The sequence below is a fragment of the Rhamphochromis longiceps genome, linkage group LG16, assembly GCF_057381845.1.
Source record: "Rhamphochromis longiceps isolate RC_006_pf linkage group LG16, R_longiceps_female_GT1.1, whole genome shotgun sequence".
NCBI lineage: Eukaryota > Metazoa > Chordata > Actinopteri > Cichliformes > Cichlidae > Rhamphochromis > Rhamphochromis longiceps.
In genome coordinates, this window is record NC_140572.1 from 9,740,241 (window position 1) to 9,812,329 (window position 72,089).

General features: G+C 41.4%; 3 protein-coding genes and 2 long non-coding RNA genes across 6 annotated transcripts; 4 read left to right on the forward strand and 1 right to left on the reverse strand.

The window, feature by feature from the left end:
* Positions 1-13,201: 13,201 nt before the first annotated feature.
* LOC146650620 (uncharacterized) lies at positions 13,202-16,719 on the reverse strand. The gene is made up of 3 exons (XM_085385444.1): positions 16,662-16,719; positions 14,581-14,736; positions 13,202-14,164 (listed from the first exon to the last, which is right to left on the reverse strand). Exons 2-3 carry the CDS (start codon positions 14,704-14,706, stop codon positions 13,931-13,933), a joined length of 360 nt encoding a protein of 119 aa, XP_085241570.1. The 5' UTR covers positions 14,707-14,736; positions 16,662-16,719; the 3' UTR covers positions 13,202-13,930.
* A 12,892-nt stretch (positions 16,720-29,611) lies between these two features.
* LOC146650621 (uncharacterized) lies at positions 29,612-32,618 on the forward strand. 2 transcript variants are annotated; one of them, XR_014908034.1, is made up of 5 exons: positions 29,612-29,887; positions 30,308-30,371; positions 30,748-30,900; positions 31,262-31,349; positions 31,933-32,618. It is a non-coding gene; the product is annotated as an uncharacterized LOC146650621 (long non-coding RNA). The 2 variants fall into 2 exon arrangements; XR_014908033.1 differs by lacking the exon at positions 29,612-29,887 and having other exon boundaries at positions 29,900-30,371.
* A 3,263-nt stretch (positions 32,619-35,881) lies between these two features.
* On the forward strand, positions 35,882-36,633 carry LOC146650622 (uncharacterized). The gene is made up of 3 exons (XR_014907984.1): positions 35,882-36,077; positions 36,170-36,250; positions 36,594-36,633. It is a non-coding gene; the product is annotated as an uncharacterized LOC146650622 (long non-coding RNA).
* Positions 36,634-43,335: 6,702 nt separating this feature from the next.
* On the forward strand, positions 43,336-48,873 carry LOC146650623 (olfactory receptor 2AT4-like). Its single transcript, XM_085383763.1, has 3 exons — positions 43,336-44,089; positions 48,010-48,019; positions 48,696-48,873. The coding sequence occupies exons 1-3, from the start codon at positions 43,336-43,338 to the stop codon at positions 48,871-48,873; spliced, it is 942 nt and encodes a 313-aa protein (XP_085239889.1).
* An 18,686-nt stretch (positions 48,874-67,559) lies between these two features.
* LOC146650624 (olfactory receptor 2AT4-like) lies at positions 67,560-68,501 on the forward strand. Its single transcript, XM_085383774.1, has one exon. The coding sequence runs from the start codon at positions 67,560-67,562 to the stop codon at positions 68,499-68,501; it is 942 nt and encodes a 313-aa protein (XP_085239900.1).
* The last annotated feature ends 3,588 nt before the right edge of the window (positions 68,502-72,089 follow it).

A 72,089-nucleotide genomic window follows, 5' to 3' on the forward strand; every position in this document is an offset into this window, starting at 1 on the left:
CCAGATGCTCCAGCTTGGTGGTGAGTGTGGAGGGAATTATGGTATTAAATGCAGAGCTGTAGTCTATGAAGAGCATTGTAACATAATTCCCCCTTTTAGTGTTGTAAAATTATGATATTATTTTATGCCATGTTATACCCCTAATTAAAGATTGTGAATTATTATGTAGTTTTAGTTTGCATTATTCTCCTGAATTAGAAGAAGCTGATAACTATTGCATTAGTTAAACTGATTTGCATTACATTAAATTGCTGATTTGTTGTGAATGAATGATATTGTTTTATGATGCATTATATTGCTGAGTTATAAGAAATACTGTTCGCAGAAGGTTATTGTCTAATTTGTCTGAGTAGAAGAGAATAGAGTGTGCTGGAGTTTTCTGCCCCATTTCAGCAGGAGCAGATAAACAGGGAGCCAAGGTCGTAGCTCAGGCGCTGTGTGAGAGAGAGCATGTGAATGTTTAGGCTTTTTATGATAAGGTGGAGGCACCAGAGGCTATAAAAGTTTGAGCAATGCTCCACCATTTTGAGATTTTGAGGCTGTCTGCATCAGTGTCCATCTCCCACGTGTGTGATCATTAAATCATCGTTTGACTCAACCCGGCCGGACCAGTGTTGTTATTGTGGTTTTTTCTCTTGTCTCCATCCCCAATATTTTGAACCTTAACATTTTGGGGGCTCGTCCTGTGGTATTGGGGTGGAATTTAAAAGTTTGGACGGTCCGAGGTTGTCGAACGGACAGGCACGAGCCAGTGGTCTGATTTGAGTGGACAAAAGCCGGCTTATCTAAAGGTAAGGCACTACCTGTTGAATTATTTCCAAAATGTGCCAAATTGGATATGACTAAATTAAAGTCTACTCACTGAAATTACTGGTAGAGTGTCTGTTTTGATTTTGATGAGAATCACCGTGTGTTATGCAGTTAAAGTTGCTTAAGAATGTTTAATGAAGTTGAAGAAATATGAAACTGTTCTGGAGGTAACAGATATAATGTTGGGTTTGAGTCCCTGGATATTGAGCTGAAGGCTCAGGTAGTTTGGTAGGGAAATTAGGACAGAAACTGTTCTGGAGGAAACAGAGACTGGTTAATAGTTTTACAAATTAGGTCAGAAACTGTTCTGGAGGTAACAGATACTGTTTAATTGATATGTTAAAATTTGTCAAAATTGTTTAGGTGAAAATTGTTATAGGACGGCACTGGAAGATGCTAAGAAGCACATAGCCCGGAGGTTACGCTCCCTCCTGGCCGTGGACGCGCGGTCTTGACCTGTCGGCGAACAGGGTTAGTTCAGTTTTTGCTTAACTGTGGGGTACAGGGCATCCTGAAATAAGCTAGGAGTTAGAATCTCCTCACCGTTTTAAATGGTGTCATGTGCTTGTTTGGACAAAGTTAAATTGAGTTAGGGACTTTAGAAATCAGGCCATAGGCTGTTCTGGAGGAAACAGATACTGGTTAATTGATTACAAAAAAGTTAACTTTCTTCGGTTGGACCCGTTAACTTAAATTTGTCGAAATTTGTTAGGTGCTGAATCTGTCAGGCCTGTCAGTGATTGTAAATATAAGACGTCTTTGTAATATAAAATAGAAGAGTTTTGTCTGAGCTTTGTGTGACCCTGTGTGTGACGACAGCGCACTGCAGCGCTGCGAGCTATTTTTAGACGGTGTGTGAACATGCAAATGAGCTGTGACGCGCACAGAGGACTTTGCTTCCTGTTTAGCGTGTTTTTGAGTTTTATAATTTTGATTTGCAAACAATGATACATGCCTGTAAGTAAAACGCTGATTTTGCTGATTATGATACTACAAATAAGGTGTTGAATGACTAGGGTGTGAATGATGTTGGAGTTTAAAGCGGAAACTCAGAGAGGAGTGTGTTGGGAGACTGGCATGTAGTCTGCAGTGCAAAGGTGGGCGTCTTGCCTGCTAGTCTATTTAACAGTGATGAAAATGATATTAAATAAATCTCTCAGTGTGTTGATACAGGTGGCTATGGGGCTGGACCAACTGCCCCGACAAGCACGGCGGCCGAAGCAAAATTATAGTAATGGAAACCAAACTCAGCAAGAATCAGCAGCTGTGGAAAAGACAGCAGCTAGCAGAGAATTAAAGGAGAAATTAAGAGAAGTTTTACACATAAAATTGCGGCCAACAGACTTGTGGAGGTTGGGAAGGCGCCTGGAGCATCACAACAAAAAGGTGAAACAAAAACACACACAAGCAGAGAAATGTGAGAGAGAGGCACGTGCTAGAGAAATGCCTCGTTTGAGAAAAAACGTTAAATTAGCCCATGTACAAACGCACATACACGCAATGAAGAAACAGCTTACACCCATGAACACGTGAAGATTTTCCAGCAAGTTTAAAGCAGTGAAACTTAACATACACCCGCCGTTACACAATAAAGTTTATCCACTACTAACAAATAAACCCTCTGGGTTGCAGGACAACAACTTAACTTCAAAAAAAAAAAAAAAAAAAAAAATCACAACCAGTGATAACACGACAAATTTAGTGGTTAATAAAAGTCAAACTGTGACATGTTTTCTTCTGATTGATTAATACAAGTGATTACTGAATGAAAGAAAATTCCATTTTTGTGCTTTAAACATGATCTTAAGAATTTTAACATGTACCTGTGTTGTCCTGTCAGCTTGGTGAGTTATGAGAGGATTATATGGTGAGAAAAAACAAAAAAAAAAAGGGGGAGAGAAGGCTGACACAGGGCCTGGTCCCGTTGTTTTTCCCCTCTCTGAGTAACACAGCCAATACAACATGATTTTCCTGTTTGTTTGTTTTTGTTTTTGTTTTGTTTTTTCTCTTTATGTTTGATTACAGGCTGCTTTGTCGGCCCGGAAAAGCCGAGGCTGACCCTGGACTCCTGCTCTCCCCTCTACCATCTTTGCTCTCTCCTCTACCATCTTTGATGTGACCCTGACTAAATGCTAAAGCAGCTGAACCCGCAACAACAACTTGAAAATGTCAACAATGCTGCAGGAAAATGATCTCATGCAGCAGAGACGGAGAGCGGTAATCCAAGGCCCGTTTCACTACACGGGGAGATTTCTGTCAGCGTCTTTTCTTTCTGAGAAGATTGAGAAAGGCCCGGCTCCCACCACCGATTCTGACCACCTTATATAAAGGAACTATTGAGAGCATCCTGAGCAGCTATATCACTGTCTGGTTCGGGAACAGCACCATGCCGGACAGACAAGCACTACAGAGGGTTGTGCAATCAGCTGAGCGCACCATCCGCTCCGAGCACCCTGACCTGCACTCAATCTACAGCAGGCGGTGCTGGACCAAGACCAGGAAGATCGTGAAGGACCTCAGCCATCCCAACAACAGACTGTTCTCTCTGTTGCTGTGTACGTGACAAAGAAACATCTGGATTTGGAAAACGAGGCACTCGCAAAGCCACCAGCATTGTGCCTGATTGGACACACCCCTCTCACACACTCTTTACATTCTTGCCATATGGAAAAAGACAGCTTCAGCTGACAGAGCTGTGACGAGACGCCCATCAAGCCCAGATGAAAAGTGAGGCCGAGCAAAACCATGCTGACCTTAACCACTCTGCATTAAAACTGTGCAGGACAGTGACGGACCAACAATGACCATCGGGCAGCAAAAAGGGCGTGCCAGGGACAGGAGGAGTAACTGAGGTCACCTCAGAATGGACAAAACACCAGGAGAAAATAAGCTGAAGGCACAGGTGTCGGGGCTCGGCCAGGAGCTGACCTCTGAGAAGAGCCGAACAGCAGAGCCGCAAAAGGCCGTGGAGCAAAGCAAGGAAAACATCAATGGACTTAAATCTGATTTCTATGGAAAAGACTCTGAGGTTTCTGCCCTCAATAAGACCTCGAGGCATCAGAGCAGAAACTGAGCATGGCCCAGGAGGAGCTAGCTGAAAATCGAACCCATCAGGCTTGGAGTCCAAGACACCGGACTTGAAATCAGGCCGGAGCATCCTGGAGCTAGATGAGCAGTGTGATTTGTCCGGTCTGCTATGGAGCGAACGTTAGGGGGATGGCTTCCTGTCACCTCTGCCGTCCTCCGATCGCTCAGCGTCCTGGGCTGCCCAGCTCTGGACTGAACGCTCGGGCCGAGACACCCAAACAACCATGGACTCCATTCCCCTGGAATGGGACCACGACTATGACCTCAGCCGTGGGCTTGAGAGTGCAAGCAGGGATCCCAGAGAGCCTTGAGGCCTGTGTTAAACTAACAGAACAAAGGTTGAGGTCTTCCACTGGGGAGGTGGAAGCTGCAGACTCTCCTATACACCTTCTGGATGTCAGCCGTTCCACCTGCAAACAAACGGACAGCAGTCGCACTTCTGCAAGCAACAAACGGACATCCAGACAATTGAGCTGCGTATCAAAACCCTGAAGGAAGACCGAAACAAAAGGGTCAAGTTAAGGAGGAGCGAAATAAGGAGAAGATGCTGGACACTGGAGAAAAGGACTGCCTCAATTGGGGCCAGAACCAGTATGGACAGAACTCTGAGCAGCAGCACCAATGGATGCAAACAGACTGAAAAGGAGGAGGGCAGGACCCAGGGCACGCTTCAGGCCGTGGTTTACCCAGAACACTACAACAGGAAAGTGATGAACACAAACACCCACACAAACACACACATCTACATGCACCGACTCAGAGTGAAAAGAAACATACATATGAACATATGCACTCGTTGATTGAGGGAGAAATGACACACACACACACACAAATTAAAATGTTGATTCAATGAACTGAGAAGTGATCCACACACACACACGCTGATGCAATGAAGAATGCTTTACTAACAAATGCTGCACACAAACATCCAAATACGGAGTTGGTTACAACAGCAAGAACTGATTGATTATTTATTGCTTAAATGTATTTCATGCCACGCAGAGGGCATTTGTGTAGATTTAGAGGACATGGTCTGAAGCACTTTGATAATGAAAACAATGTCTGTGCGTGATGTCTGTTTATGGCTCAAAGCCTCCACTGAATTGTTTACTGTGCTTCACACAGTCTAACAAGGAGCAGTGGTACAGAGCGAAAATGATGAATGAATGGTGTGAGTTTTATTTCGAAGAGATTATGAAAAGGTTGTGTTGATTCAACTTAGTTGTTTACGTTTTTGCCAAGGTAAAGAGTTGGTGTGTAACTAGTGTCCACTATTGAGTCAAGTAAATCCAACATGTTTTGTTGGTGCAAAAAGGAGTTTTGGTTGATCTTTGGGTTTTGTTTGACACTAGGTTGATTCTATCAGTGAGGTTTGGATTGTTCTCTTTCTCTAAAAGAGAGAAAGATGGTTTGAACTTTGGACATGTTTGCAATGGGCCCCAGTATCTGTTATTATATGAGTGTTTTATTGTTTACGTTTGTTTTTGCTTTTGTTACAGTGCACTGAGATAAGAACATCTGAGAGGTGTGATCCACCGGTGGTGATATTTTGGTATTTTGTGAGTTCCTGATTTAACAAATCAGCTCTTTAATCCAGGCCTGAGAGATTGAACTTTAAAGCGCTATAAAATATTCTTATTGAAAACAGTCGCAAAGTATTTTTTCTCCATGATTATAATGAGCTTGGGAGAAAATTCACTTATATGGGACACTGATCCTGAAGCCTAAAAGGATTGCAGCGAGTCAATCCAGTCCAAAGAAGGAAAAACAAACAAGGAGCTGTTTCCTTTAAAATGATGACGTCATCTTGCTGGTGATGGAGCCTCGAATAGGCTGCGCGTGAGACTCCATTATCAGCAACTTTTGGTATGAATGTGTGTGGATGTATGCATATGACTGACGACTAAAAGTCATGGACTGACGACTAAAAGTTTAACTGACTTGATACTGAGACAAAAACGGTGCTGACTTTAGGATTATTGAATGTCCACAGACAATTCACCCAGCCTATAAAAGAAGGGTGGATGTTTTGTTTTGCTTTGTTTTGTCTGCAAGAACAGAAGAATGACAGAGACTAAAGAGCTGTAGCTTCACAGCAGTGTGAACTGCAGACTGAACCCTTTGGTTGCTAATTTTGAGCTACTGATGTTTGCATTAAGGAAATTGTGTTTTAGTAGCTGTGTTTTAATTAAGGTATTACATTATATTGTTGGGAATATTAAATGCTAAAGTGAAGAAAAGGTTTGATCCCACTCATGACTGAGCATGTTATTATTAACCATAGTGGGTCACTATAGAGAGTCAATTAATTTTAGAAAAAAACAAACAAACAAAAAACCCTCCACCGAGGTCTATGAATAAGAGGGGAATGATAGACAGCCACACTCAAAATGGAGATATGTAATGATAAACACTGGTCCCCGTCTTTTGGGCGCTCTCTTGAAGTAGTCAACAATTTAAAAGTAAGATAAAATAACAGGGGCATGTGCTGAGGGGTGGTGCTGCACAAGAACAAGAGTAAAATAAAGAAAATATTGTTTTTAGAAGTGCAAATTAAAATGTACCATTACACTCAGAGGATCAATATGAAGCTTGATATTTGTTAATTTTGAATGAAGTACATGACTGGTGACTGTTCTGTCCTGAGCTTTTGTTTTTACAGCACCCGCTTGATCACACCAACAGTTTCTCGCCACCGAAGAGGGGTACTTGCAAAAATAAAGAACGGGGAGGAATATCATCAAAACTGGAAACAGGTAATCCCCAAAGGGGGTGATAACGCCATAACTTTCACTATGGTCAAATTCTCAAAATTTGACCCTCAAAAATTCTTCAAACATTTAGACACAAAGTGGAGATTTAGATAAATATAATGTCGTAAACCACATAAGCATGAAGTATTTGATTCAATAACATGGTGAAATAACAAGCAGCAAAAGGTTGATCATGTTAATGGTGTTTATTCAAGGGTGCAGAGGAGATTATTATTATTAAAGACAACAAATGAAATAACGAAAAGTAGAAGTGGAAAATTTTGCGTTAACGGTAATAAAATCAAAAAAAAAAAAAAAGAAATACTAACTAAAACTGTACTGAATGTTCACAAAACTAACTAAAATTAACTAGATTTATAGCAAAATGTGTTTGGTTGCATTGATGTGTGCGTGCCCTGCTATAGTGAAATTAAGGTAGTACGTTAGTCGAGTCGTCTGTGTTGCTGCTCCGTTCACGCGCAGAATCAGGTCAGGAAAAGTCGGGAGACAGCGCCAGAATAGAATTGAGGATGATTTTAATATGACTGTTTTGTAGACATAACAAGAGTCTTGTAGTGGAGAGGGACGTAATGTCCTCCTGAGACCCAGAGAATAAGAAAAAACAGGGAGAAAATATTTTCGTTTTTTCTTTTTTCTTTTTTTTTTTTCTTTTTTCTTTTAAATGAATCAAGTGTTATTAAAATAACAATCTCATAAGATGAAGATCAGGGACCAACCCAGAAGTCACTGACACTTCACTAGCTGTAAACTATTGGTTTAGGAATAAGTGATGGCACTGAACTGTCTATTTCACAAAAGTCAATTTATTTAGGATATCTGAGGAAGTACTGATTTTATTTGGAGACACAAAAGAACATTTGGCACTTCCCTCATCTCACATCTGTTTCATTGTTGTACCCAATCATTCTACAACTGAAATGCCTTGGACTGCTAACCATTTCAGGCAAGTGGAGTGAACCATATTTTGCTAGACTCTCATCAGATTGGGGCTTCCTTTTATTGATCTTTGGAGAGAAGTCTTCATTACTGGTATTATTCAGGTCTTGTTCACATGTTTGTCCCAGGTTTCTCAGCCAAGAGGAGCTTAAACCCCAGATACTGTGAGTTCTTTTCACACATTGAGATCACTGATAACTTTCAGCAACGACGTGATCTCGTAGAAACAATTAGGTGTTATGGATTCAACTATAATTGCGACACTTATTTTTTTTACTTTACTGGAAAACATTTCTGCATTTTACCCATATTTTATTTTTAACTCAAAATCAAAATTCCAGATTCTACTACATGTTGGTTTTGCACCAGATAGGACGACAGATTTCAGGTGGCCCTGTGTCTTTCTCTATTACATCTGCCACTGCATCTCGATAATCTTCTCTGTGGCTTTTAGTGGGTCCTGACCCTCTCATATTTTGAAAAATCTATGTTTGAATCTCCCTTAATAATTGTGTTAAGAATTCTCTCCGCCTTTGTCAAAAGTTGGGTATTAGGAAAAAGTGAAATAAATATAAATATAAAGTCCCAATGTGTAGAGCACACATTAATAAATTAGTCATGTTCCCTGTGAAAGTAAATGAGCCTAATTCTTAAAGACCCCTGAAATTATTTACCAGATGTTTATTTTTTGAATAAAATAGAAATCTGAGTTTAACAAAACATTTTAATTGTAAATATCAAGCTTATCTTTCTTTCTTCCATAAAATGTGCTTGTGGGCACGCCAGCCATTTTGAAAAGGTGGGAAAAACAATTGGCAAGGCCACACCCCCACACATGGGATATAATTTTAAAGGTTCTGTTGTCCTCTCTAAGAAACATCAGGACTTAGAGGAGTGGCAAGTAGAGTATGAGAGCTACAAGCAAAAAACTAAATGTGTACTACAGTGCGCAAAAATGAATTACTGGGTCATCAGGGGGTCTTGAGGGACATTTATAAAAAACAAAAAATCCCACAAACCTTAAAAGTGCACTTGAAAAGCTCACACAAGAAGGTTAACCTAGCTTACCTAGAAGACCTCATCAGGGGGAGCACACTCCCCCTCTTTTTAGAGCTCACCCACTTAACTCGCATCCCAAGAAAACAGCTAACCCCAGATAAGGCAGCGTGATGTATCCCGAGATAACAGGACTGGGACATCTAAATAAAGGTGTGAAACAATCGCCTTCAAAAGGTTATCAATTAACTTTAACCAAAATTAGGACCACTCGGTGCGGCAAGAGTTAATAGTTATTAGTCTCAACACCCAAGGATAACCAGAAGAGCATGACTGATATGATGGAACTGAGATTTTGTTACACTTAACTTTTGCAAAACACAAATAAAACTAAATTGAAACTAAGGATTTTCAGAAAATAAAAACTAGACTAAACTAGCAAAGAATTGGTAAAAACTAATTACAACTGGCAAAAAATTGAAAATCTGGAGTCGAAACTAAATAAAAGATAAAACCTAATGAAAATGGCGAAACGTTTAAAACTCTGGTGCAGAGATTGGCAAATCTGACCAGGAACGTTATAAAATGGATTGTCAGAACAGTCAGCGTTAAAGCCACATTTGACAGTCCATACTAGGATGGCATTGGACATCTTGGGGGTGGAAAGGGGTTGGTGTGACCAAGGTGTGGTTTGGCTTGTCGTATGTATATTTGAGATCATATGGCTCTGGATGGACCGGTTACCAGGGCATGGAAGGAGGACAGACTCATTAAAGGAGGAGAAGGAACTTGCTGGGATTGGAGATCCTCTGGGTGAGTGGTTGATTAAAAGCATGCATAAAATAGAAGTTATCTGTTGTTATTGATTGGTAATAGATTGATAATTGGCCACATTTACAGCTGTATTGACTTGTTGTGGACGTAGTCGACTTCAGGTTTAAACACTCTAATTAACAGGTTGAAAATAGTGACATTAAAGGAAGAGTATGCAGCACCACCCTGTCAGACGCCAGTGATGGTGGAGCTCACTGATGAATCAGGTGAGCTGGATTCATGGCTGATTCAAAACTAAGATCCCCTGCTGTGGTCAGTAAGGGGAGAAAAGGGGGAAATAAAATCAAGAATTAAAGAGGCATTTATAAACGTTTAGGTGTCAAGTGAAACGGGACAAAAGGGGGTGTTATACTGTTATTTTCAATGTCAGCATTATTATGGTATGAGAATCATGCAACAAGCATTGCATCGATGATCATTTATTGAAGCTTTTGACCTTATACTAACATCTGTGTTCCTGTGATTGTTATAACCTCTGATGAATCTTCTATTTACAGGTGTTAGGATAATGATATAATTTTTCATTGCAGGTGTAACCATGATCATTTTTATACATATTGCAACTTGTTGCTCATTGTAGAGTTGTGCTCAAGTTAATAAGGGTTAAAAGCTACAGTCAGCGCGAATGTCTGACTGATCTATTGAGGGGAAAGGCTTCGAGCATAGAAGGCCGCACGCGCTTACAAAACACTGATATCATGTTATTCTTTGTGATCTTTTCTTAAATTATGTCTTTAAGGTTAGTTTAAATAGTGGCAGTTAATTAAACGAGATTTATTAAAATATTAAATACCTGAGTCAGAACGTTACACGCGGATCACCTTAAGAGTCTGGGAAACTTTGTAGCTGCCTAACTTTTTTTTTTTTTTTTGAATGTTCTAGCTCCGTTGATTTGACACATTGGAATGTGTCAAAAAAGGGGGGGAAGGTTGAGCTTTAACATCAAACCAGGATTATTTGAACATTTTATAACTTCATTTGTGTCTTTAATACCTTAGGAATGGTAAAGCTTAAGCTAATAGCGGTCCGAGAAGACGGACCTTTTAGAGAATCAGTGAAAAAGCATAAACTATCATTTTCATGTTTAATCATTACTCATTGAAATGAACTGAATAGCGTTTAGAAGATTTGTTAATTTTTTGTCTTTTGTTAAAAAGAGGGGTTTCAATAATTTTCAGACACACCTTGCAAATGTGCTTATAACGAGTTGGCACTCGGCCTTTTGAAGGTCAGAAGCTTCGTTCGGCGTGACTGTCCGGACTGATAGAGTGTAAGAAATGCCTTGAGTGCGGAGGGCTAAATGCAAACATGCTTACACACACATAAGATATGATTAGAATAAGTCCCTGGGACATTCTGAATGTTTAGACCAATTCTGAATCACTAGAAGGTCAGTAGATAACAACATTAGATTATTAGGGTTAGGAAGAGAGGTGTTTTGGTTTTCTGTCTCTTACAGAGAAAGGAACAGACACCAGACGAGGTCACAGAGATGCGAGGATCCTCCGTAGCAGAGTCAGACACAGTGACTGCCGAGACATCAACTGGGTCCAAGGGTCATGGCGTTTGGGCTCCAGCTAGTCACCACAAAAGGATGGATCCCATAAACACAGCAATAACCATGAAGGGGTTGGCGGAAATCCGGGAACACCAGACCAACGAAGTTCGAGAGGCTTTTGGGCAAAAAGGGGACACCTTCCTGTTCCTTTTTCTGGAGAATACACAGATCGTTGTTTGAAATCGAGGCAGAATAATCCCCTGATCTGTGTTACGACTGAAGGGTTGTCTAACCCCTAAGGTTGAAAAATTAAGAGCAGAGGATCACCCAACTGGACGACACTGGTAGCTGCAGCAATAGAATAAAGGCTGAAAGCAGTGGGAGACAAGGAGGTTGTCATCTGGACCTGCTACTGTTGGAATCCTAGTTTTTCTTGCATCTGAATTGCGCAAACACAGAGGTCATCTCACATATGGTTCGCCCCTCAGGGGGACAAAGGACCTCAGGAGTGAGAAGAGATGAACCCGGCCACACTGGGCTACAGGGTGTTTGTGAGGTCATTATTCTAATGACCTCATCAGGGGGAATTGTAAAATTATGATATTATTTTATGCCATGTTATACCCCTAATTAAAGATTGTGAATTATTATGTAGTTTTAGTTTGCATTATTCTCCTGAATTAGAAGAAGCTGATAACTATTGCATTAGTTAAACTGATTTGCATTACATTAAATTGCTGACTTGTTGTGAATGAATGATATTGTTTTATGATGCATTATATTGCTGAGTTATAAGAAATACTGTTCGCAGAAGGTTATTGTCTAATTTGTCTGAGTAGAAGAGAATAGAGTGTGCTGGAGTTTTCTGCCCCATTTCAGCAGGAGCAGATAAACAGGGAGCCAAGGTCGTAGCTCAGGCGCTGTGTGAGAGAGAGCATGTGAATGTTTAGGCTTTTTATGATAAGGTGGAGGCACCAGAGGCTATAAAAGTTTGAGCAATGCTCCACCATTTTGAGATTTTGAGGCTGTCTGCATCAGTGTCCATCTCCCACGTGTGTGATCATTAAATCATCGTTTGACTCAACCCGGCCGGACCAGTGTTGTTATTGTGGTTTTTTCTCTTGTCTCCATCCCCAATATTTTGAACCTTAACAGTGTCCAAGTGAGTGAGTGATGTGTGGAGGAGATGAGAGATGGCATCGTCTGTGTATTGAAGAAATAAGTGATGAGAATGCTGTTATTTGCATTTACCAGCTCACCTATGTCAGACCTTTTGATAAACAAAATTCTAATAAAAGTGAGAACATGTATACTGTTACATCTTTCAGAAAATGTTTTTGAAATTGTGGTGCACAGTTCAGAATAAATGTTTTTACAAAAACCATTGCATCTTTTTAGTAAATGTTTATTTCCAAAAGAAATTTCTAGAAGTTCAGAACAGGAAAATTCCCGCTTTTTAGAATTAATTAGAAGATAACTCTTACGTAGTTAAACTAAAATACTCTTTGAGAGTTAATATATAAACTCTTAACACCTAGTTAGCATTAGTAAGTGTTAAATTATCAACTCCAGACAGATTTGGTGTTTAACACTAAATCAGTGTTAACTTACCAACTCTCCAAAAAGAGTTAAATTAACACTCTCTGGTGTGGACCCATATAGACACTTTAATAGTGTTGAAATCAAATCTGACAGTGTTAATTTGGACATGCTGGATTTGCTGTGTATGCATATGTATCGAACAATACAAATTTTAAAATTTATTTTATCAACTTTTCTTCTGACGATGCTGTCTGTGTTGAGTGCTCAGTGGATCTGCGCTCGACAGTGCAGCCTACACTGAAAAAAATAATCAGTGGTATAAACGTAAAAAAATTATTGTAATCGGTTGCACGAAATTAAGTTATGTTTGGTTAACCTTAGTTTTTTATGTTATACCTGCACACATTTTTCTGGTAACACAAACATGACTTTTTTATGTTGTTGTTATGTTTTTCATTCCGGTCAAATATTTATAGAAACCACTTGTTTATCAGACATGAACTTTTTGTGTTAATTGTATTGGACTACTATGTGTTATATTGACAAGATTATTTTATGGTAAGCTTATTTTATTTTATAACAAATTTCTAATATATAATATATAATATAATATAGTATATAATTGAGTGTTCAATAAATAAAACTAAATTAAGGCTGATCTTACTGTATGTACTGTACACTTTCTCTTCAATCAAAGAAATAAGCAAAACATTTTTGAACAATGACCTGTATTTTTGAAAATACTACACAGTTGTAACAATGGACTTTCAATTCAGGCTTCCAAAATATACATGAGTCATATTTGTACAATGCATCTCTTGAAAAACATTCCATAACATTCCTCAAAGTTATCTGCTGTAACCTGAATTCAACATTGTGGGGCCTTATGACATCGCGCTTATGTAAAAAATAGTTTTTTAAATGTAAGAGCCATAAGGTAATATGGCAACAGGGGTGTAATTATTAAAATGACACAAAGAAGAGACTTAAAATAACATTATAACCCACAGGCACACAACCAAGAGACCTAAACTGATTAGTATTGGCTTGCTTCTATCACTAAACATCACAATCACTAATACTAGACGATGCAATCTGTTTGTAGTGGTGCACCTTGGGAAAAAAATTGCAAACTGGTGAAATTGGTGCAAGGCACCATTTCCATTGAGAAAAATGGACATTCAAAGTTTGAATTTTTTTTTAAAAGAGTCATGGCTTGAAAAGTGAAAACTGCAGTAATAAAGGCCCCAAGTTGAAAAGTGCCAGAAAAATAAGTTTCACTATGTCCTGCAACTTTACCAGTGCTGGCTTAAAAGAAAGGATGGTACATATTTGAAGAGGTAAACATGTTGTTCCCACATCATAACTGGAAAACTGTTCAATCGTACAGTCTGGTCCTGAAAACCTGGGCCTTCTTTGAAAGGCTGTTCCTTTTGAGCTCCATAACCAGTTTCTATAATACCTCGAAGGTATACTTTTCCAGTGGGTAGGTGAGGTTCAAAGTGTACATTAGTCCAAACAGCATTGCAGCTGCTAGGGTATAGTTATCCAAATCCTGCCAGACTCTCTGGCCTTCAAGGACTATCCCGATGTCCTCAGGGCTGCCATTGGCATCTCTTGACTTTATGATGTAAATTCCCATGGTTGTTTCCTTATTAGATCGTTGGATAATGGCTTCATCTGTGGCCTAGAAAATGCAGAATTCCAAAATTTAATTAAACAGAACACTGGTCAAAGAACATTATACCAAATCTTATTTTAATCTGTGTCACTATTCCAAAAAATGTTAACATTAACACATTAGGTGAACAAAAATGGATTCATTACAGCATGTGATTTGAGTCCTCAGAATGCTTAAAAAGGTAATGAAGTGAAATCTCCATGCAAAGAAGCAGAATACGGTCAGAGCACAGAGAGGTGTTCAACTATCAACTCCACACATAGAAAAATGCAGGTAAAAGAAAAAGAAAAAAAACGCACCCATGGTAAATTGTGAAAATCCCAGGTGATTTTCGACATACTCCTGGCATAGAGTGACAAGCAGCATTTTGTTAAAATTATTATTTTCCCTAAAGTGTATACACAAATTAATTTTTTTCTTACCTGGGCCGTGGGCTCCAGAATGTTCTGAAGTCTTCTTCCTATTTGTCCTCCTCGCCTTTTGAAGACCTTTATTAGTTTGTCAGATAGCACATCTATCTGCGAGAGTAATCTGGACTGCAGTGGCATGGTGGTAATGCGCTTAAACTCTGCATTTATCTAAAAAGAGAAGTTGTCACATAAAAATGCTGTCAAAATCTCAAATCTCACAAGGTTACATCCACACAAAGTTATATTACTATTTATTAGCTATGGGTCCCATGTTGCTGAGCAGTTCCATAGTTGCCCTTACTTCCAAACCACCCAAAGCCTGTTTGCAACCACAGCAGTTGCCTCCTTCTGGCCATTTTGCAGTTCTGCCAAATGACCCAGAAACGACATCTATTATTGTCATATACACATCAAGGTCTTTCATTAATACTTAGTTAAATTAGTTAATTTGACCTTTCCAGAAAATTTACCTTACAGAATGTGAGATAAGATATGCAAATCTTCACTAGTAAATAAAATAATGTTATTAAAACCTTAACAGTAACACCTCTACATAACAGCGCTAGACAATTGTTCTGAAGCAACACCAATCTGCCCTTCAGCAGGGATAAGCACCATATATCGATACAGAAAAAATAAATTTAACATATTTATATTGTCATTATTTTTTATCTCTTTAAGCCCTCCTCTCAGTCTCTCTATAAATCAGTTAAAATAATTTGTTGGGTTTTTGTGTGTCTTTAACATGTTATCAGTAGATTACATTCACTGCCCCAGAACATGAAATAAAGCCCCACGTCATGCACTTCCTCTCCTAATGAGTACTGCATAGGTGTCATGCCCTAAATAAACCGACTTTAGTGAAGACACCCCCCCCCCCCCAACACACACAGAGCCCACCCCATGGCAAACTAGCTTATTTAACTGTATAACTAAAACATTTTAGGTACAACCAGTTAACTAAATGGACACGAGTTTGTTAGTCTGTATTCACTGAGAAAAAACAAGCGGATGTGACTGGGCACACACTGAAAAAAAGCTAATGCACATAATATTGTCCCGCAGCTTAAGCTAGCATTATCGTTAGTTAACTTAAGGAATGACTTGTTTTTTACATTATGTTGCTCAACAGCAATTCATGAGAAAAACTTCCCCATCTAATGGATGTTCTCTTCGTTTCCTCTCAAACATGTAGTTTTCAGTTTACCTTGACAAAGTAAAGCTCAGCACCAAACGTAAACGAAGCGAAGACAAAAAATGGCGGACCGCCACAGTGAATTTTCCCTCGCAAAACACACCCTGGGGGTGGAGTTTCAACAGAAAACATAACTATTTTCTGTTATTTTGATATGACTGGTTTTAAAAGACTGAACATCCTTCTAAAACAAGTGAAAGGCGTGAGACTTAATTATGTTTAGACCAAAAATATAAATGATTCATGTTGGATATATTTACTGTATTTTTACTAATTTAACAACCTCATCATTGCATTAGTCGCTTTATGCTATAGCATTACGCTTACATTAGCTTGAAGCTCAAGGTCGTCATTTTATTTAATTTCTTTTTCTGGGCTTACAAACAGGACACACAACATTTAGATAACCGTTACACTGAATCTTGGGTCTGTGTTGAGTCTTCCAGCTGCTGACTACAGAAGCTAGATTGACCTTTCAGCATGTTTATAGCGGCTGTGGCTATGTGCTGGTAATGTTACCGTGTGTGAGCAGTCACATTGGCAGCAGACATGTTTCAACAAACTAGTCATATCCCAGCCCTACATTAGCTTGTTTAATGGTTAAGACACTGCAGGTACCACCACTTACTACAGACACCGATGCAAGTTTGTAATAGTCTGTTAATTTAGACTGAAAGAATATAGAAACAATATTAACTCACATTATATATGTTAATTACTAATTTGCTTATCGCATAATTTCGGTTACCATTAGCTAACTGGAGCCTAACATTGGCCTTTCATGGTTTTCGATAAACAGCCCACATACCTGTAAAATAACAACACCCAGTAAAAGTCCACATATATAAAGGGTCTACACTCGTTCTCACTGGTGTGTTAGCTTTAAAATCTTATTTACCTTCAAGTGTAAAACTCCAGATGGTAGTAGATTTTCCAAAGCGAGAGACAAAAATGGCGGACAGCGCAGCCGATTTTTCCTTTCCAGGGGGCGGAGCTTGAGGATAAAACACGACTAACTTGTTTCTTTTCAACATGATTTGTTCTAAAAGAATCAATATTCTTAAAGAATATGTGAAAATTAAAAGACAAAAATATGTTTAGATGTGAAATTTAAATTAGTCATGCTGGATATATGAAGTAATTCTATGCAAATTCAACAACCACCCTATTGCATTTTTTTCAGTGTAGGCGGAGTAGTCGAACGCAGATTCACTGACCACAGGGAAAGCTAGCGAGACAGAAGTTAAGCTCACGTTGCAACATGGCAAATTGAAGGTAAGCGCGTCATGGACAAAAGTAAAACAGTATGTTGAATGTGCCACGCCACGGAACACAACGAATATGACTGCACATTTACTCCGACATCATCCTAGTGCAAAGACAAGTGGAAGCAGACAAAAACAACAAGCACGCATGCTACAAACTTTACCCGAGTCATTTGGACAGCCGTTAGCACATGATTCTCCTTATGGGGACCTGATATGTTTAACCCTTTAAAACCGGTCAGGGCGGGCACGCTCCGTTTTGCACAACTACTTTTAAATCCTTGTAGAACTGTACTTACATCTTATGCCATCAGCTTGTCCTAGGTCACAGTTTCCTTCCACATATAGCTTTGCAAAAACTGCATAAAAAGCACTTGCAGCAACAAAAACATAATATTCCAGAAACACGCTTTGCCGATCCGAGCAGGTGTTCATAACACTTCCTACGTTAGAATAGACATCAGCGTCAACTATCGCATGTCCGCCATTACCTGCCCAAAACCGGAAGTGACGTCATTTTCGCGGAAATGTAGTTTTTTACCATCAGGGCCTCATGAGTCTATACTGGTGTTTTTAAAAGTTATCTTTGACTTTATGACTTTCTGTGTCGTTTCTGGGATGCTTAGAACTCATATTGCACTGCTGGAAATAGTTTATTTTGATGCATATGCTGCTTTTTTGCAAATTTGCACTATAATATTTATTTTTGTTTTTCCTGCAGTATATAAAAATTGGTGTATTTCAAAAATAAAACTATGAAGACACTCAAAATAAATTTCCTGTGGTTGAAAACTATTTTGTGCAACTTTTTTGTATTTTCAGTTTTCAGGGATAAGCCTCTTAAATTTCTCTAACTAGAAATATATGTTAAGTAAGACAAAGGAGCTGATAGTGGACTTCAGCACTAAGCAGGAGAGGAACTACCAGACCCCCGTCATCAACGAGTGCCCAGTGGAGAGAGTGGACAGCTTCAAATACCTCGGAGTTCACATCACGCAGGACCTGTCATGGTCCTGTCACATCAACACCGTGGTGAAAAAGGCCCGACAGCGTCTCTACCACCTCAGACGCTTGAGAGACTTCCAACTGCCCTCCAAGGTGCTCAGGAACTTTTACTCGTGCACCATAGAGAGCATCCTGGCGGGAAACATCTTAACCTGGTTCGGGAACAGCACCATGCAGGACAGACGAGCTCTACAGAGGGTTGTGCGGTCAGCTGAGCGCACCATCCGCTCCGAGCTCCCTGACCTGCACTCAATCTACAGCAGGTGGTGCTGGACCAAGGCCAGGAAGATCGTGAAGGACCTCAGCCATCCCAACAACAGACTGTTCTCTCTGTTGAGGTCAGGAAAGCGATTCCGCTCCCTGAAGACCAACACAGAGAGACTGAGGAGGAGCTTCTTCCCGCAGGCGATACGGTCTCTCAATCACACCACCACACAGTACTGACCCACACATACAGTTCTTACACACACACTGGACTTTCTGGACTTTGGTTTTGCACAACACTGGTCACTACATTCTTCATTTCCGGTTAATACTTGTACAGCTGCTGTTATTGTGTATATATTTATTTATATTTAGATTTCTTCATACATTCTTATATAGTTCTATATTGTGTATTGTGTATTTTGTTGTACAGTTATTTTATTTTCAACTTTAATTTATATATTTATCTTTATCTTATTCTTCCCAGTTAAATTTACCCTTCATTCTAATTTGTGTTGTACAGTTATTTCATTTTTAACCTTAATTTATATTTTATTCCTTCCTAGTTAAATTTACCCTTTTTAATTTTTCATATTTATTTCCTATCTTATTCATAGCCTTTTCCTTTTTTGTTCTCTTTAGGTCACGAGCAGTTGTCCAAGCATTTCACTACATATCGTACTGTGTATGACTGTGTACGTGACAAATAAAATTTGAATTTGAATTTGAATTTGAATTTAAAAAAACAAAAACGATTTTTGAATTTTTTTGTAGTTTATTGCACTTTTTTTGCAATTTATGTACTGTAATTACTATGCACCTAATGCATACATATTATTAAAATCTGGGTTATAATGGTTGTATTGATGTATAGCAACTTGAAATGCTCCCAAAAATGGCACTACAGCATGTAAAAATATAATATAAGCTCTGGCGGACTTGGTTCTTATGGAACGCCAGGACTGCCATAATGAATTAATTAAATACACCATTAAATAATTAATTAAATGTGGCAATAATTAATTAAAATTGGAATTAATTAATTAAATAAATAGTTATGACACATGTAATTAATTAATTATTGACACATTTAATTAATTATTTATGTATTTCACATTTTAATTAATTATTGACACATTTAATTAATTATTGACACATTTAATTAATTATATAATGATATATTTATTTATTTCATTTTGGCAGTCCTGGCGCCTGGCTCTCGTCATGAAATAATTTTATCTGTCAGCCTCACCCATCAAACTCAGGGGGCGGGGTTAACGCTGCCCATGCAGCTTCTCTAACATTTGATTGGTTGCCGTGCAAAGTAAGTCAAAACAGGTCGATCCTAGAAAATCGATTGCTTGTGTAGACTTGGGGCAGCCAGTTATCCCAGAATGCAGATCAAATCACAAGCAGCAATGGTGGTGGTGTAGTTTTAAAATACCCCGTTTTTCTGTCACCAGCTACACTTTTAACAGTGTTTTAGCCGCGAATGTCGCGACGTATGTCTGGTCAGGTTGTCAACATAGAACATGTTTGCAAAAGTGCTCAGATGTTTTCAGAGATTTCACTAGCTCTGCTAACAGTTAGCATGCAGAGTGCACCGAGGGGGTTACGTTAACCGGTTTGTTTACATATTCCACTCTCCGTGTTCCACATGTTGCATTCGCAGATTCTCATTTTCACCGAACGATCGTCTCTTTCCGCCTGGTCTTGTGTCTCTGTGCTTCTGTAACATAAAGAACGAGCTGACATTTTTCTCACGAAACCAGCGATCAGCTCAGCAGACCCTCAGTTTACCTGCATGCATCCTCCTCCTCATCTGTCAGCTGTTTAACACCTGCTGCTAATTCAAGAAACACGCCTACGTTACCTGGTGATAGTCACAGTTTAACTGGGCAGCCGGTGCTCGATATAACGCAATGTCAGCGCATTTTTCTGCACAAGATAAGTAAATATAGTGTTTTCCCCGAGCGCAGAGCTGCTGGAGCTCGTTTCCTTACAGAGCACTTTATAGGCGAACAGCTTTATCAGCGGCTGATGTCCAATCACCGGCACACAGCTTTCAAACCTCAGCTGAGTTTTAGCTCTCAGTGGTTAAACGCTGGACTTCATTCACTCAGGTTCTGTCTGTCGGGTCACGTTTACTTCGCTGTTTTATTTACAACTGAGCAAATCGGTTTGGCTGAGGTTAAAGTTACGTTTCATAACTGCATAGTTTCACAGACGTTTAATGGTTCACTGGCACATGTGTTAGACTGAACTATCATCTAAATATCATCTGTTTTTTAATAGTTATTCAACTGTATTCTAAGCACCAGCTGTCTGTTAGAATGTGATTTTTTTTCTCTCTCTGTTGGCAGAGGTATAAAAATGCGCAGGAAAATCTGACATGCATGGCGAACTTCACCGACGATATTTAGGGAGGAATAAACACACATCAAACATAAATGAACCATTTGTCTGTCTCCATAATTGAGAGAATTTTCTCTTCTTATGTCAACACTCTCTCTCTTTTTTTTTGCTTTTTTTTTTGCTTTTTCGGTCATGTTATGTTTACCTGTCAAAGGCTTGTTACAAACTATGAAACACATCGTGCAGACTTCTGGATGTTAGAAGAAAACTAATACTGCTCATGAATGAGACTAAAGGCAGGAAGGTGTCCTTTAAAACTAAACATGTTAATAGGACCTCCCTGTTTATATCATAGTTTAAGATATAGCACGTGTATTTCAGTAATAGCCTGCTGAGGCCACTATACGTGCTGGCCTCATATCAAATGTGAAGGCAGACTGAGTCTATGTTTGACGTTTGTTTATATCTAATCTTCCTTTTCAAACATTTAAACAGCAGCGAGTCTGCAGCTGAGGGAATACAAATTCAAATTGTCGGAACAGGTTTGCTCGTTTCTTGGATTCATTTGGTGATTTATTAAATGTATAACTGTTATTCTAATCTGCTGCTGAGTCTCTTACACTTTTCTTTATGCTGTATATTTTCACGTCTCTGGAATAGTTGGCAGTTAGATAGTCAGCTGGGAAACTTTGTGTTAACTCATGGAGCTGAGGATATCGTGGATATGCTGACCTCGCTGCGTGGTGTACAGAGCGAGGTCAGCATGATTAATATTCACAATAAAAATATTAGCCGAACATCATGAAGTCTGTATGTGTTTCATAGTGTCGAACAACCTTTGTACAGTTAAAGCCAGCAGTTACTACATGACGGAAACACCAACGTTATCTCTTTTATGTGTTTATACACAGGTCACGCTGATTACTGAACAAAAACCCAAAGATCAGATGTTAAACAGATTTATTTGCTCTCTCTCCTCCTTAAACATGTTTTTAATGTTAGTTATAATTCAGAATTGGCGACTGAAACACGTAGGACACATAAGAACATCAGGAAATAAAACACCGATAAATATAACCTCAGTAAAAGAAGTCAGCGGGGGTTACTACAGCTGTGTACCGGGGCCTGCGCTTTGTCGGTGGGATTGCTTGCGAGGCGAGCGGGTCTATCCCACGCTTTGCCGTGAGACTGGGCAGACATCTCCGAAATCATCGAAACACTTTTGCAAAGAGGCTGTATCTTGACAAACCGACCAGACACATGAAGATTAAACCACTACATTCTCGGCTAAAAAAATATTAAAACGGTATTTGGTAACACACAAACAGGGTTTTTCAAAGCTCAGTTCTGTTAGCTTCCACATGCCGGTTGTTGTGTGCTAGAAACAATGGCCACCAGGCCAAAGCAATGGTTTTGACTCGATCAGCGTTAACCCCGCCCCCTGAGTTTGATGGGTGAGGCTGACAGATAAAATTATTTCATGATGAGAGCCAGGCGTCAGGACTGCCAAAATGAAATAAATAAATATATCATTAAATAATTAATTAAATGTGTCAATAATTAATGAAATGTGTCAATAATTAATTAAAATGTGAAATACATAAATAATTAATTAAATGTGTCAATAATTAATTAATTACATGTGTCATAACTATTTATTTAATTAATTAATTCCAATTTTAATTAATTATTGCCACATTTAATTAATTATTTAATGGTGTATTTAATTAATTCATTATGGCAGTCCTGGCGTTCCATAGGTTCTATGGTAGGTCTTAAAGGGTTAAACTAGTTTTTTAATTAAGCAGCAAGGCAGAACAAAATCAGAGGCTGCATCAAGACACGGGGCCTAAACCCCAATTCAACCAGACCCAGAACTGATCTGGAATTAAAACAGGACTACAACAGTTCAAAATCAGGACTACTTTAGGACTTAACCAAGACATAACCAGAATCAATACTACATGATAGGAGCACTGAAAATCATCATAGACCTGCAGTACACTGAAAACACCTCTTTATTGTGGTAACAGGAGACTGTATCTTAGAGGCTTGAGTTTTGTGAACCTATCAATGACCTTTTCAGGGTCAATATTATTCAAATATTCCTTTTCAATAGATAATATGGCCAAATCATTCAGCCTCTCTTGTCCCACGGTTCTCCTTAGCCATGTGTGGAGACAACACAAGGCACTAAAAGAGCGCTCACAGCTGCAGCTACTGACAGGAATGGCAATTCTAAAGATGACCTGATGTCATCAACGAGTGCCCAGGGGAGAGAGTGGACAGCTTCAAATACCTCGGAGTTCACATCACGCAGGACCTGTCATGGTCCTGTCACATCAACACCGTGGTGAAAAAGGCCCGTCAGCGTCTCTACCACCTCAGACGCTTGAGAGACTTCCAACTGCCCTCCAAGGTGCTCAGGAACTTTTACTCGTGCACCATAGAGAGCATCCTGGCGGGAAACATCTTAACCTGGTTCGGGAACAGCACCATGCAGGACAGACGAGCTCTACAGAGGGTTGTGCGGTCAGCTGAGCGCACCATCCGCTCCGAGCTCCCTGACCTGCACTCAATCTACAGCAGGCGGTGCTGGACCAAGGCCAGGAAGATCGTGAAGGACCTCAGCCATCCCAACAACGGACTGTTCTCTCTGTTGAGGTCAGGAAAGCGATTCCGCTCCCTGAAGACCAACACAGAGAGACTGAGGAGGAGCTTCTTCCCGCAGGCGATACGGTCTCTCAATCACACCACCACACAGTACTGACCCACACATATAGTTCTTACACACACACTGGACATTCTGGACTTTGTTTTCACTTCATCACTTAAATCACTTTAAGCATATTTGCACTGCACAAGACATAATGTGGATTGCACAACACTGGTCACTACATTCTTCATTTCCGGTTAATACTTGTACAGCTGCTGTTATTGTGTATATATTTATTTATATTTAGATTTCTTCATACATTCTTATATAGTTCTATATTGTGTATTGTGTATTTTGTTGTACAGTTATTTTATTTTCAACTTTAATTTATATATTTTATCTTATTCTTTCCCAGTTAAATTTACCCTTCATTCTAATTTGTGTTGTACAGTTATTTCATTTTTAACCTTAATTTATATTTTATTCCTTCCTAGTTAAATTTACCCTTTTTAATTTTTCATATTTATTTCCTATCTTATTCATAGCCTTTTCCTTTTTTGTTTTCTTTAGGTCACGAGCAGTTGTCCAAGCATTTCACTACATATCGTACTGTGTATGACTGTGTACGTGACAAATAAAAATTTGAATTTGAACCTTCAGAATTGGGAACATGTCATCGTCAAGCAAGTGGAAGGCAGTTGTAATGTTGTGAATGTCCTCTTTTTCCATTTTTCTTTTCATGAAGTTTTTTGCCATGACAAGTTCTTCAGGCTTTATCGTCACATGGTAGTGTGCCACAATGGGTTTTAAGGCATCTTCGGAAAGTAATGTTGAGGAAGATGGATTGCATGCCTGAATACCCTCCATTATTTTCTGTCCTACCCCTAAAAATCTGTCTGCTAGCTCCTGCAACATTCGGTCCAAACAAGGAAAGAACATCTCACACCTAAGCTCTGCTGAGCTTGTGAGATTTGGTTGTTGCACCACAGCTGGATTCGAGCACAAATCCTTCGAGTCTTTTCTGTTTGTGCCTTGCTCCCTGAGGAATCTCAATGTTGCAGCTTCTACAAATGTCCATGGCCTTCTCAAATGTTTCCTCTGCAGCAGCTCTCTCTCTCTCTTTATTCGCCACCAAATTCGTCACACTCTAAAGCCCTTGTAATGATACTGGATTTCCAAGGAAGGGTATTACAAGGGAGGTAGATGAATAGTCTCCTGCTAGCTTGTTGGCTGAACACACTAAAATGTAGTTTTCTGTCTTCGCTCCAAAACAGCACTCTCCTCAGTGCCTCCAATAGACAATTCCTTTTTTCCAAGGTAAGGGACATCTGAACAGAGACAACAGTCCAAATAAATTCACGTTCCCTGTTGCTGTACTCATGATTATAAGACATTGAGACTGTATACTGCGTGTGGTGCAATGATCTGGAGTCGAATTTTGAACTGCCTTTATTCTGGGTTATGAGCCCAACAGCAGTCAGATGCATAATCAGCAATTTCTCCCAGGTGTGGAACAGCACAGTGGGAAGCAAGCTCAACTATAATCAGATCATATACACAGACAGAAATGGGAGAATCGACCGAGAGGACCATGGCAATCTTTGAACTGAACATTAAAATGTAACAAATTTCATGACAGGGGATTTCTATAAATCACCCCCGCAGTTCTTCAGCTAAGACACCTGAGTTAGAAAACACTAACACTGCAGTTGTCTTTTACTCGCGAGGACGGTCACAGAGCGCTCTTCCTGATAGGAGGCACTCACAGACTCGCAGTGTATCACCATCTGCGTTCTTTATTTATACAAGCTTGTGTGTGTGTGTGTGTGTGTGTGTACAAAGATAACAGAGTTATTCTAGGAACTCAGAGCTGAGGTTCCCCTTTTCTAAGTCTGTATGTTCTTATAAAAGAGGAAGCTGTTAGTTGTTTATCACACAAGAGTTCATGTCAAAAGTCACGTAGCCATTTGCTTAGTGATCAATAAAAGAACACATTTCATGAAGCTGATCACACTATATACAATTTTCTTCTGACAGGAATCAAGGGCACAGTTTATATTTATTGTTAAACATTTAAATCTTTAAATCTTTTTCTATACTTCAGGATAGTTACCTACCCACACTAAAATATCCTATATACCATGGCCATAAAGAGGTCAAGATGGGGATTGTACTTGTTCGGAATGATAAGTGCTTTTAGAAAGAAGTGGGATGCATCCTCTACATATCAAATGCTGTAAATCAGTACCATTCACAGAGAGTTGGGGAATGGCTGCAATTACAGCATTGTAAGATGCCTGTAGACTGAAGAAGTCACTTGGATGAGTGACAAAATGTTTCTCCCACTGAAAACGCTACGTTCCCAACAACTTGAGATAGAAGACATTCAGCATGACACTGATACATAGTCTCTCTCCAGATCTCAGCACAGCCCTTGCTTAAATACACTAAAAAAGAACAAAAGCATTCCACAGCTGTTTTTTACGCCATTGAGCATCTCCAAGAGAAATAATTTACAACCCCTTATCTCCTCTTACAGGGTCACCTAAAGGTGGCTTCCTGCATCCCCCAATTCCTGAGATAAGATCACCAGGCTCCACCATCTATTAAACTGTATGTGCAATAAAGTGTGAAACAGATTTATATGCTAGGAAGTGTCTTGAATAAATCACAGAGTGTTGCTGTTAAACTGCATATACTGTCAGGGTCCTGGGTCATTTGACCCAGCGTTCTTAGTTTTCCTGTGTTCCTGTGTCATGTTAAGTTCATTTGTTATTCTATGGGTCCTAAATTGTTCAGGTTGATTTATTGGATTTCCCCTTCTGTCTTTATCCCCATTGTTTCCCTCTGTGTGACCGTGTATTTAGTGATGTGAGTTATTGTGCTTCATTTCATTTTCACTTCATTTATTTATTCATTTTCAGGCACAACAAATACCTATATTGAACATAAAATACACAAAACAAAAAACAAAACTTGCCTGAAAAAGGAGTGGGACGAAGAAAACTTATTAAATCCCACCCCTATACTCACTCATCAACAAAAAAAAAACAATAAACTTCCCGCAGCTACGCCCATCATTGCATACAGACCCATCAACAGCCCCGGGCAGATACAAGCATCTAAGCGGCAGCTCGCAACCAACAATTAGAGCCTTCATAACTGAATACAGAATATATAAATTATAAATTGCATTACCACAGGTAACAGGCAGTAATAACTACAAGTAACAAACACACATACATATACATACATATATATCTACACACACAAGTACATATATGTACATACATACGCACACTTTATTTATTTATTTTTATTTTGGAATCCATACCAGCAATGGTAAGAGGACAGACATTACAGAGCACACTAAAACCCATCATTGAGTATACTGTGACCAAACCAACTGTTTGTAGAGAAATTTAAATCTATGAATATTTTTGCATTGTTTCAATTGTAAACTCAGACTGTTCCAGATTTTCACACCACATACAGACACACAAAAGCCTTTACGGGTTGTTCGAGTTCTGGGTAATTTGAATTCTCCAAAGCCTCTCACATTATAAACCTTTTCTCGAATTTCAAATCTAGTTTGTAAATTTGCCGGTAAAAGTTTAGTAAAAGCTTTATACAAAATTATGGATGTATTGTAATTAACCAGATCCTGGAATTTAAGTAACTTTGCCTGAAGAAAGAATTTGTGAGTATGATCTAGATAACCAGCCTTGTGAATAATACGCAGTGCTCGTTTCTGTACTGTGACTAATGGATTAGTTGTATTTTTATATGTATTTCCCCACACTTCCACACAATATGTAAGATATGGAAGAACCAGGGTACAGTACAGAGTACGAAGTGCATCTTTATCAGAATCAGAATCAGAAACTTTATTGTCATTGTCATGAGAACAACGAAATTAAGAATGGTCCCCGATCATTGCATCATCCCTAGCAATATCAAAATATAAATAAAACAATAAAATTCAATAAATAAAATAGATAGAATACTTAAAATACTAATAAGATATAACAGTAAAACATTCACATACATTCCCACACACATGCTTCAGACCGTGCATAGATTAACACAAGAGTGGCGTGATGGACATTTTTTTGTAGTATTCAGATGTGTTATTGCAGTTGGATAACAGCTGTGTTTGAGTATATTAGTCCTTGCTCTGATTGCCCTGTACCGTCTGCCTGAGGGCAACAGTTCGAACAGGGAGTGGCCAGGATGTGAGGTGTCTTTTATGATGTTTTGGGCCTTTTTAAAACAGTGGGCGTTGTGTAGAACTTCCAGTGTGGGGAGAGGGCAGCCAGTGATCTTTTGGGCGGTGTTAATGATCCCTTGGAGTGCTTTCCTCTGAGCCCCTGTGCAGCTAGTGTACCAGATGCATATCAAGGAATTGTTTCACTTTGTTCAAAACTGCGAGGCTTCTAGAAATTTTGGTTTTTATGTGTCTGACGTGGGGTTTCCATGAAATTTTGTTATCAATTACAACTCCCAAAAATTTGTTTTCACTCACATTATCAATTGGTACACCTTCAATGATAATTGGTAATTCTATATTATATTTTAAATTACCAAAAAACATTGCTTTAGTTTTATTTATATTTAATGATAATTTATTTATGTCCATCCATTTTTTTTATTAATTTTAGCTCCCTGTTTACAGTCATTACAAGATCAGTATAATCATCGCTACTGAAAAATATGTTGGTGTCATCTGCGAACAGTATGAGTTTAAGTACTTGAGAAACATCAAAAATATCATTTATGTATACATTGAAAAGTTTTGGTCCCAACACTGACCCTTGGGGAACACCACATGTAATACCAAGTTTCTCTGAATGGTAATGCCCTATGCTAACATATTGTTCCCGACCTGTTAGGTAACTTTTTAACCAGTTACCAGCTTTCCCTCGAATACCATATCTTTCCAATTTATCCAGTAAAATTGAGTGATTGATTGTGTCGAAGGCCTTTTTGAGGTCAACAAAATACCAACTGCATATTTATTTTTATCCAGTGTATCAGTAATTTCTTCTACTGCCTCAATTATCGCCATTGAAGTGGTTCTTTGCGTTCTGAAACCATACTGACCAACATTTATTATTTGATGTTTTTCAAGGAATTTTTCTAATCTTGAATTAAAAAGTTTTTCTAGAATTTTTGAGAATTGAGGCAGTAGAGAAATAGGCCTATAATTGGTAAAACTGTGTTTGTCATTACTTTTATATAGTGGTATTACTTTCGCAATTTTCATTTTTTTTGGAAAACAACCGGACTGAAATGATAAATTACAGATATATGTTAAGGGACTAGCAATATTCAGAATAACCTGTTTAACTACAGACATATTTATGTCATGATAATCCATTGAAGACTTACTTTTACATTTTAATGTGATATTTATTACTTCTTGCTCATTTGTAGCTGAGAGGAACAGTGAAAAGGGATTTGATTTTATATTACTGATATTTTCATTTTTATGACACGGGATGTCCGCTGCTAGTTCAGGGCCAACATTTATGAAGAATTTATTGAACCCATCGACAATATTACTCATGTTGTGATTTTCACCATTTGCATCAGTAAAATATTCAGGATATGATGTTCCAGAAGATCCTTGTTTAATTAAGTTGTTTAACACATCCCAAGTTCCTTTTATATTGTTTTTATTTTCATATAATCTTCTTCTATAATAAAGTTGTTTGCTCGTTCTTATAATATCAGTCAATTTATTTCTATATGCTTTATATCTTTGTTCCACTTCTTTTGTTTTTACTTTGATAAACTGTTTATACAGATTGTTTTTCTTTTTGCAAGCATTAATAATTCCTTTTGTGAGCCAAGGACTTTTTATCTTTTTTTTCTTTGTCATGTGTTCGTTTACAGGACAATGTTTATTGTACCACATAGTAAAAATATCTAGAAAATTATCATGCTTTGCTCCCACTCCTTGTGTTCTGCATTTTCCTCTTTCCATCATGTTCTCTCTCTCTCTCTCTCTCTCTGTGTTATGTTCAAGGTCCATGTCTTGGTGTCAGCATTTTCAGTTTAGTTTCCTCCCCGCGCTGTCATGTGTAATTGTCCTCAGCTGTGTTCCCTGTGTACTTTACACTTCCCTCATTACCTTTCGTGTACTTATGTCAGAGTTCTGTGTCGCGTCGTCCCTCATGCTGTGTGTTCCCTTGTGTTCCTCTCTGTGAGGTTTAGTTTATATTTTCCCAGTCTAGTTTAGTTCATCATTAGTTGTATAATTTTTCCTGAGCCTAAAATAAACTGCCTTTTCAGTCCCCATTTTTGCCTCTGTGAAGTCTGTGTTTGAGTCCTCATCTCCTGTTTCACTGAAAAAAAGGGACTGGCCATCTCTTGGATTTATGTAAGCATCTTGCATGTATTTAACACAATTGCCTCATGTTTTAAAGATAAATGTAACTATATAGTGTAAAAACTACATGATATGCAGAAAGGGTGTATTAAATTGTTCATATCATGTTCAGGTGAAGTAAGTCAATAAGATAGCAACGTTAAATCTCGTGAAACCACGCGTGATTTCATCTCGCGGGCTTTGGATCGTGGTTTAAAAAATGCATCCATCTCAGTCAAGTCGAGCAGCCAACTCTACGTTTTTTGGTATGTCTTGATTTTTTGAATTAATATTTACCATATTTCAGCCAAATGTAGTTAAACGTCTAAAGTGCCGCCATGTAACATGCTAAAAAAGAGCCGTTAGCTTATTTGCTGTTTTATCTGTTATCAAAGAATTGGCGCTTTTTCATTTGAATTTGTCTTTGGCACAAGAGCCGTAATATCACATTAAACCTAATTACGAGGCACTCATAACATAATTTGGTTTTCTGTGTGAATAGATTTGTCAACTGACTCTTCAGTTACATTGTGTATTTACTGCACCGTGGTGTTAGTGAGATTTTGGACATTGAACAGCTTTAGCTAATATCATCAGCGGTATTATGCTAGCTTACATCCCTACCCCTCCTGCCCTCACCTGCTGTCCTTTTGTTTTTGTTTTTGTTTTTGTTGATGCACATTGAGAGACCACATCTATTCTGCATTTCACCAGGAGTCAGCTGATGGATTGTGGGTTCAAGGTGTTATGGTAAGAAAGTATATTCTATTTTCGCTTAAGGTTTCTGTAACTTAATTATAATAGGTTTTTTATAATTATTAGGTGCATGCATACTCAAATAGACCACCCTATTAATACAACTGAGAAATCCAAAATCTGCCATAGGTTTAACTTATACCTGTATGTATTGTCAGAAAGGTGATTACTGGACTCACATTAATGCACACTTGAACTAAAATGAGGTTGTAACTTGTGGGTTCTTGGGTTGCAAATCAGAAATAAACATCTTTGGATTTTTTTAATCCCATAAGATCTGGAAACACAGTTTTTATTCAACAAAACATTACTGATTATTAACCAAGCACAGTGCCTGCTGTTATTTCAAAATAATTTTATGTCATTTCAGATGAAATGCAGCATTCCAGTGCATCCCAACCATGCCTTTACAGTCAAGGTTTCTGACGGAGCTGAGTTTCTCTCTGACAGTCTGCTGAAAGTGTTTGCAAAGTGATCGGGGGAACAGGGCACAAAGCTAAAGGATGTAGCTGCCATGATGACAGTAAGAACTTTAAAATTCTTTAACTACAAAGTGTATATGTATTGCATTAGGTCAGTAAAAGATTTTTATGCTGCATCCATTGAAACAGTCAACTATTACCTGTGAGTACTGATTCCACCGAAAGGATGCCATAATTTTCGTCATGCATTTACTGGCCCACTGAGAAAAATTGATCTTTTTAAAAAAATAAATGTTCTGGAAACTATATATCCATAAAGTTGATGTCAAACAGGAACTTTTGATATTGCTTTGTAGATGCTGGTGTTGCATGTTGACTGGTTTAAGTTTTGGTCTGGGATCATTTTCTTCTGTGCTACTGAAAAGTTCACAAATCTCTGTTTTCTTTGTTATAATACTTTAGGATGACATTAATGCTCAAAGGGAGTCTCATCAAAGTGCTCCGCATCTGTGTGAAAGACAATTGCAACATCTTGGTGCAGGAGTTCATGGTGAGTGTTTTATGAGTAGATTGTGGCTTTGCAACATTTAAAAATGCATTTAGTTATCCACTTGATCCTCATTGGACCAGTTAGGACCAGTAGTCCTCTTTAATAATTTGAAGTTCACATGAGGCCTGGTAGTGAACTCAGCCGCCGGCCCTTGAGGCCCCACCCCTGTATTAGGGGTCACATCAGTGTGAAAAAACTTTAAATTTGTCATTCTAGTGAACAAAGGAAAATCCCACCAATATTTACATTAGCTTTTGTTTGAAAAAAAAAAAAAGACCAACAGCTAACCAAATTGTGGGGCTGAAAGTCTAAATTCTAACATCTTCTGAGTGACAAAACCTGGATTTCTGATGGGCCGGTGTCTTTCTAAGAAAAACTAATGTAAAGCATTTGAAATTATGTTTTTCACCCTCTCTTAGAAACTCTGTTAGACCATGAATGGCAGCATGGCAGGCCACTCTTTGGCTATAGCTATTTACTATGTTGCTTGCATTGGTTTAAATTACTCTAACATTAGAACTGGTAGATTCAAAAGAGATGAGTTTAAAAAGGAATCTTAAAGAAATGTTTTGTGTTTAACCAGGACTTGACTGAGGCCACTGCACAGATTGAGAAAACCACAATGAACATCTGTCTCCAGAGGATGCACCAGGCAATGACTTTTCTGACGTTGGCATCATCATCGAGGGTATAGTAGTTCTTCAAGATCTGGATAACGTGACCTTTGCAGTAGCCATGCTGTTTGGACCTTTTTTATTCCTTCAATATGAGTTACCCATCACAACTCTGCTACACTTTTGAGGTGATTCAAAGGGTGGTAATGGAGTTGGAAGCAACTCAGCTCTCAAGAAAAGCTCACAACTAAGACAAAACTGCTCCTGCAACGAAGCTCACTGTTATGCATGTGAGGTGACCAGCTCTAGGTGAGAAGACATTTAAATCTCACACTTGTTCTGCTGCATTTTTGAAGCTCAATTCCAGGAACAGATCGCAGGGTTCATTTTTATATACACTGCAACTGCCATGAGGACGAGCCGTTTTTTTGTTGTTGTTGTTGTTTGTTTTTCCTTTTGCTCTGTACAAGTTCTCTGTCTGTTTGGCAGCATTTTTAAATTTCTCTTTGTATTTTTTCTTTCTTTTACTAGTGAAGAGATGTAGCATGAACAGTTATGCAGTCTAAATATCCCATATGGGCCGTGTGAAATGGTATTTTCAGTTTCATTCAGTTGAAGTAAGGAACGTTGAATATTTCTAAGTGTGCTGTTTTGAACCAAGATGTCACAGTATGATCAGTGCCGTAATTTTTGACAGTCACTGTATCAATGTTATTTTTGCATCTCTTGAATAAAGGTTTTGACCTGCAAGTGCTAATTTCTTTAGTTATTGGGGTAAAATGGGTAATGTTAATAGGAAGGTGTTTGCCAATTCAGTAACCTAATTTAATGTTAATGGAAACTAACATTACCTCAAATTGTTTAGTTATAATTGTTGTTTAACTGAATCTTGACGTTAGAGGCCTTAAATAGAATGTTTTGTATTGTTCTTTCCCAACATTTTTCAAAAGAAAGAGTCTAATTTCTTTGCTGTGATTGATTCCAGAGAACACGGAAGAACTGACATTATTTAACTGTTGGTTTATATAGATTCAGTAGTGGAGTAATGTCAGTTTAATTCTTTACCTACTGTCAATGCAGTGAAATTAGACATTTTGTTTTGAAAGGTTACTGGTGGATGCCAGCAACCATCTTGGAAGAGAACAATATAATCTGTTATAAGGCCTCCATTTGAAAATTGTGTATTTGATACTAGAATATAATAGCAAAATGTAATTTGAAGATAACATGTAGTATTTAAGTGACCAAGTAGTATTGGGTAAAAGTTATTGAATGGTGTTGGGATAAAGTGAGAAAATTGTGAAGGATTAAAATATTTCAAGAGCTCAAATTACTTCATCAAAACATGTTTAAGTCACATTTTATCAACACAAATTGCACAGGTTTATTGAACATGAATAAATTGTGTTAATTTAACTCAATTGTTTAAGTTGCTGCCAAAGCAAAACATCTGTGTGCAACAAATGTCCACCATTGAATTAAGTAAATCCAACAACATATTTTTTTCAGTGTTGCACACAGCGCTTCTTCACATATACACTGTAAATTGAACCCTACAGGACACCACAGTTTAAGTTTCTCGTTTGCGCAGGTGACATCTTTGCACAGTGTTTAGATGGTGATTGTCCAAACTATGTATACATTTCATTTGTTGAGGTGTTCATGTACTGTCCGATGAGAGTGTGAGGAGTTTGTTTATGTTTCATTTGGAAATATCTGCTGTAATTTTGGGCTACAGTTCAATTTACTGACAGAGCACTCAATCAGGCAAAGCTATGCAAGGTGTAGAATTCAATGGGCATAAGTACAGTTCACAGAGAGTTGGGGAATAGCTGCTATCACAGCATTGTAAGATAGCAAAAATGTATCCTTAGGCCCCTTGCTCGATTCAGAGATGCTCTTTCCCCTTTCACGTAAATGGCCTCCTTGACTCCCCGCTCAAACCAGCGTTCGTCTCTGTCCGGCATGTGTACATCCTCATCATTGAAAGAGTGCCCACTGGCCTGTAGGTGTAAACAGACCAAGTGCGTAGATTTGGTTTTGCCATTGGTGGGGATGGATGATTCAACCCCCGAACCCTGCCCTGTTTTTTTTTCTTCTTTTTATCTTTGCTTCTTGATAAAAAAAAAAAAAGGAGAAATATACTTGCCTACATATGCTATTCTACATGCTTTTAAACCATTTAAAATTACAATTCATAGTTTTATATGTGAATTATGTAATGTTAAATTACTATTAAACAAATGACTGACTAAGTATTTTAGACTTTAGTTTACTTCATAAACTGAATCAGGTATCATACAAAAATAAAAATAGCTTCAAATACAGTCATGACAATAAAAGAATATGACTTAGGGACTTAACAACATTACTTCAGGTATAGTACACCAACATCTCTTATACATTAGCACTAAGGGAACACTGAATGACCTGGTGGTTTTTGTCCATAAAACTACCGTAATTGTCGGGCTATAAGCCGCTACTTTTTGCACAAGCTTTGAACCCTGCGGCTTTTATTTGGATGACGAGCGGCAATAAACTTGCGAAAAGCAAGTTATGCTCAACTCCACCGGTGGAATCTGACAGCGTGGAAAAATGTGAAAACATCCATGATCACCAACAGATTTTGAAGGGCTGGACTGCTGCATGATGGAGAGGAGGACTGCTGCTTGCCACATGGGTGGCCACCAGGCCAGCTCCGGGGCTTCCAGAGTGGACACTTCCCCGTCGCTGAGACGGGGCATGGGGCGCCGATGGTCCGGGCCGATTCCCTAGCCTGCTCGCGGAGTGGGGAGTAGGTTCAGTGGGATGGCTCCCCGGCCAGAAGCGGGCGATTGGGGGTATATGGCGGGGCGTGTTATATAAAGTATATAAAGTATAAATCATATAGTATTCATGTTAGATTCCTACTTGTGTTTACAGCTTAACAGTAGATATGTTAATGCTAATTCCTTATGATCCACATCAATGCTATTTCTAAACAATTTTTCTGAGTGCTTAATTTCTCCTAATAGAGAAAACACCATTTTTATTTTTTTTTTACTTTTGTTTTAAATAAACCAATGGGCATGGTCCAGAGTCTCCTTGGTTGTTTGTGTTTATTAATATTCATGGTTTCAGTTAGTTTCCTGGTTATTTGTTAATTATTTCCTGTGTTTAGGTGTTCTCCGTGCCTCCCTTGTCTTGAGTCAAGTGTCCCTGGTTTGATGTTCATGTTTATTCCTGTTTTACTTTGATAGTCCCATGCCCTGCATCAGTGTATTCTGTTGCCCTTCCCCCTGGTCTCTTCTCATCTGATTAGTGTCAGCTGTGTTTCGTACCTGTCTGCCAATTCCTTGTTTCCCTGTGTGTGTGTATATTTAGTGTGTGCTTCCCTCTGTTCTTTGTCGGATCGTCTGCATTTTCTCCTCTGTGTCATCTGTGTTCCCTCCCTCAGGTTTTCATGTCTCATGCTCCTTGCTCCAGGTTGTAAGGTTTTTGCAACATTTTCAATGTTTCCTGTGTTCTTTAGTTTAGCTTTCCAGGTTTAGGTTTTTGAGGATTTTTAAAGCTTTTAAACTACAGTTAAGCTACCAAATATCAATCAGCAATAAATTAGTAATAATTTATTAAACTCAGTCTGAAAACATACATATTTTGGAGTAAATTATCAAATGCAGAATAGAATTATTTAGAAATGATCAGTGTAGCTTGTAATTAATATCTTTAACTAGTCAATTAATCAATTAATCTCAATTGCAGTTCTAGGAGGGAACCCTCATCAGCGGAGAACAGAAGTCTGAGTAACATGTGGGCCTACAGGACTGATCCAGTGGTCGAAAACCAGCCAACAAGCCAGCCAACAATGGATGCAGCTGTAGACACCAGATTGAACTCAGGAGAAGATTCAGTGATTGATCAAAACACAATACAGCATGATCCAGACAGTGTGTGCCCCGAACATTTTGGTACTTTTGACAATAATAAGACATTGTACTCTGGCTTCGATGATGGTGCCCATATCTCGCAAAGGCCCCTTGTTCCATCCCAGACCAACAATGATACCTCGACTCCAAACATTTCAGCAGCTTGTCCAAGCGGGTTCGCAGATGGAGTAGCATCATCCCAATCTATGGTGAGTCTATCACTACTGAACAATAACAACTTCTTTTGATAAAACATTTTACCAGTTTATAACACTCCTATATTTATTTCTCTTTTCTGAAGGATGACTCCTGCCACGATGTTCTTACCAGACAAGCAACAGCTCTTGTATTGACTGCAAGAGAGAAACATCGTCTTTCACAGGTTTGTGCTCATACAAAATTATATATAAAATTATATAAAATTATATAAAATTATATATAAAATTATATATAAAATTATATAAAAAGTAAAATTGTAATCTTAATTAAACTAAAAATTTGAGTTTTGCAAGAAATCCGAGAAGGAATTAAAATTTTTTTTTTCTTCAGTTTCAGTGAGGGAAAAAATCTATAAGAAACAGTCAAATAATTCTATGCAGTTTTTTTGGTTGCAGAGCTACGTACGTTATTAGTCCTTACATTATAAGTTGTCTATTCGCTAAAAATAAATCTCTTTTAATAGCAAACAACTAAGATGTCGTTTGTCCTTTCTGTCTGTTTTTCAGAGTGGTGTGAATGATGTCGTTGCAGCATTACAACAGTATCTGTCACGGTCCGCTGTGACGGACCGAGTGGAGAGTGCGTGGAGGACTCAGGTGCAGACACGAGTGATAAGGAAGTGCACTTAAACAAAAGCGAGCCTTTTATTGTGGCTGATGAATACAAAAGAAGCAAACCAGAATAAGGGCAGCACAAGAGCAATAACTAAACAGAAACCTAAACTGGGAATAAACTAAGGTAAGGCTATGACTTGGAATACAATAGACCGGGCATGGAAACACGGAGGGTGGGAACACAGACGACGCGACACAGACTGTACGAAACACAGAGACTAAATACACATGAGGGAAGATCAGGGGAAGTGGATGCACACGGGGAACACAGGTGACACTGATAATCATAACAAGACACGGCAGGAGTGAACGTAACACTGATGGGAGATGGGCAAAGTAAAGCAGGAAGTACACAGAGGTTCAAACAGGAGGAGAGAGAGCACGGGGAGAACGCAGACATAACGGGCTGGGGAAAACATAGAATAAAGCACAAAGAGAGACGAGGGCTCATAAATACACAGAGGGGCACACAGGGGGTAAGAGTCACGAAGGGAAAACACATAAGGAACAACGTAACAGATCAACCCAGGAAGCATGGCCTAAATAAAGAACAAAATACAAAAATACATGAAAACTAAGAATACTGGGCCCACATGGCCCAGGACCATGACAGTATCAGGCATCGTTGGTCAATAATCTGAGAAGTCAGGTACAAAAGGTTTTCCAGCAGCATCATGGAAGTGGACTTGAAAAAGATGTTTTGGCAGTCTTCGACCAGATTGAGGATCCATTTGCCTCTGTTTCAACAACATACAGGCAGGATGATGTGATAAAGAGAAATTTCAATTTTGTGGAGTCCGAGGACGTTTGTGTTGGGTATACTGCTGTCATGGGGAAAAAAAGGGAAAAAAAGATTCCTCACTACTGTGCCCAAATGTTTTCATTATGTTCCGCTTGTCAGAAGTTTGGAGCAGTTATTGTCCCATCCAAGAGTTTTGGCATTGATAGATGAGCAGAAAAATTACAGAAATGAGTATTTATATGATATCATAGATGGAGAACTCATGAAGTCTCACCGTTTATTTTCTGCACACCCCTCTGCCTTACAGATTATCCTTTACTCAGATGAAATTGAAATTTGTAACCCACTTGGGTCTCATGCCTCCAAAAATAAGTTGGTAATGTTCTATTATACTTTGGGAAACATTAATCCTAAATATCGATCAAAACTACCTGCCATTCGTCTACTTGCCATTGCAAAAAAGAGTGCGCTTTCTGAATGTGGTGTAGATGGAATCTTGCAAAGGCTGCATGAGGACTTAGTGAAGCTATATAATGGAGTTAAAATTCAAACTGGAAATGGTGAACGTGAAATATTTGGAGCATTAGTTTCATTATGTGGAGACACTTTGGCGCAACATGAGCTTTGCGGGTTTAAAGAGGGTGTTGGGTTTGCTCATAGTAAATGCAGGCAGTGTGAATGTTCATTTGAGGACATGCAAATTTATTTTGATGAGGATAACTTTGAGGAACGGACATTTGAATGACATGTCCGGCAATGTAGCGAAATTGAGAAGGCCAACACAGAGTATCTAAGAAGCAGCTTAAAAACAACATATGGAATAAACAGAAGAAGCAAACTTATTAATTTCCCAGCATTCAACTTGATCCAACAAACACCCCAAGACATGATGCATGTAATTTTTGAAGGGATTGCTCCATTAGAAATAAAGTGTGTGTTGAAACACTTAGTTCTCATGGGAGAGCTAGACTTAGATCTCTTCAATGCTGCAGTGACTGGTTTCCCATACTCTCCAGTTGATAGTAGAGATAAACCAAGTGTTATTACCTACAGTACATTAGCTTCCAGTGACAATAAGTTGAAGCAGTCCTCGGGGCAAATGATTGTTCTTCTGAAAATTTTGCCATTTCTGATTGATGCAGCCAAAGGTACTGAACACTACGCATTCATTCTTGAACTCATTGAGATAGTTCAGATTTTACTTGCTCCTGTCATCAGTCTGCAGACTATTAACAAGTTGAAAATCCTCATTGAACAGCACTTGAAGCACATGAAAGCCCTATTCCCATATAACAACATCACACCAAAACAACATTATTTGATTCATACACCAAGCCAAATTAAACGTTTGGGACCAATGGTCCGTCATATGTGCATGAGATTTGAATCGAAACATTGCTTTTTCAAACAATGGGCGTCAAAAATAAATTTTAAAAATGTTTGCAAATCTTTAATAAAGCATAATCAAATGTATGAATGTTCTCAGAATGTGGATAGTTTTGATCACCCCATTTTTTCCAATGAATGCACATTAGGACCAACCTCAGAAGTAAGCATAATGTCATACTTAAAAGAAAAAATGAGGGCCTTCCTTGGAAATGATGAAGTAAACCATGCAGTGACTGTTAAATGGCTTAATCTAAATGGTAACAAATACATAAGGGATAGGTCATTAATTGTTTGTGCTGTTGGTTCTAGTGGTTTACCTATATTTGGGCTTGTGAAAAATATCTATGTGATCAATTCATCATTGTACTGTTTTGAATTCCAGCAGCACAATACCATTTGTTATGACAAAGATTACATGTCATATAAGATAGAGATTCCAAACATGGCACAAGCAACGGAGCTGATATCCGCTGATAATCTTATGGATTTCACTCCATATTACAGTTTCACACACAAAGATATGACATATGCAGTCATGAAATATTACCTGTGTGATGTAATTGGACTACACATGAGTTCAACAGATGTTTTATAAAAGGCACACTGCTTTACATGCATGAACTGTATTATCAGGTTATTGTTTTGGACAGTTTTGTTGTTGAGTTTTCTATCAAATCTGACAGTTGAATGCGATTGTAGCATTGCCACAGTGAAGATATGTGTACTGATACTTGTCTGATGCTGATCTATTAATCTGTTTGACATGGCCTAAAGTGAATGAGTTATGCCGTTTCTGTTTTTCAAATGGGCCTGTATTTCATGTTTATCATGTGCTTTTAGTTCCAGCTTTTGTGCATGTTTTGTCAAACTTGACAGCAGTTTTATTACACTTTAGTGTCAATAAATACATTTCTTAAACTGAGCAGCTGTTTAAGTGGCCTTACTCTTGAAATGAGAAAAATAATCTTGTTTTTATTAGGGAATTTCAACCAAACGGTTTTCATACCTTGTAACTGGTAAATAAAGCTCAAGATGAGCTGAAATATCCTTTTAAGGAAAAGTTAGACATATTTTCCTAGAATAAGATTTATTTTCTTGTGCAAAACTTGCTTGTTAAGAATATATTTTCTTTTTAGACAAAAAATAAGAAAAAATGTCCATAAACAAGGGTTCTTTTACTTTCTTGAAAATCGTTTTTTGCAGTGCAGTATTTTCCTTGCCAATGTGAGTTCTCTGGCAAACAAAATGGATGAGATACGGCTCTCCATCACTAACAACAGATGGATTATGGACTCAAATGTCATGTTTTTCACCAAAACATGGTTGAACAACAATTGCCCAGACAATGCTATCAAGTTAGCAGGACGCTACACACACACCGAGCCGACAGGCTAGCAGATGACTCCAGCAAGACCAGAGGTGGAGGTTTGTGCATTTATATTAACAACGCTTGGTGCATGAACTCCACTACTACTGGGAGTCACTGCTCACCTAATTTTTAATGGTCAAATGCAGACCTTATTATCTCCCCAGAGAACTCACTTCTATCATAGTCACTGCAGTGTATATCCCCCCTAACGCTAATGCTAGGTTGGCCATGAAAGAACTTTCTGGAGCCAGAATAAACACCCCGAGGCTGCTTTTATTGTTGCTGGTGACTTCAACCACACCAACTTAAAGACAGTCCTCCCCAGATTCCACCAACATGTCTCCTGCCACACCAGAGGAGACAAGACTTTAGACCATGTTTATTCCAACTTGGCTGGAGCATACAAAGCAACACCCCTCCCCCACATTGGACAATCGGACCATCTCTCCCTGTTCCTCACACCTCGGTATTCACCACTCATCCAACGTATGAAACCTGCTGTGAGGACAATTAAAGTGTGGCCAGAGGGGACAGACACAGTTCTCCAGGACAGATTTAAAAACACAGACTGGAATATGTTCACCCACACAGACCTGGACAAGTATGCCTCATCTGTACTGGATTACCTCTCCAAAACCACAGACAGTGTCACCACCCAGAAACGGATCACCATGTACCCCAACCAGAACCCTTGGATGAACCGGGATGTTCGTCTCCTCCTGAAGGCCCGCAACACCGCCTTTAGGTCAGGAGATGCACACGCCTACAGTACAGCCAGGGCTAATCTAAAGAAGGGTATCAAAAAAGCCAAACACCATTACAAAAAGAAGGCAGAAGAACACTTCTCCAACTCCAACCCCCGACGCATGTGGCAAGGACTCCAGACCATTACAGACTACAGGACCACCAAACCCTCCCCCGCATCCTCTGATGTCTCCTTCCTCAACGAGCTCAACAACTTTTATGCTCGTTTTGAGCGAGGGAACCCCACAATCACAACCAAAGCAGACATGACGCCAGACCACCAACCTCTGACTGTCTCCCCCACCGATGTAGGTGCGGTGCTGAGCAGGATCAATGTCCACAAGGCTGCAGGTCCTGATGGTATCCCCGGGCATGTTCTCAGAGCGTGTTCTGGGGAGCTTGCAGGAGTGCTCACAGACATATTCAACCTGTCCTTGGCACACGCTGTGGTACCGGCACACTTCAAATCCTGTCTCCCCCCCACCCTGGGCCCCCACCAATTAGCATACCACCAGAACAGGAGCACAGGGGATGCAGTCTCCATCGCACTGCACTCTGTCCTCTCACACCTGGACAATAGCAACACCTACACCAGAATGCTGTTTATAGACTTCAGTTCAGCATTCAATACAATCCACCCCTCACAACTCATCGGGGCATCAGTTCCCTCATGTGCAAATGGTTACTGGACTTCCTGACCAACCGCCCCCAACACGTCCGGCTAGATAACCACTGCTCATCTACAATCACAATGAACACGGCTGTGTGATGAGCCCTTTCCTCTACTCCCTCTTCACCCACGACTGCAGATCTGCCGATGGTTCTAACACCATCATTAAGTTTGCAGATGACACCACGGTGATTGGCCTCATCAGTGGCAACGATGAGGCCGCCTACAGGGAGGAGGTAGATTGTCTGGCTGAGTGGTGCGACACAAACAACCTGCTGCTTAACACCGAGAAGACCAAGGAGCTCATCGTGGACTACAGGAGGAATGTTGACCCACATCCACCCATCTACATTAAGGGGACGGCTGTGGAGCGTGTGAGCAGCTTCAAGTTCCTGGGAGTTCACATCTCCGAGGATCTCATCTGGACGACCAACTGCTCCAAGCTGGTCAAGAAGGCTCACCAGCGCCTCTTCTTCTTGAGGACTCTGAGGAAGAACCACCTATCCTCAGACATCCTGGTGAACTTCTATCGCTGCACCATCGAGAGCATCCTGACCAACTGTATAACAGTCGGGAACTGCTCTGCCTTGGACCGGAAGGCGGTGCAGAGGGTTGTGAAAACTGCCCAGCGCGTCGCCGGAGCACCACTTCCTGCCATAAAGGACATCTACAGGAAGCGGTGTCTGAAAAGGGCTGGGAAAATCATGAAAGACCCCAGTCACCCATCACATGGACTCTTCACCCTCCTGTCCTCTGGGAGGCGCTACAGGAGCCTCTGGACTAAGATCACCAGGTACCGGAATAGCTTCTTCCCCACAGCTGTCAGACTCCTGAACTCTACCTCCTGACATCTGACCCAAGTTAACACATGGACTGGACATACACACACCCACAACCACCTACACACACATACAATGGACAACTGTACCCTCAAACACACAATAATAACATGGACTGAACCACCACTCACAACCACTAGCACTTTATATAGCCTCTTAACTGCACTACTGTATAGTTCTGTATAAATAATCATACGATAATTTTTAATTCTACAACTGTGTACAACTTGCATAGTTCCCATTTCTGTATAGTTGTATATCTCATATTTCTGTATAGTTCTTTATTTCATATTCTGTATAGTTGTATTTTTCATATTTATATCCTGTTCATAGCCTGCACATAGCTTGTACTCACTACAGCCTGTACATACTTATAGTTATAGCATATTCATAACATACTTCATACCGTGTACATATTACATACCGTAGTAGACCCATTTCTGTAATATACTTACATATCTATATTATTGCTAATATATATTGTAATATATCTATATCATGGCTAAAGCACTTCTGGATGGATGCAAACTGCATTTCGTTGCCCTGTGACATGTGCAATGACAATAAAGTTGAATTATATTCTATTCTATTCTAATTACAAGAGACTGAACAACCATGTTTCAGACCTCCTTCTCTCTTGAGGATGAGGCAACTTGATAAAAACCTTATAGAGACTCGCATGATACGCTGTGTGTGTTTGGGTGATGAAGGTGCTCAGAGACAAATTTCAGGTTCATATATTTTTATGAACCAGAGAAACAACAGGATTTAAATACTGCTATAGTCTTGGATTTGTTTTTTGGTTGTTTGTTTTTGTTTTGGATTTTTACTGGTTTTACAATTTTTAATTATTTTTTAATGTTTTGTCTTTGAAAAAATTCATGGATGAAGAGTCAAATGCTACCTATCTAACTCTGGACTGGTACACAGAGATTAACAAGTACAGATATATTTTCTTTTTTGTTATGTTTACATTATATATTCTAATAATCTGCACTAATTCTACTATTCTGTATCTCATCTGGAATCATAAAAACCTCCATGAGCCTATGTACATTTTCATTGCAGCATTGCTACTGAACTCTGTTCTTTACAGCACAACTGTTTACCCAAAACTGCTGATTGACTTTTCATCTGAAAAACAAGTCACAACATATTCAGCCTGTCTCTTTCAGTTCTTTATATTTTACACTCTAGTTTTATCAGAGTTCCTTCTGTTGGCTGCCATGGCCTATGACAGATATGTGGCTATATGTAAACCTCTGGAATATCAAACTATCATGAGAAAAACTACTGTGGGTATTTTCCTGGTCGTGGCTTGGCTTGTACCTGCTTGTCAAGTTGCTGTCCAAGCAATAGCAAGTGCTGAAGCTAAACTGTGTGACTCTAATATAAAAGGAATATTTTGTAATAATGCAGTTTACACTCTTCAGTGTGAAAGATCAAAATTAATTACCATCTTTGGTGTGGTCATTGTATTAGATCTTGCAATTCTTCCTATGCTCTTTATAGTTTTCACATACACAAAAATCTTTATAGTTTCTCATCGAAGTTGTAAAGAAATTAGGAAGAAAGCTGCAGAGACTTGTTTACCCCATCTCTTAGTTTTATTAAGTCTCTCTTTCATGGTCGGCTGTGTGGCAGGCAGGATGAGGACCCAATCGCAAAACTCACGGACTCAAGGGATGAACTCAAAAGGCAGCTTTATTGCTGACAAGATGACAGGAAAATACAAAACTTAAACTGGGCACAATAAACTAATACTTGGAGAGAGACACAGGGAAATCCACGCAGCATGAGGGAGACTACGACACAGAACTGAGGGAGACGCAGACATAAATACACAGAGGGTTAACGAGGGAAGTGGGAGCACACGGGGAACACAGCTGACACAGATAATCATAACGAGACAGGGCAGGAGTGAACACAACATGACGCATACTGACGAGAGACTGTCAAAGTAAAACAGGAAGTACAGAGGTTCAGACAGGAGGAGAGAGCACGGGGAGAACACAGACATAACAGGCTGGGGAAAACATGGAATAAAACACGAAAGGGGACAAGGGCTCATGAATACATAGAGGGGCACACAGGGGGTGAGAGTCACAAAGGGAAAGCACACAGGGAACCACATAACAGGGCAACTCAGGAAACAGAACCTAAACAGGGAACTGAATACAAAAATACAAGAGAACTAAGAATACTGGGCCAACACGGCCCAGGACCATGACATCACCCCCCCCTTAAGGGCTGGCTCCAGACAGCCCAAACACAGGAAAACAAAAAACGACGGAGCAGTTCAGGAGGCCGGCCGCGCGGAAGGCAGCGGCGGCGGTGAAGGAGACGACGGAGCAGTTCAGGAGGCCGGCCGCGCGGAAGGCAGCGGCGGCGGCGAAGGAGACGGAGCCGTTCAGGGGGCCGGCTGCATGGAATGCAGCGGCGGCTCTCCAGTGTTAGGCATGCTGGCCATGGCCTGGTGGGCACAGGACCAGACGAGGCAGGACCAGACGGTGGCGATGCGGGGGCCGGACCAGGCGTCGCTGCAGAGGCTGAGGCTGGACCAGGCGACGGCGAAGCAGGAGCTGAGGCTGAGGCCGGACTGGGCGAAGCACAGGCCGAAGCTGGACCGGGCGACGTTGAAAGCGATGCAGAGGCCGGACCGGGTGTGGGTGATGCGGGGGCCGGACCAGACGGAGATGGAGCTGCAGCAGGCGAAGCGGAGGCTGGGCCAGACGAGGACGAAGTCTCGGACGAGGCTGGGCCAGACGAGGACGAAGTCTCGGACGAGGCTGGGCCAGACGAAGCCGGGGCCAGACCAGGCGGAGCAGAAGCAGATGGCGGCTGGACGGGCCCTCCAACGGAGACAGGAGGCTGAACGGGCCCCTCGGACCCTCCAGCGGAGACGAGGAGAGGCTGGAGAGGTTCCCCTGAACCCCCAGCGGAGACGAGCAGCGGCTGGAGAGGTTCCCCTGAACCCCCAGCGGAGACGAGCAGCGGCTGGAGAGGTTCCCTTGAACCCCCAGCGGAGACGAGGAGCGGCTGGAGAGGTTCCCTTGAAGCCCCAGCGGAGACGAGGAGCGGCTGGAGAGGTTCCCTTGAAGCCCCAGCGGAGACGAGGAGGTGCTGGCCGGGCTGGGCAGAGCCGCCAGCGGAGACGAGGAGCTGCTGGAGGGGTCCTCCTGAACCCCCAGCGGAGACGGATGCAGAGCCAGCGGGTGCGGGGTCCTCTGGCACCGCGGGCGCTGACTGTAGCGGCACAGGGCACGCAGCCGGCTTAGGATGCGACGGCTGGGGCTGTGTAGGGCAAACAGTCAGTTTAAAGTGTGTCAGCACCGCGTAATCTTCAGCTGGTGAAGAAGGCTCACTAAGGCTTCCAGCTGAGGTGGGCAGTGACTGAACGGGTTGCTGGGCTAAGCACTGAGCTGGTGACAGAGACAATAACTGAGCTGACAAACTAACAGGCAATGAGGCAAAGGACTGAGGCGGTAACGGAGCGGATGACTGGGCAGACTGTGGAGCCGTTAACTGTGCTGAAGACTGAACTGGTGACAAAACAGGAAACTGTGCTAATAACTGAGCCACTGACTGAGTTATGGACAGCAATGCCAGTTGTAGTGGCAGTTGCGCTTGTGGTAGATTAGGTGTCTGGCTCTGGGTTGCTCTCCTTCTGGGAACAGGAGCTAGGCCTGGCCGAACACCAGTCATCCCCACCCGAGGAACAGATACGGGTGCAGGGACGAGCTGGTCTCTGGCTGCCTTTACCCTGGGGGCTGGTGTAGGTGCAGGAGCTAGCTGGACCTCTGTCGCTCCCACCCGAGGAACTGAGACGGGTGCAGGAGTCGGCAGGGTCACGGCTGACCTCACCCGGGGAACCGGAACAGGCACAGGCGACGGCTGGGCGTCCATCAACCCCACCCGAGGAGCAGGTACGGGTGCCGGGATGAACGGAGCCTCTGCCAGGCTGGGGATAGAAGCAGGGACCGGCTGGACCTCAGCCACCCTCTCCCGAGGAACTGATACGGGAGCAAGGGAAAGCTGGGCCTGCGCTGCCCTGGTTACAGGAACTGGAGTTTGAGAGCAGAGTTCAGGAGCAGCAACAGACACTGGGAAAACCAAGTTATTGACGCCAAACTCAGTTTTAGGAGATCTAGGTTTAAAGCAAGCAGGTCCTAGGAAATCCACTGCTATAACACTCTCCAGGTTAGCGCTAGCAGTCCTGTAGGAGGTTAGCTCAGGGACAGTCACCGAAGCAGTTTCAAAACAGACAACATCAACAACTGTCTCTTGAGGAACGGTGTGCTGTCTAACACAGGTCAGAGAAGGAAGAACGCCAGAGACAGTTCTTTTCAGAATCGAGGCTGGAAGGACAAACACAGGTTGAGAAACAAAGTCAATTTTCATATAGTCCATAGGTGAACCAACTCGGCAGGCTGACTCAGATTGAACTGGATGGGGAGCCACACAGTCCAGGGACGAAGTAACACCCACAACCGTTTTCACAGCAACAGGTTCAGAGGAGTAGCGAACAGGATCAAGCATGCGTTGCCGTGGGTCACAAAACTTGACCTGATCAAGCAACTCTTTAACGCTTAACCCTAGTCTTTCAGTTAGCTTAGCAAAGGAAGCGACCATCTTGTTACCGCTCACTCGAGAAACTGAATGATTAAACACTGGTTGTGGATCTGACTGGGCACCACTGGACATGTCAAAAGACACAACGGGTTGGCACATGAAACAGTTACTAGAAGGAGCATCAGTTACAGAACACTCAGTCTCAGATGGTTTGGCTGATGATGGTGGTGGTGTGTGGCTGAGTTCAGACTGGAAAACCCCAGAGTGTACAGGCTGGTTAAAACAGTTCTGTGGGGCTGCAATGCTGGTAGCAGTGTGTGGGTGAGTCTGGTGTAGGATAGCTGTCTTAGGTTCAGCTGTCTCTACATGTAACACATTCATATCGGTTAAATCAAAGGACATACTGCGAGCTTTACAAAAATCAGAGGGCTCAAAAACACAAAGGTTGCTAGCAACTGGTGAATGATCTGACACCGAGGTGCCTCGCTGTATAGTGTCTCCAGAGTCCAAACACACAGTGGTGGAGTTATCCGATTCAGGAAACACAATGGCGGGCAAAACAGAGTTACTCACAGTGGTGGAAAAGTCATGAAGTCCGGGTCCAGAAAACTTGGGCTGAGAGTGTGACGCACAGTCACTCTCACCCAGGGATGAAAACTGCTCCGCTGCTCGGGAACGCCGGCGACGTGAACGCCGTTTTCTCCGGGAAGGGGGAGGAGACGAGCCGGACCGCGAATCCTCCAGCGGACCGGGCTGAACGTCCTCCGACTCTTCACACTGGAGAGGCAGCTCCGGGCGGATGCCTACGGTGGAAACGAGGAAGTCCCGGATGTGGGGGTGCAGCGCGCCGAACAGCCACGGGAGTCCGGACACCATCCGCTGTAGACGGACGGCTACGACCTCCCGGTGTTCGTCTCCTGGCAGCACTTCCCACTCCTGACAGTGATATTCCACCGTGTAGATTAAATCCTCCCGGAGCTCAGCGGAGGGGTTGTGAGTTGCTGGGTCCATGTCGTGGTCGTAGTCTTCTGTCATGGTCGGCTGTGTGGCAGGCAGGATGAGGACCCAATCGCAAAACTCACGGACTCAAGGGATGAACTCAAAAGGCAGCTTTATTGCTGACAAGATGACAGGAAAATACAAAACTTAAACTGGGCACAATAAACTAATACTTGGAGAGAGACACAGGGAAATCCACGCAGCATGAGGGAGACTATGACACAGAACTGAGGGAGACGCAGACATAAATACACAGAGGGTTAACGAGGGAAGTGGGAGCACACGGGGAACACAGCTGACACAGATAATCATAACGAGACAGGGCAGGAGTGAACACAACATGACGCATACTGACGAGAGACTGTCAAAGTAAAACAGGAAGTACAGAGGTTCAGACAGGAGGAGAGAGCACGGGGAGAACACAGACATAACAGGCTGGGGAAAACATGGAATAAAACACGAAAGGGGACAAGGGCTCATGAATACATAGAGGGGCACACAGGGGGTGAGAGTCACAAAGGGAAAGCACACAGGGAACCACATAACAGGGCAACTCAGGAAACAGAACCTAAACAGGGAACTGAATACAAAAATACAAGAGAACTAAGAATACTGGGCCAACACGGCCCAGGACCATGACACTCTCTGTGTTTTTTGTGTATGATGTAAGCATAGCTCGTGCAAATCCAGATTTTCCAAAAACCACACGCATAATAATGACATTACAAATAATGCTCTATCAGCCTTTGCTAAATCCATTCATTTATGGACTCAAAATGAAGGAAATTTCTAAACATCTAAATAAGCTGCTTTCTCAGACCAACATCAGTCCTTGTATTAAAACTTAAAGCTAAGGTGAAGTAATTTTGTTGTTAATCAATTGTGTGCAGTTATTTTAAACACTTTTGAAATAGCCCAGACTACTAATACTCTGCCTATTTGTTAGTACATACAGTATAGTAGATATTGCCTGCCTTGTGTTTGCCTTTATGCTGCCTATGGTTGATGGAAATTATCTCGGTTAATTTCTTTGGTAGTAAACTGTTAAAGGTGTGTGACACACACTTTCAAATTCACCATTAACCTCCATATTTTTTGCATCATGCTTGTCCATAAACACCTCGTATAAGATTAACTGAAGACCTGGAGAATTCTTTAGATTTGTAATACAGTTGGGATACCAATCTACATTCAGTTAAAGCAGATATTGTCATATCTGTCTGTTTGTTTCTGTGCTAACATCAGTTGCATTTCAGTGCAACAGAATTCACAATAAAACTGTTGCCATGTACTCACATTCCTGGTTTTATTGTCTGACATCTGTCCAGAGTGGCTCCACAGTATAGTGGTTTATACTTTTGGCTGTTAATTGAAAGTTCCCTGGTTTGGACATGAAAGATCCCACAAAGAGAAACAAATCTCTGTCGTATTACATTAGGAAGGGTGCCTGATAAAAAAATCTGCTGAAGCAAACATGCAAACTGCTGTGGCAACATCTTGTGAAAAAGTAGCTTTACTGTCAGACAACTGTATATGCATGAAAAACACATAAAACCATCTTTACTTCAAAACCATTTTCTAACCTACTTCTTGCTTCTCTTCAATCACAACCTCAATTTTATGACACGGACAGAGTCTAACTGTAATTACATAATTAAATGTCATTTATTATTCTTACATTCATTCATTCATACATTATAAGTCACATGTTACAAAAGTTTTCTGTTACTTGTTTGTCCTGTTACAGCACTACAGCATTTAGATATGTGAACACCTGTATGATTTTTGTTATACCTATGAGGTATATTATTATTAAAGAAAAATTAGGCTTTTTGGATATTTATCTAGCAGACTTTGTCACCTAAAGGACTGAATGATGAACTTGTTCTCAATGTAATGTTATGGTTCCGTCATGATATCAATTTTTAGGGAGCGTTCTGCTTGATACGATGTGCTATCTGTATATGCTGTGGTGAATTTTTGTATTCTTTGTGCATTAATGATAATCAAGTAGATTAAAGAATGTGTACAGTATGGATAAAAAAACAATGTTACACTTGTGGTGTTTTATAGATTTGAATTGCTTGTAAAATTTTGTAAAATCCCACCGTGAACCCAATTCTCCAATCCTCCCCTGGAGCCAAGCCACTAACCATACCCTGCCACAAAAATGGTAAACAGTTGCTGAATTTTAGCTGTTTTTGCTTTTTGTTTGTTTGTTTTTGCCATCTTCAGGCCAGAGACAGTGTGTTTAAGTTCTATTTTTTTTCTCATCTGTTGTTCATTTAGATGTGTGTTTTGGGGGTTTGGGGGGGGGGGGGGGGGGGGGTTGTTGTTTTTAAACCTAGGAAATATTCAGTGTAATTTTTTTGAAACTGTGCAATATTACTCCGAAGTCTACACTGCTGGGGCAGCACGGTGCCATAGTAGATACCACTGTTGTCTCACAGCAAGAATGTCCTGAGTCTGACTCCACCATCTGGCCAGGGCCTTTCTGTTTCTTGATATTTTCAACAGTTCATGCTGCACAAAGTGTTTTTAATTCAAATGCAACTAAAATAAGTAAAATGCACAACAATGATGTAATAAAATATAAAAGACAAGAAATAAAACTATGATACCATAAAAACAACTAACGTTATTAAAACAAAAAATGTCTAGGTCCATTGTGTGTTAAAAGCCAGCTCATAAAAATGTGTCTCCAGTAAAGATTTAAAATGCTCCAGCAATTTGTGCAAATCTAATATTTAGAGTCACTTTATTCTGGAGTCTGGAGTCTGACACAGAGAAGCCTCTGCCACCACCAGATTTATGTTTAGACCCTGGAATGGATAACATTAGTTTTGAACTGGAATTCATGGTTCTTTCTGGAGCAGAGGATGTATGCTTCTTCTGTTTTCTATCAGTAAGCAGATGAGCAGCCACATTTTGGGCCATCTGGAGACGATAAATAAAAGACTGGTCCAAACCAAAGTACAAAGAATTGCAGTAGTCCAGTCTGCAAGTAATGAACAGATGAATAACACATTCAAAGACATTAGCTGGAAGGTATGGCTTTACATTGGCTTGCTGTCTCAGATGAAAAAAGCCTGACTGAACTACTGCACTCAACTGCCTACACCTACACAGTTTAAAGGAACCATCAAGGTGCACACTGAGGTTTTTTAACATTTGTCTTAAAACAAGATGATATAAGGGGCCTAGAGCACTGTCAATTATGCCCCTCCCCTTTGTGAGTGTGGACGCTTCATCTCTTTGCTCTTGAATGCTTTGCTTCTTATATTGATTTTTATTGATTTTTATGCTGATTTTTTCCCTTTTTTCCGTGTGAGCTTACCTGCGATAACTTCTGGACACTTGTAGATCATTAGGACTAGAGTGTTCTTAACAGAAACAGCAACATTTTATGGTTACCTTGTCCTCAGCGCTCCGTGTGTCTGTGGCCTAGACACAGCTGAAGCCTGATTACAGCGTCTGGGCACCGAGCAGCCTCAATAGCCTGGAAAGGTGCTAACCGCTAGGCTAACTAGCAACAAGATGCCTTCCCTCTCCACAGATGACTACCACAGCCTCCTGCAGAAGATTGCAGTACTGGAGACAAAAATTCATCGCTTAGAAGTAAACGTGGAGGTAAATGGACTGTGTGGAAATGAAACAACCTTGCCTTTGATTCAAAACAATGGCGATGAGCAAGCTAGCACACAGCTAAGGAGCACAGATAACATGACCAAGAAAGTAGACTCTGTGCATTATTATAAATCCTCAAGTGATAATCCCCCCTTAGACTGTCTTGGTGCAAAACCAAGACATAAATCATGTCTCCTGGAAGGGGGAGGACGTATCACAGGCAGGCCACAGCGAGCTGAAATCTCTGAAACCGACTGGCCTTCACTTCCTACGAGACAGAGAAGCTCTTCTACCCCTGTATACGGGAGGAAACAGGACTGGACAACCGTGAATAGGAAGGTTAACAACAAACCTCCAAAACAACTGAATGTGAAACTGCAGAACAGATTTGCTCCACTATCAAAGGACCCTGGATCTATATCGGACAACCATCCATCTAAAAGCAGCGAAATAAGGTCTGAAAATCTGTTGAAAAGTGAAAGGCCACAGGGAAAGCTAAAGGCTAGGCCTGAAACTCTGATTGTGGGTGACTCTGCCGTAAAGGATGTACAAAGGATGTGCGGTAAGAACACTAAAGTCCTCTGCTTTCCTAACGATATGGTCAACAACCTGAAGGAGAGAATTCTTCAAATTGCAGATGAATATCCAACTGTGACAAACATTGTTCTGCATACAGGGTCAAACGATGTGTCCAAACAACAGTCGGAGGTTCTGAAACGGGACTTTACTGGATTATTAAATACTGTAAACTCTCTGAATGCAGCTGTATTCATCAGTGGACCTGTACCGCCGGTCAGAGGAGGAGACGAGAGATTCAGCAGGTTGTTTACACTGAATAAATGGCTTATATCAGCATGTGCTGACCACTCAGTGCATTTTATCGACAACTTTAATATTTTTTGGGAACGCAGGCATCTGTTCAAAGCAAATGGATTTAATTTTAACAAGTCAGGGGTGAAACTGTTCACCTCCAACTTGTTTTATTCCATACGTCATCCATCCGTGCTTGGTGCCAAGGCTGAGATAAACGAGGAGTTATCTCATAAAGAGGAACAAAAAGTACTCCAAGAACAGACAAAGCCCAGCAGAAACCTTGAGGAGGAGCTCCATTTGCCCCCACCCGGGAAGAGCCTCAGAAAGGAGAGGCATCTAAGGCAAGAAGAGGGGTCCCTATTTGCCTCCAACTCTCTCAACAACACCAACGACCAGGACAAGGGACCACGACCTTCCCCAGTCCCCCAAACCCCTGACAGGCCATCACCCTCCTCCCCCTCCCTTTCTCCCTCCTCCCCACACCTGAAATTCACTGAGGAGATGATGGAGCGGGTCAATGCTGGGCTCAGATCTACCCCCCGTCCCAATCCCTTTTTGTCCCCCATAAACCCCCCACCAGAGCGGCCAAAGGTTCGCCATCGAGCCCCACCCTCAACAGAGCAATCGAAGTCACATTGCCCAGCCTCGCCCCCCTTAGTTCCTCTTCATGCCCTGTCTCCGCAGTCTGATGCGTGATGTGTGAAGGGTCCGGGCTGTGAGGATTATGGCAGTGATGACTTTTCCCAGGAGAAGCTGGGACCCTGTTTACTAGAAGGTTTTAAAATTTCTGTACTTTTAGGTGACAGGAGACATGTGGCCTGGTCAAAACACAGAGAGCTGCACTCTAAAAGATCTTTAAACATAGTAAACATACCTTGTGTGCCACAGACTGCTCCCAAACACGAGGGGACAAGTAATACCTCTAAAACACTTAAGTTGGCTTTATTAAACATTAGATCTCTAGCTGGGAAAACATTTTTAATTAATGATTTAATCACTGAGCACAGCCTTGATTTTATGTTTTTAACTGAAACTTGGTTGGACCAAAGTAACAGTGGAGCTGTTCTCATCGAGACGACCCCTCCTAACTACAGTTATATCAGTGAGGTCAGGGCGAGCAGGAGAGGAGGAGGGGTTGCTGTCTTATTTAATGAATCATTTCAATGTAAGCAGCTATCTCCTGGAAGTTTTCAGTCTTTTGAATATGTGGCTTTACAGCTGAAGGCCCCATCCAAAGTTGTGTTTCTTAATGTTTACAGGCCTCCCAAATACTGCACAGACTTTTTTAATGACCTCAGTGAACTGCTGTCTGTGATCTGTGTTGATTTTGACTGTGTAATTATTGCTGGGGATTTTAACATTCATGTGGACAACCCTCAGGACAAAGGGACTAAAGACCTGAGTAACACTCTGGGCAACTTTGGGCTGACTCAGCATGTAACAGAGGCCACACATAATAGAGGACACACTCTTGACCTACTGATCTCCAAAGGCCTGAGCATTTCAAAGGTTACTGTGTCTGATGTGGGCCTGTCTGATCATTACTGTGTTTTCTTTGAAAGTAAAATCTCAGCCCACACAAATATATCAACAACAGTGATCACAAAACGGTGTATAACTGAACACAGTAGTGCAATTTTTAACCAGGTCTTCCCATTAACACCTGACCTGTCCAGAGGGTCAGTCAATGAGCTCGTCAATAGCTTCAATGCTAACATGTTAAATGTAATGGACACTATTGCTCCCATTAAGGTGAAGGTTATCTCTGGAAGGAAAAAGTCTCCATGGAGAAACTCCACACTGGTGAAAAATGAAAAAAGAGAGTGTAGGAAAGCTGAGCGCAGATGGAGAAAAACAAACCTCCAGGTTCATTATGACATCTATAAAGAGAAACTTCACAATTATAATTTACAACTGAGGAGTGCAAGGAGGTCCTACTTCTCTGACATCATCACTAAAAACAGCCATAATGCTCGGGTCTTATTTTCTACAGTTGACAGGCTAACAAACCCCCCTGTGTCAGTGGCAGCTGAACTTCATTCGACCATGGCCTGCAATGACTTTGCCAAATTCTTCACTGAAAAAATCCAAAAAATTAGACAAGCAATTGGTACATCAACAGCAGATCCAGGATATGTACTGTGTCCACCAAAAAACTGTTTAAACACCATGAAACAGTTTCAACCTATTAACAGCAAAGACCTGGAGGACATCTTAGGTCAACTGAACTCCTCCTCCTGCTGTTTAGATGTCCTGCCAACAAGTTTTTTCAAAAAGGTCTCAAAGACTTTAGAGTCAGACCTGTTACAGATCGTCAACTTTTCTTTATTATCAGGTGTGTTTCCAGAATCACTAAAAACTGCTGTAATCAAACCTATACTGAAAAAGGACAATCTTGACAAGACACAAATGAACAACTACAGGCCGATCTCAAATCTCCCGTTTTTAAGTAAGATCATTGAAAAAGCAGTTTCTCAACAGCTCAGTTACTTCTTAAAACAGAATAATTGCTACGATGCCTTCCAGTCAGGTTTTAGACAGAACCACAGCACTGAAACCGCTCTGACCAAAGTGTTAAATGACATATGTCTGAATACAGACAGTGGAAAAATGTCAGTCCTAGTTTTACTGGATCTCAGTGCAGCATTTGATACAGTTGACCACAACATATTACTCAAACGACTGGAGAACTGGACAGGTCTTTCAGGAACTGTACTAAACTGGTTCAAAACATACGTAGAAAACAGGAAATACTTTGTATCAATAGGTAACTTCACATCTGAGCAGACAAGTATCACATGTGGAGTTCCCCAAGGTTCCATCTTGGGACCCCTTCTGTTTAACATCTACATGCTCCCACTGGCACAGATTATAAACAACAACAAAATAAACTATCACAGCTATGCAGATGACACACAAATATATATCACAATGTCACCAGGAGACCGAGGCCCTGTACAGGCTCTTGGTAAATGCATTGAGGAAATCAATGACTGGTTGTACCACAATTTTCTCCAGCTAAACAAAAACAAAACTGAGGTAATAGTCTTTGGCGCCAAAGAAAAACGATTACAGGTCACCAGAGAACTTCAATCTATACATCTAAAAACCACAAACCAGGCGAGAAATTTGGGTGTAGTGATGGATGCAGACCTAAACTTAGAAAAACACATTAAGACAATAACAAAGTCAGCTTACTATCACCTCAAGAATATATCAAGGATAAAAGATCTGATGTCTCAACAGGACCTGGAAAAACTAGTCCATGCATTCATCTTTAGTAGGCTTGATTACTGTAACAGCATCTTTACAGGTCTACCTAAAAAATCAGTCAGACAACTACAGCTCATTCAGAACTCTGCTGCTCGAGTCCTCACTAAGACCAAAAAAGTGGACCACATCAGTCCAGCTCTGAGGTCCTTACACTGGCTGCCTGTCCGTCAGAGGATAGACTTTAAAGTTCTGATGCTGGCCTATAAAGCTCTGAATGGTTTAGGACCAAAATACATCAATGACCTCCTGACCCAGTATGAACCATCCAGATCCCTCAGGTCATCTGGATCCGGTCTTTTATCAGTTCCCAGAGTCAGAACCAGACACGGAGAAGCTGCATTCAGCTTTTATGCTCCTTATATCTGGAACAAACTCCCAGAAAGCCTCAGATCAGCTGAAACACTCAGTTTATTTAAATCCCGGTTGAAGACTCACCTGTTCTCAGCTGCATTTGAATAAAGCACCAAATCCACACTTTAAGCTTAAATTTCAAAACTTACATTTAACTACTGATTTTATCTACTGTTCTGATTTTATCTGTTTTGATTTTATATACTGTTGTTTGTTTGTTTGTTTGTTAATTAGTTAGTTAGTTTATTTGCTTGTTTTAATCAATTTTAAATCATGCTTTTTATTTGTTCTTGTTTCTAATGTCTCTGTAAAGCACTTTGAATCACCTTGTTGTTGAATTGTGCTATACAAATAAACTTGCCTTGCCTTGCCTTGCCTTTACAAACAGATTTGCCAAAAATGAAAATTTGTCTTTTGTTTTCATTTAATTAAAATAAACGTCTTCAAAGCAATGCAATAACAGGTGAAGAGAGTTTTTACAGCTTTGAGTGGCAGATACATCTGCAAGTCATCTGCAAAACAATGAAATGAAATGTTATACCGTCAAAAAAAAAGCATATTGTGGCATGCAGAGGAATCTTAGCAAAGAAGCTCAACAGAAAGTTGGAGCTTGCTGTTCAACCCTAAGCTGGTAGGGGGAGCTCTTTAATAAACCCTTGCTGGAGCTACGCTGTGCTTCAAGGGTCAATAACAGCATAACAGAACTCACTTATGGTACTGCACTCATTCTATAAAACAATAACTGTCAGTGACTTTGAACCGCAGTATAAACACAACATTCAAGATAACAGTTAAAAGTAACGTAACCATAAACAATAAAACAAGAACATCTAAACAGCAGCACATGTCCCAAGGCATGATGGGAGAGAACTGCTGCTCCCCCTGTAGACCATGTTGGACAGCCTCTGAAGAACAGTGCAGGGTCCAACCCACTGGCTCATCAGTTTGGGGGAAAGCCCTTTCTTCCTCTCCGGGCTGTAGACCCACACATGCTGACCTGGCGACAGTCCTTCCCTCTTGCAGCGGGTATCATAAGCTCGCCTCTGCCGGGAGCCTGCATCTCGGAGAGCCTGCCTGGTCAACTGGTACACCTCCCGTAGCCGGGCCATGAGGTTGTGGAGATAGTCCAACCCAGGGTCCCCGAGCACCTCCTGCTCCGGGGGGGGGGCAAACACCAAGTCCACTGGGGTATCAAGCTCGTGCCCAAACATCAAGGCCACTGGAGTGCACTTAGTAGATTCCTGGACTGCTGAAAGGTAGGCCATTAGGACCAGGGAAAGGTGTTGATCCCAGTCGCGCTGCTGGTGGGAGGTCAGGATAGCAAGCTGGGTGGCCAAGGTGTGGTTGAAGCGTTCCACCAACCCATCGCTTTGGGGGTGCATTGGCGTCGTCCGGGTCTTCCTGATACCCATCCACTGACAGACCTCCTTGAACACCACAGCCTCAAAATTACGGCCCTGGTCGCAGTGCAGTTCCTCTGGTACCCCGAACCGGCAGAACATCTCGTTGACCAGACGCTCAGCGGTGGTAACAGCACTCTGGTTGGGGACTGCATAGGCCTCAGGCCACTTGGTGAAGTAGTCCATTGGCGACCAGAACATAGCGGTTCCCCTGGTCAGTGGTGGGGAACGTTCCCAGGATGTCCACCCCAACCCGCTCCATGGGAGGCCCCACCTTATACTGCTGCAAGGGGGCATGAGAGCGTTGGAAAGGTCCTTTCTGAGCCGTGCAGGCATCGCACCGATGGACATGGAGCTCTTCGTCCTGGCGACACCCAGGCCAGTAGAACCTAGACCGAAGTCACTGCAGAGTCTTGGTAACTCCAAAGTGTCCTGCCCTCGCCGCACCATGGACCAGCTGGAGGACCTTGGACCACAACTGTTGAGGTACCAAGAGCTGGAAGACCTCACGGTGACTCCCAGGAGCCTGCCAGCAGCGATAGAGGAGGCCGTTCCGGCTGGTGAGGTTGGCCCAATGGGAGTAGAGAGTCTTGGTCTCGAGGTCCAGTGCAGATACTTCTGGCAATGATGGTCTCTGACCTGCTCCAATTCAACACTGAACCTGGGAAAGGGCAGGGTCTTGGTTCTGGTCGTGTTGCAGCTGTTGGGGATCCATGGCCTCCAGACCCTCGGTATCCCCTGCGGCAAACTAGACCTGAAGACTGCTACAGTGCCCACCCGGAACAGAGTCATTCTCATGGCCGCCCTGTGGTGACGCGATCAGTGAAGTCATGCCCTCCTGGTCCTCCGGGCATTGGCAGTACCTGCACTGTTCTTCCTCACAAGGGCGTCGGGAGAGGGCGTCTGCATTGGTGTGGAGACGTCCCGCCGGTGACGAACTCCAAAGTGGTAATCTTGCAATGTCTCCAACCACCGGGCAAGCTGTCCCTCTGGTTCTTTAAAGCTGAGCAGCCAAGTAAGGGACGTGTGGTATGTGCACAGGAGGAACTTCTTCCCGTAGAGGTAGGGTCTGAAATGGAGACCCAGGATGATGGCCAGCAGCTCTCGATGGGTGACACAATAGTTCCTCTCCGGTCTGCTGAGGGAGCGGCTGTAGTAGGAGATGACCCGCTCCCCCTCCAGGCGGGTCATTTCCTACTACACAGGGCCTTCCTGTGTCAGTACAGCCCCCACACCCGTGGTGCTGGCATCGGTGTCCACGACAAAAGGAAGTTGCAGGTCTGGGTAGGCTAGCACCGGCGCCTCAAACAGTGTAGATCAGAGCCGATCAAACGCGCAGTCCTCCCTCCAGTGGAACTCCTGGCCCTTCTGTGTGAACCAGTGAAGGGTGCTTGCGATGGTGGAAGTCCTTGACGAAACGCCGGTAGTATGATGCCAGGCCAAAGAAGCTCCGCAACTCGGCAGTGTTGCCGGGAATGGGCCAGTCCTTCACAGCAGCCACCTTCGCAGGGTCAGTGGAAAACCCTGCGCCGCTGACAATGTGACCCAAGAAAGTCGTCTCCTTTCGGAAGAGGTGACACTTTTTGGGGTGGAGACAAAGGCCAGCCTGGCAGATAGCATGGAAATCGAAAGTAAGGTTAGCCAAGGCTTTCTCGAAGTCTGTCGCATGGACATGGAGGTCATCCAGGTCGACCACACATCGGTCGCAGGGAATGTCAGCCAGAACCCTCTCCATTAGGGGCTCAAATGTGGCTGGGGCATTGCAGAGGCCAAAGTGCATCACCTTAAACTGCCACAGTCCCTGTCCAATGGAGAAAGCAGTCTTTAGACGGGCCTCTGGTGTCAGCTCCACCTGCCAGTAGCCACTGCACAAATCAGGGGAACTGAACCAGCAGGACCCAGCAATGTCGTCGAAGGCATCGTCAATACCGCCAGGTACCATCCTTTTTCCAAACCAGTATGGTGGGGGCTGCCCAGGGGCTGTTCAAGGGTTCAATGATGCCCACCTCTGCCATTTCCCTGATCTTCTGCTCTGCTGCGGCACGCTTGGCAAGGGGAAGGCGACGAGGGCGGAGGCGGAGGCGGATGGGGCGTGCATCCCCAGTGTCCATGTCGTGTTGTACCAGGCGTGTTAGCTTGCAGTCCTCATCCTTGGCTGCAAAGATGTCCTCAAACAAGTTGAGTAACTTCCGCAGCTGCCGTTAGTGTTCAGCCTGGAGACCCTCGCAGCTCCTCTGGTATAGGTTCTCGACAGCTTGCTTGGTCTCTGTGGACAGTTTCTGTACTGCTGGTGAAGGGGAAGCCCCTTCCACCGCCAGCAGCGACAGGCCCTCAGGCTTCCTGATGCTGGCTAAAAAAGTGGAGGCAGCAGCAGGACTTCCTTGGTGGTGTGGAGCTTCACAGCCTCCATGCCCAGGTAAAAGATTGCTCTGGACACATCCACTGTGGCCTCCCATTTGGCCAGCAGGTCCAGACCAATGTTGCATTGGTCCTGGATGCTGGCTAGCCAGAACCTGTGGTCCACAGTGCAGTTAGCAACAGTCACCAGAAGGGATCTTTCTCCCTTAACTCTGGCGCGCTCCCCCATGACTGTGGTGATGTGGAGCTGAGTAGGCTGCCAACCCTGTGGTCTTGGGCCGTCAGTACCAGGGAGGGCTCTGGCCCATACCAAGGAAAGTGGATCCAGTATCTATCAGGGCTCTACAGGTGGTGCCGGCAAGGTCACAGTCCAGATACAGTCCCCGTGTCTGGCCCAGCCGGCCAACCCGCCAGTGTGATTCGGAGGACAGATTGGTGGTGGGGGACAGTTCCTCCGTTGTGCCACCCCACCTTAGTTTAACGGCAGCTAGGGTGCCAGGCTTCGTGGGCTCGGTGCTGGACATTAGCGTGCAATGTGGCCTGGTTCTCCGCATCGATGGCAGTTGTCCCTGTATTGGCCACCTGCTCGTCTATTCCCTCGCCGAGATCGCCAGGGTGGTGTGATGGTGGTTTGGAGGGCCTTCTCCTCCTGATCACTCCCTTCGTAGTCCATTTGACCCACTCGGTGACTTGTGCCACGGCTGCATGCACCTGAGCTGAGCACATGCTCCACTATTTCTGCCTGAGTTAGAGCTGCTGCAAGGGTTTCTGGTGCATGCAGACGGATGTGCTCTTGTAGTCGTTTTGGCTGGAGACCCCGAACAAAAGCCTGGCGAGCAAGCTCTTCCTGTGCTGCAGCATCAAAAGCAGGGTACCCTCTTTGTGCGTAAAGACGAAGGTCTGCAGCATAAGCACCCAAACTCTCCTCTTGTCTCAGTGGGTGGCTGGCAAGTTTATCTCGGGCATCATCTGCATGGGTACGAAGGCCAAACCTGCTCTGCATTGCTCTGGCGACGGCAGGCCAACTGAAACGCTCTTCTGGCAGAAGATCTGTGAGGATCTGCAGGGCCCTGACTTCCAAGGGGAGAGCCACTTGGACAGCTGTCTCCTATATTGACCATCCGTTTAGCTGAGCAGCCAGCTGTACCTGGAGGAGGTAGGTCTCTGGAGGTGCCTCCCCATTATAGTGTGACAGCTTCATGCTCCCCAAGACAGAAGCCCCTGATGTCAGCGCCGGCTGCACTTGGTCCAGGAGGCAGTTGGCGTTGTCCCCCTCAGATGCCAGCAATGAGGGTGTGCCACTCTCAGGCATCACCATGAGTGGAGGCTGGCTGGTCGCTCGTGGTCTTGGAGCCTGCAGCATGCCTTGGTGGCTCTGACAGCTTCCCAGTGGGCGGGGATGTGAGGCTCCATTCAATTCAATTTATATAGCGCCAAATCACAACAAAAGTCGCTTCAAGGCGCTTCATAGGTACAGAGAAAAACCCAACAATCATATGACCCCCTATGAGCAAGCACTGACATTGGGAAGGAAAAACTCCCTTTTAACAGGAACGTGAAAACTGAAGGCTCTCCCTCCCATTCTACTTTTAAATACTCAAGTAGGCCTGCAGTGCGAGAGCAAATTGCTCTAACAGGGTGATATGGTACTACAATGTCATTAAGGTAAGATGGGGCCTGATTATTTAAGATCTTGTATGTGAGGAGCAGGATTTTGAATTCAATTCTGGATTTAACAGGAAGCAAATGAAGGGAAGCCAAAACAGGAGAAATATGCTCTCTCTTTCTAGTCCCTGTCAGTACTCTTGCAGCAGCATTTTGGATTAACTGAAGGCTTTTCAGCGAGCCTGCAAGTAATAAATGCATGAACTAGTTTTTCAGCGTCACTCTGAGACAGGATATTTCTAACTTTAGAGATGTTGCGCAAATGGAAGAAAGCAGTCTTACATATTTGTTTAATATGTGCGTTGAAGGACAAGTCCTGGTCAAAAATGACTCCAAGGTTCCTCACAGCATTACTGGAGGCCAAGGTAATGCCATCCAGAGTAAAAATCTGGTTAGATACCATATTTCTAAGATTTTCAGGGCCGAGTACAATAACCTCAGTTTTATCTGAATTAAGGAGCAGAAAGTTAGCGGCCATCCAGGTCTTTATGTATTTAAGACATTCCTGCAGTTTAACTAATTGGTGTGTGTTATCTGGCTTCATGGACAGATAGAGCTGCGTGTCATCTGCATAGCAGTGAAAATTTATGCTATTTCTACTAATGATGCTGCCTAAGGGAAGCATGTATAATGTAAACAGATTTGGTCCTAGCACCAAACCCTGTGGAACACCGTAATTGACCTTAGTGTGTGAAGAGGACTCTCCATTTACATGTACAAATTGGAGTCTATTTGATAGATATGATACAAACCACTGCAGTGCAGTATCTGTAATACCTACAGCATGTTCTAATCGCTCTAATAGGATATTATGGTCGACAGTTTCGAATGCTGCACTAAGGTCTAGCAGGACAAGCACAGAGATGAGTCCACTGTCAGAGGCCATAAGAAGATCATTTGTAACCTTCACTAAAGCTGTTTCTGTGCTGTGATGAGCTCTGAAACCTGACTGAAACTCTTCAAATAAGCCATTCCTCTGCAGATAATCTGTTAGCTGTGTGACAACTACTCTTTCAAGGATTGTTGATATGAAAGGAAGGTTGGAGATTGCCCTATAATTAGCTAAGACTGCTGGGTCTAGAGATGGCTTTTTGAGTAAAGGTTTAACTACAGCCACCTTGAAGGCCTGTGATTATTAGAGATAGGTTGATCATATTTAAGATCGAAGAATTAATTAATGGCAGGACTTCTTTGAGCAGCTTTGTAGGAATGGGGTCTAAAAGACACGTTGATGGTTTGGAGGAAGTAATTATTGAAGTTAACTCAGAAAGATCAATTGGAGAAAAAGAGTCTAACTTAACATCAATGGTACTAAGAGTAGCTGTAGACGATATTACTTCTGTGGGATGATTATTGGTAATTTTTTCTCTAATGATAAGAATTTTATTTGTGAAGAAGTTCATGAAGTCATTACTAGTTAGCATTAAAGGGATGGTTGGCTCAAAAGAGCTATGACTTTTTGTCAGCCTGGTGTAGAATATTTAGCTGATTTAGAGTTTAGAAATGTGTTAAAATATAATGTAGAACTGTTGTAGAGACACTGACACTGCCCTCACTATAATAAAGGCTGATTGTAGGAGTAGATTGTAGACCTCCCCCACTGAGTGGAAATTCCCCAGAGGAAGTTTTAGGGTGGGGGTCTCAACATTTGTAACTGTGGTCTGGAAGTGAGAGGGGTTTTATGACCTCTAGGGAGTCACCTACACCCACAGTGTTTTAACGGTCACGCACACACATCCACACGCACACTCACTCATGTGCACTCACACATACACACAGGTATGCGTACACAGTTACACACGAGCACTCACATAGACACGAGGGAACGCGCACATGTAGGCATTCATGTGCTCGTGCACATAGACACAGACAGAGTTTGCAGCACACCGTGGGGGGTTTATGATGGGGTCACTTCTATAAAACTGTGTTTCACAGACAAAGGGGTGAAGATTTGGAGAGGGACACCGGCCTCGTCTTCCCTTCTAGAAGTGCATGCTTAAATGAAGATGAATAAAGATTTTGTGAAAATGACTACTGAGTCCGGTGCTATCTCTGGACGCTCGAGTAATGAAAAGAACCGGGGTAAAACTGATTTCTCAACACTGGCTACAGTGCTGAAGAGAAACCTGGGGTTGTTCTTATTTTCTTCAATCAGTGACGAATAGTAAGATGTTCTGGCTTTGCGGAGGGCTTTCTTATAAATAAGCAAACTATTTCTCCAGGCTAAATGATGATCCTCTAAATTTGTGACACGCCATTTCCACTCCAGCTTACGAGTCATCTGCTTTAGGCTACTTGTTTGAGAATTATACCACGGAGTCAGGTACTTCTGATTTGAGACCTTAGTTTTCACAGGAGCTACAGTATCCAGAGTCATACGTAGTGAGGAGGTAAAATTATTAACAAGTTAATTGACCTCTATTGGGGTAGTGTTCAGATAGCTGCTCTGCTCTGTGTTGGTACAGGCCATTGAAGATGATAAAAATCTGGTAAGACCAGCAGATCTTCCCCTGGCTGATTTGCTGCTGCCTGGGGGTCTCCTCGCTTCTTCAGTCATGCTCCATTCACCACTTCCAGGCAGGTGATAAGCTCCCGAGTCTTCCTCAGCTCCTCCTCCTCTTTCAAAATAGTGACCATGCTCTTGGAATCCCACTTCAGACACCAAAGTGGTATGCAGAGGAATCTTAGCAAAAAAGCTCAACAGAAAGTTAGAGCTTGCTGTTCAACCCTAAGCTGGTAGGGGGAGCTCTTTAATAAACCCTTGCTGGAGCTACGCTGTGCTTCAAGGGTCAATAACAGCATAACAGAACTCACTTATGGTACTGCACTCATTCTATAAAACAATAACTGTCAGTGACTTTGAACCGCAGTATAAACACAACATTCAAGATAACAGTTAAAAGTAACGTAACCATAAACAATAAAACAAGAACATCTAAACAGCAGCACATGTCCCAAGGCATGATGGGAGAGAATTGCTGCTCCCCCAACACATCACAATATGATTCCAGTCGTGATAGTTGGATATCATGGTCGATCATGTCAAAGGCTGCTGTTAGGTCCGACAACAAGAGAGCAGAAGGGTTGCCAGAATTTAAGAGAATATTTAAGAAAATATCATTAAAACCTTAAAAGTGCAGTCTCAGTGCTGTGTAGTGATTTAAAACCAGCTTACAAATTTTCAGAGATCTTGTTAAGATCAAGGCTGGCGTGCAACTGTAAATAGACCACTTTCTCCAGAACTTTTGTAAGACAGGGAAGCTTTAAATTTGGCCTGTAATTAAGCAGAACAGTTGGGTCCGGATTTTGTTCTTTAAGAAGAGGCTGGATTTAAGCCTTTTTAAGATGTGATGGGACACAGCCTGTAGCAAGGGAAGTGTTAAATAATCTCTGGATAAAAGGACCAATAGTATCAAAAGTATTTTTAAGCCAACTTGGGGGAAGGCAATCTAATGTGAAGATCTTAGGCGATGAACAATATCTGAACTGATATGGAGTAATGTGCAATTATCAACCTATAGAGGGCTGAATTCAAAGACATCCTGAAAATCAAAATGAATAAGTGAATTAAAAAAATAAAATAAAAATGAATAAATCAGTGTCTCCCTGACAAGTTTCCTTGTGCCTGTTCCATGCCACTCCACTGCCACACAGAATATTCTTTATTGCTGTATATAGTCTTGTAAATAGTAGTGTAAAGTCATATTGAGTTAAGAGGTGTTTGGCGTCCGTGTTCTACATCTCACTGAATAAATAGGTGCTTTCAGTTGGCGGAGTTTCCTGAGCCTGCTTTTGGGTCCTTTCCCTCATGTTGGCCTCCGGGCCACCGTGTGACAGTAAGTACATCTTCTTTCACAACACGCTGGTATATATTTTGAATACAGTGGCTTGCAAAAGTATACGGCCCCCTTGAACTTTCCCACATTTTGTCACATTACAGCCACAAACATGAATCAGTTTTATTGGAATTCCACGTGAAAGACCAAAACAAAGTGGTGTACACGTGAGAAGTTGAACGAAAATCATACATGATTCCAAACATTTTTTTACAAATAAATAACTGCAAAGTGGGGTGTGCGTAATTATTCAGCCCCCTTTGGTCTGAGTGCAGTCAGTTGCCCATAGACATTGCCTGATCCCTAATGACTAAATAGAGTGCACTTATGCACTTAGTGCACTAATGTCAGTACAAATACAGCTGCTCTGTGACGGCCTCAGAGGTTGTCAAAGAGAATATTGGGAGCAACAACACCATCAAGTCCAAAGAACACACCAGACAGGTCAGGGATAAAGTTATTAAGAAATTTAAAGCAGGCTTAGGCTACAAAAAGATTTCCCAAGCCTTGAACATCCCACAGAGCAATGTTCAAGTGATCATTCAGAAATGGAAGGAGTATGGCACAACTGTAAACCTACCAAGACAAGGCTGTCCACCTAAACTCACAGGCCGAACAAGGAGAGCGCTGATCAGAAATGCAGCCAAGAGGCCCATGGTGACTCTGGACGAGCTGCAGAGATCTACAGCTCAGGTGGGGGAATTTGTCCATAGGACAACTATTAGTCGTGCACTGCACAAAGTTGGCCTTTATGGAAGAGTGGCAAGAAGAAAGCCATTGTTAACAGAAAACCATAAGAAGTCCCATTTGCAGTTTGCCACAAGCCATGTGGGGGACATAGCAAACATGTGGAAGAAGGTGCTCTGGACAGATGAGACCAAAATGGAACTTTTTGGCCAAAATGCAAAACGCTATGTGTGGCGGAAAACTAACACTGCACATCACTCTGAACACACGATCCCCACTGTCAAATATGGTGGTGGCAGCATCATGCTCTGGGGGTGTTTCTCTTCAACAGGGACAGGGAAGCTGGTCAGAGTTGATGGGAAGATGGATGGAGCCAAATACAGGGCAATCTTGGAAGAAAAAGACTTGAGAGTGGGGCAGAGGTTCACCTTCCAGCAGGACAACGACCCTAAACATAAAGCCAGGGCAACAATGGAATGGTTTAAAACAAAACATATCCATGTGTTAGAATGGCCCAGTCAAAGTCCAGATCTAAATCCAATCAAGAATCTGTGGCAAGATCAGAAAACTGCTGTTCACAAATGCTGTCCATCTAATCTGAGTGAGCTGGAGCTGTTTTGCAAAGAAGAATGGGCAAGGATTTCAGTCTGTAGATGTGCAAAGCTGGTAGAGACATACCCTAAAAGACTGACAGCTGTAATTGCAGCAAAAGGTGTTTCAACAAAGTATTGACTCAGGGGGCTGAATAATTACACACACCCCACTTTACAGTTATTTATTTGTAAGAAAAGTTTGGAATCATGTATGATTTTCGTTCCACTTCTCACGTGTACACCACTTTGTTTTGGTCTTTCACGTGGAATTCCAATAAAATTGATTCATGTTTGTGGCTGTAATGTGACAAAATGTGGAAAAGTTCAAGGGGGCCGAATACTTTTGCAAGCCACTGTAATTCTATGAATAGCCCAATTCAAGCTTGTCCTGCACTTTACCTTTATAATAAAAATATATTTTTGTAAGTCCGTAATATAAAGGAAATTATTTTTTTTAAAAAGGAAACTGATTTCCTTGGCACTATTACAAGGCAGGAAGCATGTGTTGGATGAATACATCATATTATAAAACTAAAAAAAAATCCTCAAAAAATATATTCTTCCTAAACTACTGAAATTTCACTGTTGAAATTAAACATATGATATGACAAACAATTCAGTTCACACTGAACGGAAAGGAGAGGTTAACTGTACACTCCTAAAGCCTAAATTACAAGAGACTGAACAATCATATTTCAGACCTTCTCTCTTGAGGATGAGTTAACCTGATAAAAACCTTATACAGACTTGCATGATACACTGTGTGTGTTTGGATGATGAAGGTGCTCAGAGACAGATTTCAGATATTTTTTATGAACACGAGACACAGTAAGAGTTGAATACTGGTATAGTTTTGAATTTATTTTTTGTTTGTTTGTTTTTGCTTTGGATTTTTACTGGTTTCACAAGTTGTTTTTTATGTTTTGTCTTCATGGATGAAGAATTAAATGTTACATATCTAACTCTAGACTGGTACACAGAAATTAATAAGTACAGATATGTTTTCTTTTTCATCATGTTTACATTATTTATTCTAATAATCTGCACTAATTCTACTATTCTGTATCTCATTTGGATTCATAAAAACCTCCATGAGCCTATGTACATTTTCATTGCAGCTTTGCTACTTAACTCTGTTCTTTACAGCACAACTATTTACCCAAAACTGCTGATTGACTTTTCATCTGAAAAACAAGTCACAACATATTCAGCCTGTCTCTTTCAGTTTTTTACGTTTTATACTCTAGCTTGTTCAGAATTCCTTCTGTTGGCTGCTATGGCCTATGACAGATATGTGGCTATATGTAAACCTCTGGAATATCAAACTCTCATGAGAAAAACTACTGTGGGTATTTTCCTGGTCGTGGCTTGGCTTGTACCTGCTTGTCATATTGCAGTCCAAGCAATAGCGAGTGCTGGAGCTAAACTGTGCGACTCTAATATAAAAGGAATATTTTGTAATAATGCAGTTTACACTCTTCAGTGTGAAAGATCAAGATTAATTACTATCTTTGGTGTGGTTGCTTTGGTAGATCTCTCAATACTTCCTATGCTCTTTATAGTTTTCACATACACAAAACTATTTATAGTTTCTCATCGAAGTTGTAAAGAAATTAGGAAGAAAGCTGCAGAGACTTGTTTACCCCATATGTTAGTTTTAATCAGTTATTCAGCTTTTTTTGTGTATGATGTAAGCATAGCTCGTGTGAAATCAGATTTTCCAAAAACCACACGCATAATAATGACATTACAAATAATGCTCTATCAGCCTCTGCTAAATCCGTTCATTTATGGGCTCAAAATGAAGGACATTTCTAAACACTTAAATAAACTGCTTTCTCAGGCCAAAATCATTTCTTGTATTAAAACCTAATGCTAAGGTGAATTAATTTGGTTGTTAACCAGTTTTGTGCAGTTCAAAACACCTTTCTTTCTACATAATCAAATCATTCTTTCTTTCATGTGCTATGTGCAGAGGTGTTTTTTTCTGTTCTCAAACTGATCTCCCCGTTGGAGCTCAGTCTGGGGGCAGTTATTTTTTTTCTCCTTATCTTTCCTCATGCTGTGAATTTTCCATTGTTATACCTCTCTGACCTGTCTTCCCCATGTGATTTTTTGTGTAATGTATGTATGGTCGGAGGGTAAGATGGCGCCGCCATTACGTGCAATAGGTAGGCAGCCTTATGAAATTTCCCCTTGTGGGACTAATAAAGGTATATCAAATCAAATCAAATCATTCCAACTTTCAGGCAGAACATTTTTCAAATTAGTATATTATATCTGGGGAAGTACAAGAAAATATAAAGTGAAATAGCCCAGAGTACTAATAGATACTGCATAGTAGATACTACATATACTAGATATTGCCTGCCTTGTGTTTCCCTTTATGCTGCCTATGGTTTGACGGAAATGATCTCTGTAAATTTCTTTGTAGTAAACTTTTACAGGTGTGTGACACACCTTTTCAGATTCACCATTAACCTTCATATTTCTGCATCATGCTTGTGCATATAATAAACACTTTGTATAAGAGTAATTGATGACCTACTGGATCATTTAGATTTGCAATACAGTGGGGAAACCAATATGCATTCAGTGTAAGCAAGTAGTGTCACATCTGTCTATTTGTTTCTGTGCTAACATCAGTTGCATTTCAGTCCAAGTGAATTCACAATAAAACTGTTGCCATATACACACATTCCTGGTTTTATTGTCTGACATCTGGCCAGAGTGCCTCCATAGCAAAGGGGTTTATACTTTTGGCTGTTAAGTGAAAGTTCCCTGGTTTGAACCTGAAAGATCCCACAAAGAGAAACAAATCTCTGTGGTGTTGCATCAGGAACTGATGCTATGGCAGCCTCTTGTGAAAAAGTAGCTTTACTGTCAGATAACTCTATAAACATGAAACCCACATAAAACCATCTTTGCTTCGAAACCATTTTCTAACCTGCTTCTCTTCAATCACAACCTTAATTTTATAACACTGAATATGTTTAGAGAGGGGCAGTAATCTGATTCCTTTTTTCAAGAAATTAGTAAAGTAAGGGATTACTATTGCAAAAAAGATAATTAGAGTACTGTTACTTTCCCGTAAGCATGCTGCATTACTGCGTTACTAAACCGTGATTTTGTTTGCGAGAGTGATGTAAGCACGACAATGACATAAGCGTGTGCAATATCTGTGGTAACAGCTTTGTGCAGATCAACAATGGATAATATATCGAGAGTGGGAGAGAGTATGAGCGTGCAGGTTTTAAAGCGTTGAAGTACTGACCTTACTTTGAGTTGGATTCTGTAAAAAGTGACACAAATATGAAAAAAAACCCCAAAACTTCTGAGCAAGCACCGAGTACGCTGCCACAGGAATGTGAAAAAAAGGAGAGATATTTTTCCTCACATTACTGAGTTTTCCAACGAAGAAAGAAATATTTTTTTCATAACCTTTGTCATGTAATTAATATATCCTTAGTATCCTTATTTTCTTATTATATTGTTTTATGTACTTTAATAATGAAGGTTTGTAGAGCAAGGCCACTTTTGACTCATAAACTAAGTGCTCAGCCAGACTGAAAACAGGAAGTGCAGAGCTGTACAGTATATTAATAAATACAGGAAGTGTTACGGCCGAGAGGGCCAGGCTGTGGGTGTGGACTCAAATGCAGACACAGAGGGAGGCAAAACGGGCGTGAATACAGTGCTTTATTTACAGTGCCTAGTGAACTTACAAAGCAGGAAAGTATGAATGCTATGAACGGAGAATGCTATGAACTGTGGAAGCTATGAACTGAGAACTGTGAGGCCAAACTGTGAACATGAAACTCTGAGTGCTATGACTAGGTGCTAGATTTCACGGATGGATCCGGGGAATGGAAAAAAGGGGCAGTGGCTTGGATGGAGGTACGCAGTCAGCGTTGCAGGTTTAAAGTGTCATGCGAGGAGGGGGTGTCCAGGGGGTTCCGGGTGAGGAGTGTCCAGAGAGGATCCAGAATATGCTTGGAGTGAGGGACTTGGCAGGGAGGCAGGCAGGTGTAGTCCGTTGATGGAAAGGAAGCAACCAGATGACACAACCAGCGTCCAGGCAGAGATGTGAGTAGTCTAGGTTGGGAAGTGTGACTGCCAGGTGGGTCATGAGTTAGCAGAAGATCTGGCAGAGGTCTGTTGTGAATGCTGGTCTTATATGCTGGTGACTTGATTGGAACCAAGTGTGGAAGCTGATTGGAGTCTCTGCCTGAAGGTGGAGCCCAGCGGAGTGGAAAAACCCCATACTCACCCGGACCATGACAGGAAGCCAGATAGAAAAGAGGAACTTTGCCATATAAGCAATGGTTGTATTGAAACTGTGATGTGTAAAGTACCAAAATAAAACCTATATGTGAGACATTCTTAGATTCTAATGTTAGAGATCCTGCAACTGGCGTTTGGGCTGTGCAGGGGTCTCTCTCTTCCGGAAGATGATTGAATAAAAAGAAATATAAATGTTTTAACACACTATGAGTCGGTTTTCTCTGTTCTTTCATGGGGACAAAAGAATCGGGGTTTAATATTTGGTGTTTCCGCCCGGTTCTCCTTGCAACAGAGAGAACAAATGTGGATCTGATATTAGGCGAACAGAAGACCGGTCTAAAAAGGCAGGCACAAACCTGTTGAGAGAAAAAGCAAATCTGTGCATATTGGATGAATTCTAAATTATCTGTTCGCTGAGTTGATGATCTTAACTATTAAATTGGCTCAGTAGTGGCTTTACTTTATTCTTGAGAATAAAGTAAAGCTTTGAAGTAATGATAATGAAACTTGGAGAATGAAGTAATGAGAAGCATTGAAGTAATGAGAAACTTTGAAGCAATGAGAAGCTTTGAAGTAAGGATAATGAAACTTTGAGAATGACAGTACTGAGTTAAAGGTAATGTGGTATTTCATGGTAAAAGAGAAAAGAGACCAATGTGTGTTTAGGATAACACAGGATCATAGGTTATTGGTCATTTTATGGTTTAATAAGTGTCAAGTTCAGGTGTGCAGACCCCCTCCCTATTGGAGACGTCCACTAGGGGCCGTGGGCGTGCGGGACTGCAGACTGACCATCTGCCAAGACTTGGGACCTTGGTGTAAAAATAGGTTATCATTTTGGGATACACTTATTTGTTCAGTAAAAAGAGTAATTTCGGACGTGGAAGTCCGACAAAAGGACGCCTTGAACTGGGCAAGGTGTCTAAGTGACTCAGCATTTCAGAGAATCGAGTCACTTGTGGTCTTGAGTTTTATTGGTAAGTTGATTTGAAAGGAAAATCAATGCTTACCTCGTTGAAGTAATTCTGATGATGTTGCTAGATGTGCTGTGATACAAGTGACGAATCAGTTGTGTACATGTGGATACACAATTGTGCTGATATTGATGGATCGGCTGCGGTCCATGTGATAAGTTAATGTTGGGTGGACTGAGACAAGAAACTATTTTTAAATCTTC

Bases quoted from the DNA above. Each gene is read 5' to 3' on its own strand.
- LOC146650620 (XM_085385444.1), bottom strand. From the start codon at position 14,706: ATGCCACTGCAGTCCAGATTACTCTCGCAGATAGATGTGCTATCTGAC. The intron at 14,165-14,580 runs GTAAGAAAAAAA...TGCATTTTCTAG, and splicing joins TTCTGGAGCCCACGGCCCAG to GCCACAGATGAAGCCATTAT.
- LOC146650624 (XM_085383774.1), top strand. From the start codon at position 67,560: ATGGATGAAGAATTAAATGTTACATATCTAACTCTAGACTGGTACACA.
- LOC146650623 (XM_085383763.1), top strand. From the start codon at position 43,336: ATGGATGAAGAGTCAAATGCTACCTATCTAACTCTGGACTGGTACACA.